This window comes from Serinus canaria, chromosome Z, assembly GCF_022539315.1.
Source record: "Serinus canaria isolate serCan28SL12 chromosome Z, serCan2020, whole genome shotgun sequence".
NCBI classification, from domain to species: Eukaryota; Metazoa; Chordata; class Aves; order Passeriformes; family Fringillidae; genus Serinus; species Serinus canaria.
The window spans coordinates 57,817,552-57,889,640 of record NC_066343.1 but is presented as its reverse complement, the minus strand read 5'-3'; positions in this window follow the sequence as shown (position 1 = coordinate 57,889,640).

The window sequence follows — 72,089 nt, the reverse complement described above, 5'->3', positions numbered from 1 at the left end:
TGTGCAGCCCTCTCAGTTCTTGGGCTCACTGATGACTAACAACTGATGTGTTGACAGCCTGAATGATCATTATCAGCCCTGAATGTTGTCCTTTAAATATCCATTGCAGCTGAAGTGACTTTGGTCTGATGTGTTAAACTATTTGTCACCCTGCTTTGGTTCACAAGTTGAGAATTTCTGAGAGCTGAATAATAAAATATAGAGCAAATGAGCTCATAGCTTTGTGTAAATGTGGGGATATGTGCATAATGTATATTTAATCACAAAAAGGAAGGAAAAAATTGAGAGAGAAGGTAGCCTTTTATTCTCCACTGTGTAGCTGCAATATCTATTGTGTCACACATCCTGGCACTTGAGAACAGCAAAGATGACAGTGTTTGTAGATCCTTGGCAGCTAAAAGAGCCCAGGGCTTTGCTCAGATTTCTATTCAACCTGTGGGCTCACAGTTGCCTGGATCTCAGAAAACAGGAGCCAGTAGTTTAAATGTCACAGATAATGGGATCAACCTACAAGATGCTGTTTCCTGAGGTGTGTGTGATTGCATCTGCCCAGACAGCTGAGCATTATGCCAGCACTGGCTTGGAATTGTCTGCCCTGCTGGCATGGCATAGCATCTAACCCAGAAAGATACTGCATGGCCCTGTTTTCTGGTCTGCTGTCCTGCATTTTGGTGATCAGAGATGGTTTATGCTTGTCTTTCTACCAAGCAGTAGAGAGGCATTCAGATCTGTCTGCACTTGTTGGAGTAGATGGATGTGCCCTATGGGTGTGGCTGAATCTTTTCCCTATAAGCCTTGTTCAGTCAAATTAAAAAGACTTGTTTTCTTATGTGGAGCTCTGCTTTGTTCTTCTTTTAGCTTAAGATAAAATCTGTTTTGGAATAGGCTAGCTGAGAGTCCCTCCACTGGTAGAGCCAGTTCCTCCACTTGATCCCCTCTTCATGTCCTGTGCAAGCCTTTAAATGGAATTTCAGTATACTTAACACTGTACTGAAACAAGGCTCTGTAAGTAAGTGAAACTGGAGTAATGCTTACCTCGGTCCAAATGGTAGAGGGATTGTGAAGCAGCTCTTGTAAACATCACGTTTCTGGGTTTGGTTTCAGTGAATCCACAGATCTCTTTTTATTTCTTCTTTATAATATTTCTCCTTCTTCAGAGTCTCAGCAGTGCAGTTCCAGGAAGGCTGACTGCATGATTCTACCATGTAGGCTACCTGCAACAGTGGGAGCTGCTAAATAACCAACATAAAGCTTTTCACAGATTGCCTGTGTTAAACTTCAGGGATGTATTAAAATAGGAATTAATGGATTTAAACTCGTAGGGTGATGTGGCACATGACGTAATTGTGATGTTGGGAGTCATATGCTGGATGTATCTTTGGTGGATAAAGACTGGAAGACAAAGATGAGTAAGTTGCTCTGTGTCCTTAAGGTAACCTTTCCAGGTAGCTTGAACAATTTGCTCCAGCATCTAGCTGCTAAATGGGATCCTTGAGCCTGTCTGCTCTGTGTGCATATCCAAACAGAAACTAATGTCCCTCTTCTGTTGCTTTTTTAGTTTCTCAAAGCTGAGTAAACGTCCAAGGCCGTGACATTTCCTTTGTCATTGAAGTACAGCTGCCTCTCATAAGTTCATTTCACATGCATAACTGAGGTGTGACAGTGGAAATAGAGTGCTGTTTCTTTTGATTTCTTATTTGTAAACTTTTTTTTTATTTTTTGATGTTGCATTCTCTGGCATTATGTTTTTTATTTTCTGAAATTACAGTTTGACACGGCATTGTATGTATTTCACCATAATCTGTCCTGGACCTGCAGTGTAATGCATGAAAGGCATTGTTTAGGCAAGTGACGCTAGCAAAGTATGAGCATATCATACCACTGTAAGCTAGTTATCTGTCTGTTATTGCAGAAACACTGGTGATGGTTTTCAAATAGCTGCTGCGTGAAAAGTATTGTGCTTTTGTAAGCAGAATGTGTCAGCCCAGTACCTTGCCATGGTTTGGTAGCTGACATTGAATAACCCCACAAGGGTTATTGAAGGAACTGCATTGTTTTCTTCATCCACTACTTTGTGTGTAAGGAGTACCCAGAACACTGAAAAGACACCAGTTCAGGGAGAATTTTAATAAGGAAAGCTTATGAGCCAATATATTTAAAACAGCAATGAAGAATAAATTTAAGGTGAGATTATAATTGAAAAATTCAGTACAAAAGTTAATAGGTGAATACTTCAGAGGAATTTTGTTGGGATAGGATTACTTTCACTCTCTTACAGATAAGATAGTCGAATTGGCTGCTAGAAGCCAATTCTTCAGTTACACCCCCTTATTTTAAAATCTTCAGCTCTTGTGGTTCCTTTTTCTGTCTTTGATGTACTACCTGAGCAACCAACTTTGCCGACTCAGTTCACTTGCCTGAAAAGGATGTTTACTTTGGCTTCTTTTTGCCCAGCTGGAGAAAAATACTTATCACTTTAAGCTCTAGCACATTTTTCCTCCCATGGCAGGCTGTCTCTGTGTCAGGATCTTTTGTAAAGTGGCACATATGCAAGGACTGGTCAGGTCTGGGAAGAGTCTGCAAGGGGTCTGAGTGTGAACTCGTGGCAAAGCTGCTTGTTGTGACGCACATGGCACAGAATGGCTTTGCGCACATAACAGTGATCCTGTCCCTGACAAAATACTCTTTCACAACAACTTTTTTTTTACAGTTTTGGATTCTAAAAGTTTACAAGACAATATATTCAGCTGCATGTGTAAGTGCTCTCTGGAAGTCAGAACAACATAACTTCACAGACTGGAAGTCTACCAGCATTATGATCACCTTCTCTGACTGTTGTGAAGGAGGGACAATGTTTATCCAGTGGTTCCTGATTTGGGCTCATATCTTCTGGATGGATTGTGCAGTGTCAGTGTGTATAAGTGCAACACCATAAAGACAAAAATATCAAAATCTGGTGCTGTGATCATCCCAGAGGCTCCCACCAGTGGTTATTCATGCTGCAGCTTAAAGTTCTGATTGGTCATGTGTTGAATTTTGTTCTCTGTTCTCACCTGCTTAGGTTTGAGATGTGTAAGAGGCTCCAGCCTGCAAACAAGCAGTGGTTTGTGCTAACAGCTATTCATCCTGTTTGTACTAACAGCCAGGGAACAATAAATAATATCTATGTGTACTTTTGCAGGCCATTTTTCTACCATGGGTTAAAGCATACTGCTTACTACAGGTAGAGAAAACACCATTGTTTGAGCAGAAGCTGAGTGGCACGGAGTTTGGTGGAAAACACACTCTTTAAACAACTTCAGGCATGACCACTTGTGAATTGTTGTTGCAATGTGTATTTTTGAAGCTATACAAGACAAGTTCCTACTTGGAAGCATAAATGAATCCCATGGCTGCAGCTGCTTGTGTGGCTGGCCTTTGCAATGTAAAGAGGAGGTTGCAAGGCAGAATCCCTTTGGCATCTTATTTGTTTTAGCACTTCCTCCTGCTATTTTTTAAAAATCTTTATACCTAATTGCTCCTATCAGAGTCTGTGTGTTTCTGTGGTTGTAGTAGGACCCTTTGATTGCTTAAACAGAGCAAATGTATTGAGAGACTAGATTGGCTAACTGATAAAATAATGCACATTTCAGGGCAAATCAAACAACAGGACACTTTCTGTCACTGGTTTGGTGCATGTTTTCAGGTTAAGCACAGGAGACAGTGGCTCTGCAGTGGAGATGTATGTCACCTTATCTTGACCTTGAGTGCTGGGGAGGGCTGGAAGTTGTGTGTCTGTAATATCTCTGAACATAAGCAAAACAGTGATGAGTTAAAAAGAGGAATAGTATATATCTTTCACAGCAAGTGCCCTTAGAGACCACTGCTGCTACTTGATGAGCTTTAGAAATGTCTGAACACCTTTTAAAACACAATCTAGACTGAAAAAGAAAAAAAAAAAAAGAAGAATTTCTATAGGGATTTATATAGGAGTGACAGTCTCGTGTGATGTTTTCTGGCTGGGTGGTCTCCAAATTGCAGACAGATGAGCCATATGTGATGACCAAAAGATTGTCTTTACCCTTTCCATCTTTTCTGTCTGCCCCTTCCCCCTTCCCTCTCTTCTTGTTGTACATGTGTCTCTTCAGAGAGAAATCAAATGGATTATATGCTTCTGCTCTACTTCTAAATAATTCTCAATTGTCCTAATTGCTCCTGTAGGGCCAGGCATAGAAAGTATGAAAACAATTCTGAAGAAAAAAAGTTGAATTAAAAATGCTTTTCTGAGGCTGAGGTGTTTTGCCGGAGAATTTGCTAGATAAAACAGATGGGACAGAAATGCAACTTGTGTGGTTTCAGACATTTCTAAAGCTCATCAGTTCTGGTAGTGTTGTCATTTTCTCTTGACTGCTTGTAAGACAAGCTTATTTTGGGACTATCCCCCCTAGGAGAAAGTCATTACGCCTGAAAAAGAGAAACCCAGGTTCTGAGAAAGCCACACTCACCCATGCACTGCAGGGAAGATCTGGACAATATGCATCCTCAGAGCAGTTTTTCCTGATTCTGACAATCAAAATATCTTCCTTGCAGAAGGTACATTGGTGGTGTTTTTTCTTATTTTTATTTTTTTTTCCCAAAGTCACCACACTTAAAAAGCCTTACTTTCAACATTACTTTAGGTTTATTTATGCTCCTACCTGGAAAGAGGAAAACCCATGCTGGCTTATCCAGTAAAAATTTCATTTTACTGAGAGCTAAATCTTAAAATTGAAATGCATTGAAACTGAAGATAGCAGAGATGGTGCAGCAAAAGTTGTGCTGGAAGACAGAAGGGAGAAGAAAATCAGCCAGCACAATTAGCACAATATTTACATGGTTGCAGTGACCTGAAATTAAGAAATTCACCCCAAGAGTCATCAAAGTTTAGGTATTCAGGGATTTGCATTCATGGTAAGAGAGTTGTAGGTCAAAATGCTAATAAAGACTAGATTTTTCTGAATTCTTAGGACAAATGTTTTCCAGCACTTCACCTCACTCTTTCACACATGATCATGTTAAAATCAATACTAGGAACATTCAAGTAGTGAATTTTTTTTCTTATAGCAATATATAGATACTAATTAAGGTTATTTTAAAAAAAGGAAATTACTGAAAAAGAAAAGGGGGAGGCGTGGGCATTTGAAAAATCCATAACTAGTAATTTATTCCATTACAGTGTAGGCAGAGTATATATAAAGAAAAAGAAAAAACAATCTGGATGTAATGATATCTCTGTGTAGCCATTATGAGAATGGAGACTACAAGTACAATTACTACAAGTATTAGTAATTTTCTAGCAGATGTGGTGAGCAAATTAAGCCTTAGGTCTTTTTTAAAATCTTAATTTTGTTGTCATTCTATGGCTACTGCAATTTGGGGTTACTGATGGAATATACATTTGGAATATACAATGCTTCAATCTATTAATTTTCTGTTTAAATAATATAGTCATGATGCATCTTTGTGGATAATTGCAAGCACAGCAGCCAATGTGTGTTAAATATATCAGAAATGAAGATAAAAAACTGCACTGTGTTTTTTGGTGTCCTTTTCGTGTGATTGAATTCAGGCAGACAGATGACCAGGAGGGAAAATTGTTTACTAATACCAGAGAAAATTAGAGTACTGGGATTTATTTTGTACACAGAGCATTTTATGGTAAAATCAGATGTCTGAGGTATAATAAGCTGCACATTCAATACCTCCACAAAAACAAAACACTCAAGCTCTAAATTCCCTGAAAGGTAAAGTTCATATAAGGTTATTTCATGTTTGATTAGGATGCAGATTCTTCTCTTTATCTTAAGGCAAAAAAAGATCTGTTTTAATAAAAACGTACTTTTCTAAAAGCTGTTTGGTTTTGGTCAAGATACTCTAGATAAGGCTATAATTGTTGCAGGGGAAATACTACTGTGCTCTGGAGGTTCATTTGACTGATAGATGTGGCTAGAAATGAGACGATAGCACCCTGGGAAACTGTAAGGCACAGGAGAAAGCTCTAACAAGCCACTCATGCATCCTGGAGTGTGTAATTATTCTGTCTGAACGCAGTCAAAGGATTTAATTAGAATACAGAAAGCAGCATGGCAATGGAGTCTTCCTGACTATTGATTTTTAATAAGCCTGGAATAATGAACTGTCTTCAAGAAAATATTATCATAAATTTATTTCCTGTGAAAAATTAAGGAATTAACACAGTGTGACCCTGGGGCTTTAATTTTAACATGCTTTAAATCCCTCAGGCAGAAGTTCCATTTTCACTTTTTTTTAAATTTATGGATTTTTTTGGTCTCTTTTTATTTTCTTTTTAGAATTTCATGGCAAGACCTTGCAGTATTTTCTCAGATAGTCCTCAATGTAAGTTGTGCCAGTGGAGCTCTTCTGTTGTGGATGCAAAAAGTGTATATTATGTTGCTCTTTCTGTGGAAATGTCTCCTCCTTTCCTGGGGAACTAGTATATTGCTCTGTTGTTGTATTGGTTCAGCCTCATCCCGAGGGCATGTGAATGCTCAAGGGAGTAGGGACAGTACTGCATTGCCTCCTAATGCCCACAGAACTAGGAATTGGTAGCCTTTTGGGATTGCTGCAGTTTGAGTGTCATGGGAAGCACTGACTCCTTTGGAGAGGTAGAAGTTTTGTTCCTGAAATGTGGTTTCTGGTAGAAATACTGTCATGCTCTGCCAGAGGAGCTCCTCTTAATAGGAGAAAGGTGAGGCTGTGTGAATCACTTGAACCAACATAAATATATAAACCAGGTAGACAGTAGAAGTCTGAAAGTTTTCAGGAACAGAATCCTTGGTCATTTGGTTGTGAGAGCAATAACCACAGGAAAAAATCTTTGGGAAGATGCAATGCCTTCAGGTTTTTCTGAAAGAGTGAGGAAATTAATTCAAATGCTAAGTGAAAAAGGAGATGGATAATCTGGCTTGCAGAGCATAGAGCACTGGGCTGTAGAAGTTGTGAGAAATGTCTGGGGATTTGGTGGGGGTTTTTAAGGACTTCTTGAACAAGCACTTGACAGGACTGTCATCAGCAGCCTGCCCCGGGCAAGAAGAGAGATTAAATGACCTCTTGTAATTCTTCCCAGCCAGTCACTGTGTCATCACAGAATGGGTGGACATGGGGTGGGAAGAACCCTTTGTTTTGTGGTGTTGGGGAGTGCAGGAATGACTCAGAGTCACCTCTCTCATAATGTGGGAGTGAGTGCTCTGTCACCCTGGGCAGGATCTGGGTGTCCCATCCTGCACCTATATGTTCTCTCAGAGGCTTCCTTAAAGACTGTGAGACCTCTTGAGCTTTCTCCTGTGGGGGAAATGCAGCACAAGTACATCCTTTATGTTGCTAGCAGGGAAGAGGGTCTTTGACCGGTGAGTGTGGGAATTCTGCAAACAAAAGATGTCCAGGAGCAAAGGGGAAAAAGAAACTTTTAGCAAATGTATCACACTGCTGCTGTTTTGAGCACTTGAGTAGAGCAGGTCTGGTAAAGAGGCTGTGGTGGTGAATAGGCTGTCAGCAGTGAGGGGGCTGGGAAGAGATTGGTGCTCTGTAACTGCCTGACAAGAGGAGTAGCCCAGCTCGGCCGCATCTCATCACATGGCTTTGTTATTTTGGTCCTTATGAAAACATAAGAAGGAACATCCTTTTAATCATATTTTTATTTTCTAGTAAGTAAACAAAGTTTATCTGTATGCAAAAAAGACATGTTGCTCCATGCCTGTTGTTCAAAATTTTGCCTTTTGTGACTGACATTCATGGATTGTAATGTCAAAAACAGCCAGATGTGTTTGACATAACAGTTTCTTTTGCCACTTCCTTTTGAGGAAACAACTCACAGATCCCCTCAGTAGAAAACTCCTCCTCTGAGCTATTCAAAGACTGATATTTGGATAAACCTGCAGAATGAAGGATCAATTTGTGGAATAATTCACTGAAATAATCCCCATGAAAGACATTAAGTACCAGTACCTAGTAATTTTTCATGGCTGTCTTGATACACCTGTTTTATTGTGATAAATGCCTGTTAACCTGAAAATCATTTTCAGATGATACGTTTGACAGACAGAAAGTCTGTGTAATGTTAGTCTGTTTCTGGCTGCTCTTGAGACCTACCCAGCTCATGCTCACAGTAACAACAGGGTGCACACTGCCTATAAATGCTGAATATTTTAGTTCTTGTAAGCTCTGCTTTTTTTTTTTCATTCTCTTTTCTTTAGAAAGCTGTAACAAATTAATCCATGTGACAACATGTAGTAACAATTTTCATGAGGCTTCCTCTCAGTTTGGCCAGGCAGGTAGCTGTATGTCATCTGTGGCTTTTAGCATTGCTTCTCTCTCCTTGCTTTCCTCAAGCAGCAGTTTGACATGAAGTAGTCTCTTTAAAGAGTCACAGCCTGTAAAAACTGAAGCCACTCCTTGGATGATGTGTTATATTACCTCCTGCTCCTCCCAAGGGATTCAAATGTGCTCATTTTCAATTCCAACTATCAAAATGGAAACAATGGTTATAGGAAAATTTGGTTTATTTTCATGTAGTGGACTTGTAAGATCACCAGTTCTGGATGGGAATAGGGAATATTTTGTCACCTGCCTGTAGGAATGGATGAGTGTGCTCCTTTGAACTCGATGAATTGCTGTCAGAGCGTTACTAACAGCTACAGTGAACAGTGAAAATCTCTTCTGACACCAGTGCTCTGCTTGCTGCTGCATATGAGGCAGTTTCTTAAGGCTGAAATGTCACACCTGAGAAGAGGAATATGTTGGGCCACCTGTGTCCTGCAGGGAAGAAACCATGTTTTTAGAGACAAGAGTTTGAACAGAACTTGCACAATAGATGCTAATGAGCTGTCCTAGAAAGCTCCCTTATGACAAAGGCCCATTCACCTTTGCCAGCCCGAGACATGGGTGTGCCCAAAGAGTTCCTCCTTGGCACTGTGTGCTGCCACTGAGCAAATCCTCATGGCTTCAGGTGATGCAGATGCACAAGGATGTTTCTCTCTGTGCAACACAGCTCTCTGCATTCAGCCAGGCTTCTTTTCATAGGGACTGTCTGCTCATGCTCTTTGAGGTATTTCAACTCTTTCAGGCCTTCTTTGCTTTCCTCTGTTTCTCTTGGCAGCACACAGATGCATACAAGTGTGTTTCAGGCCACTCTAAAATCCTTTTATTTGCAGCTGGTCCAGAGGAAAAACACCTGAATTCTGAATTTGGATTGAGGGCTTTTTTTATCTTTGCTCAAATTTTAAGTTGTCAGGGATCTGGGACATAAATATCCTTGATTAAACTCCCCATGTGCACAAAGGATTTTGCCTTTCCTAAATGGATGGAGTAATGGTGATCAGAGACCTTCCATCTCTCATGATGTCTTTTTGACCTTCTCTTCTCTGAAGAGAGCTTGAAGGTAGTTAATTTATACCACAGAACGGGTATAAATATATTCTCCCACTAACTTGAATAAAATGTTAGATTAATTCTTACTGTTGCCCTTTATCTACTGCATCAAATATCCTGAGTGGGTTTTGGTTGAATTTGCTCCAGAGAAAGGCAGAGCAAAAGAAATTAAATTATGCTTGGTTTGGTCTTCATGCCCTGAGCTGACCTTCGTTCACCTGACATTTCTTTTCAGTGCTTTGAGGACTCTTTAGACCTTCAAGCGTGTAATGTAGTTGGCTTGAGCTTGCAGCCCTGTTTTCTGATGTGAGGAATACTTTCATCCAAGTTCAGCAGAGCACTTGCCTGCCTTTTCTGTTCTAACATTATGAATAGTTTCACTGCAGTTGTTGGGACTATTGGCAGGAAATAAGCTGCAGCCATGCTGCAGGAGTGCAAGTCATTGTATGGTTTGGTGACTATTCCTTGGTGCAATTTGGGAGACATTTAAAATTTGGATTGATTTTAGCAGGTTTAGGGTTTTTTTGACTGTTTCTGTAATATTTCCCCATAGCAGGAAAAGAAGAATTTTCATGAGTTACAACCTCTTAGTAGAGTAGTCAACACTTGTAGCAAAATTTGCAATCTCATGATGTACAGTTCCAATTGTCTTCCAGAAGACAATTGCACACTTAGCAAAGTATGACAAAAGTAATGAAAAGCAAGAGAAATAAAAGAAACCTTTTTGACCTTGTCTGTTCTAGTCTTAGAGTGGCCAAAAATCCTTCTGACTGTTAATTGTCAGTAATTTAATCCAACTCACAGAAGAATAAAATTATGAACAGAAACCCACCCATCTAAGCTTGAGGCACAGCCACAGTACAGGCTCTGTCAAAGAAGAAACTGCTGCAGCACACAGTGGCAAGAAAAACAATTACCCTTTATTTTGTTTCTTTGTTTGTTTTGTTTATGCACCAGAAATGTTATTTTAAGGGCTGAACAAGTGATAATATTTCTGCTTGTACACCTCCACACTGGCAGTATCACTCTTATGTCGGGATGGAAAGGAAAAGGAAGCTTTGAGGAAAAAAATGGGCAAATGAGCTAAGCTGTCAGCTCTAGATTTTGTGTATTTTTATATAAGGATTTTTGAAGAAAGGAATAGGAATTGAGAGGGAAAGTGAATGTGAAAGACAAATACATACCAGTAATTTTCAGGTGGTTTCCCTTTTCTGTAGGTGTAGAAATACGTTCAATTGCAATTTTTCTTTCTGTTTAGAGAGATCTTTGCTTTCATAACTTTGAGGCAATTCTGAAGACTATGCCTCTAGTTTTCGGGCCAACTCACCATCTTCATAAAATATGTGACACTGTGTACACAGTAGCTGCCTGGAGTCAGTTGCGCCCCACTTTTTAATTACAGACCATCTACCATGTTCGTCATGATGATCGTATTTAAGTTCTCAATTCTGCTTTTATTTCTGTTTAAACTATTAAAAGCACCTGAATTAAACACTCTTACCCATTTTCATTCATGTTCCCATAAGCGGAGCAGTAGTGATTTTAGCCTAAAATAAAATATTTTAGTCCATAGATGGTTAATAGTTATTTTGGTAATCAAGTCAAAATACAAAAAAAAAAAAAAAAAAAAAAAGGGAAGGATTCAAGAAACATATATTTAACATATTTTAAAATAAATGTGAAAAATGCATGCAATATTCTTGTTTTCTAGTTGGTGTATGAAACCTTGGAGTGGACAACAGCTCTTACAGTCTGTTCAGTGGAACTCCTGGTGGGTGAGACCCTGAATCAGGTCTCAGCTAGAGTGAAATAATTTAAAACTGTATTGGGAACCAGTGTTCTCCTCGCCAGAAAAGCTGAGATTTTATATGGAAATAGCTTTCCTCTGGAAAACTTTGCTGTGACAAGAACTTTGATCTGCTTTGTGGAAAAAAAAAAGAGGGACTGAGTCCTTACAGGACTCAGAAAAGTCCTGTAAGTTAGGAGCATTAATTCCTTTTTTGTAGGTTGAGACAGCTAGCTTGTACACTGAAAACTTCTTCACAAAAATCATACAGTGCTTAATTTTCCTAAGCCGTGGAGATTGTGAAAGGCCTCTGGAAAACTCTATAATGATTTAGATGAAAAGTCTGTTTTGTCTCATCCAGCAGGAAGTATGCTTATCAATGTGGCTGTTAAACTGTGAATTTTCTAGGGAGCGGTCCATGTACAAGTTGATGATCTTGATCCATAAAAGCAGGCTCTTAGACATGACTCATAAACTTGTCTGTGATTCAAATGTGTTCTTCACTTTTGAATAATGAGTTGTCCAATGACCTAAATAGGCCCTGTCTATGCTTTTATCTACATCCAAATAATGGGGTTAACTCTGTGATAGGTGTAGTTGCATTGCATATGGTGGACAGTGGGCCAGCCTTACAGGGCATGAGTAAATGCTATAGCAGCAGATTCTAATTACAAAGACTCTATTTATTAATATGAACGTATATCTTCCACTTTTAGTTCTTTAATTTTCTGGGAAAACTACCACAATGTTATCAAAAATAATTTCCCCCATGTGCATGTAGTGTGTTGATTAACAGGTTTAATGACTTTCACTGTTTTTATAGCTTTCTAAAGTCTTATCTGTCTTCCTGGGTTTTGTGCTTTTTCTAATCATTTAGAAAATCCTGAAAGGAAGACAAAACAAGGGGGTTTGAGACACTGAAGTGAGACAGCTGATTAGTCCTAAGGAAGCTTCAAAGTAGATAAGCTGAATAGATCATATTTGCAGCAATGACAAAGATAAATCATTCAAAAGTATCATTCATTCTAGGGTTCAAAACATTTACTGGAAGATTGATGAAATTTATAAAAGAGCGTGTTCAGGAACATTTGGATTAATAAATAACACAACTGAAACTTGTATGTCTTCAGTTCATGGTTTGTTCTTGAAAAATGGAGAGTGCACTGAACTATGAAGTCCTGAAAAAAGATTTTTTTTTTTTGGTAATCCCTTTCTTTTCTGTATGTAGGATTTTCTTCTTTTTCTGACTAACCTATACATTATTTTTGGTTTTGGATTAATGATCTGCAAAGAATGGGACATGATAATGTGGTTTTTTTTTTCCACAATGTGCACATGCTTTTCACCATGTCAGTCTGTGTTTATCCATATAGATAATGTGAGTTTATGGATTTTTTCCTTCTAATACCATATTTCCACTTTTCTGCCCACTGTGACTCAATTGGGACACTCACATTTTTCAAATATTCTTGTTGATATTTTGCTTCCTCTCCCAAAGTGAGAGTGCAGAAAGTGATGAATGTCTTTCTCTGAAAACCTGACTGTTCTGAGTGCATCAAGTAGGAAGGTGATCTATATCAATTTTTCTCAAATTACCTTTCAAAATCCACATTAGCAGGATTTTTCTTAATGAATTTTCTTTGAATTTAAGGAGTAAGCAGCAGGTACAATTTCACCCCATCCACTGAGGCAGAATCTCTACCTATAAGAAGACTTATGCAATACTTTAAAAATCAAGTCTGGAGTAGAAAATACATAACTTAATTATAAAAATGCATTTAAATTTGCCAAATATACCTACTTCCTTTCCACTTCCCTGTCAAACTCTAATAATGCAGGTTGGTAGATTTTTCTTACTACAAGTTGGTCTCCTTATCCTTCATGCTCCCCAAAAGGATTCTAAAACCAGACAGCTGATAAATGCATTAAAAGTCCAGAAATGGCTCAACTATTTGAAATTGGAAAGAAAAGACATGTGCCGTCACTGACTTTTATTTGCTGTCTACTGGAGTTGCGTATTTTTTTTCCTGCCTTGATGGTTAGTACAATGTGAGCTATTAAAACTTTCATTGCTCTGTTTTGAGCAAAAAATGCCTGCTGTGGAAAGCTTTAACATATATAATTTCTAAGGTAATAATTACCTTCTCTGAGAATTGTGTCTTTGAAAGGATAGTACTCCCATCCCTTCAAAATTCACTGCACTGCCTTCAGTGATGTCAGATAAGTACTGTCCTTATTTCAAAATGATAGTACCTCTGAAAAAAGTACTAGCTGTGCTTAATCACTACTTACTTGTATGTTTTTTCATAAGGACTGTTTAGCACATAACATCAGATCAGGCAAATTATGTTTATGTTGACTGCTGCAACATCAGCATCAACTGGGCAACACTTGTCTGGTGATCTGGACGCATGCACCGGTCCACACCTCAGCAGGTCAAGTTGAGCTCTGTTTATCATCAGTAGAAGAAAACAAGGGAAATAGGTCAAGCATGAGAAGGGCTTTAGGCATCTAAATTTCTAGTAGATGAGTTTCATTTTGTATATCACTGTTATCTGGTTTAGTTACACTACAGTACTGGCAGTTCAGTGTTGAACAGCAGGCCAGAGTTCTCTGAAACACTTTTACTTGGAATTAGGTTGGAATTAGGGTGCTGCTAATACTCCATTGTGAGAAAATCTTTTCATCCCTAAGGGTGTGGCAAAAATGTAGTTACACAGTTAAAGTTCTTCCCAGTTTTGAGTCCTGTATGGATATTGTGCGTAACCACATGGCACCTGGCTGGGAGAGGCAGGTTGTTAGAGGCAGCAGTGCTGCCTGCATCACTGAGCCATTGCCATGCATCCTGATTTGTGAAAGCCAGAGAGAAGGGCAGGTGAGCACACATGGCTCTGCCAATGGTACAATGAAGGCTTTCTGACTCCTCCCCAGGGTTTTCCCATGTCTTTCTTCTCACCCCCTCTTTCCTGTCTCTTCTCCCAAAGTCACGCTCTTGCCTCATGACTGGGGTGTCAAACCTAAATTCTGTTGAGAGCAAGCACTTAGATAAGTTTTCTGAAAACAGCTTTCAAATAATTTCCTTCCTTGTGCTCTTTCTTAGTATTTCCCTATTTTCCAGTGTACTAACTTGCAAAGCCTGCAATATAGGTTATTTCTCTGGTAAAATCTGCAGCAGATGAGAAAGTTGCTGTGCCTTTAAGAAAGGCTGTGCTCTGAATCGATTTATAAAGACCAGACTTGCATGAAAACATAACTGTTTTCAGATAAATATCTTGAATTATTTCAAATATTTAGAAATACTCTTCAGTACCTTTTCAGCAGGTAGAAGTTGTAAGGTATTAGAAAGCAGGCCAGAAAAGCTCTGTCTTTCTCCCTGCAAATGATTCAGAGCTTCTCTAAGTGAACAGGCTTTCTCCTGATAGAAGTGGGGCCATTCCCTGGAAAGGGAGGAACAGCACTGTATTTCCATCACTTCTTTTTTTTTTTTTTTTTCTGTACAGGCTTGGCTTTTTATTCAGTGGGATTTTTTAGTTTGAAGGAATTCCTAGCTTTAAGGAAGTCCATGGACTCTTACATAGTTTTGTCCTCATGTCAGTGTTTTTCCAACAGCTAAACAAGCTGCCTGCATCCCCGAGCCAAGGTGATGTTTCCACTTCTAATTATTTCTTATACTTAGTTTCATTAATTTTAATATCTTGACAGTGTATGTTGCACATGTATAGGAGATTTGTTGCGAACTAAAACTACATCTCCAGATGTAGTTTAGGAATCATTGCTAGATAGAGTCTGGCATGGCTGACCATGCACTGGACTTCTTGCAACAATGTGGGGTGAATAAATCTCAGTGAGCTGGAGGATTGCTATGTATTTATATATGACACAGTGTATCTGCAGTCACTGCTGTTTCTATGAACAACTGCGGTGTGAGAAGAAGGAAGATAATTCAATTTATGGAATAAATTGTACATTGTGTTCTTCCTCTACTTCCCAGCTGAGAAAGAGCAGGCATAGGAGATGTACATACAATTTCCTCTCCCAGACCCTTTCCTTCTTTTATGATAGCTTGGCTTCTTTTTTGTGTTCTTCCTTCAGCTCGTAATTTCATTTCTATGTGGCTGGAAATAAAGTACAGTTAACTAGAGGGAGGGAATTAATTGTGCAGTGTGTTTGGAAAAGGGAGAAAAGGACAAAGAAGAAAAATGTATTTAAATTTCACCTGTAAAAGATGCTCCAACTTTTATAAGCTATGGTGCACACATAAGGATAAAATAAAGAGAAACAGATTGCTGTTTCTGCCATCTGCTCAGTATGTCAGCTCTGCCTTTTATCAGCAGGGAGCTATTATAACCAGTTAAAAACCACACTCTCTTTAAATAGTCACTCTCTCTCCTCAAAACAAAAAAAAACCAAACCAAAAGTATAACAAAATAGATATTTTCCACCATTTAAATTCATTTGTATGTTTTTTTCCTACTGGGCTGAATTTTTGTGCTTGCAGAAGAGGTTCTGTCTCATGTCACATGCTGGGTTGTCCATCCTTTCCTGTGAGGGATTTTGAGACCTTCCCAGCAGGGCCCGGCCATCCTGGCCAGTGTGGATGTGGCTCCAGCTGCTCTGTGCCAGTATGGCTTGGCTTGACAAATGTCTGCACTGGACTGTAGTGCTGCCACTATGTAACTCTGTAGGACATTGCTTTCATAACCCTCCACCCACCTCCAATTTATGGGTGAGCTGACATCACCATACAGGCACATTTCTGGAACTTGTTACCAAAAAGGGAGCACTGAGATTTATGCAAACAGAAATGTACATAAATCTGTTCCTCATTCCCTATTTTTATTGCTGCATCAGTAACAGCAGCTGCAAGGATGGATCCCTCTATAGGTACTTCTGTGCCATTTCCACTGAGATCTCCTCTTGACCCATCAATACCTGTCTTAATTTTGAAGAGACAGAGGCACTTCATGCTTGGGTAAGGTTGTGTATGCATTCCCTGAGACCTTAACTGCACTTTAAAGTAGCTCTTCTCCTTGTTAGTTCCCACTGTATCTCCCTGAGGCTGTTCCTTTACAGCAGGAATGACTCCATTTCAAATCAAATAATTTTTCCCTGGACCAAAAAGTTCCCAGTTTAAGCTAACCAGGTTTTTTTCATCTTTGCATGTATTGCGTCAGATGCAGTGCTTCTGTAGGAATGTTAACCAAATTCCCATGTAAACCTTCTCTTCTTGCTTTCCGTGTATGTACATCAAACTAAGAACATGTACATTAGCCTGTGTACCTTTAAGAAGAGAATTTCTCTAGAGCAGCTACTGTTCATTTTAACATGTTCTAAGTGATGGCTACATCTCATTTGAAGAAATGTACAACTACAGATAAGATACTTTTGAATGAAAATTATACTAATTATATAGAAAAGACAGAAAGTGTGGTGGTATTGGCTCAGTTTTTTGATAGAATCCTCCAAAGATTAACTGATCCCAGTTCCAGTTCCTTTCTCTTACAGGATGGGACAGCAACACAAAACAAAACAAAAGACACCAAAATAGCACAAAACAAAAAACAAAATAAAACCTGTGTTCATTGCTCCTTGTCCTTGGATCTGTCATGAGTGTTGGGACTAGATGAAGAGAATTAAAGGCTAAAGGAAAGTTAATATGTTTTTATTTGTTGGTTACTTTGGAGAACACTGATAGCTGTTTTGATCTTATCTATGTGGACTGGGACATTGAAGACCATTGATATTTTTGGCAAGAGCTTTTTTCTTAAATGTAATCCCACTCTCCATTGGTTTGAATGTTCATCAAAGGAGACTGCCCCATGCAGCCGAAGTTAATTTCTGTACTAGTTGAAATCAGTTCAATGATTCAGCTTTCATAATGATATAGCCCCTGTCCTACTGGAACATCTTTCCCAGCTAATGCAAACCATAATAAGTACTTTCTAAGGCTTTATTTTTGATTGGTCTCCTCTATTCTTGGAATGTCAACGTTGAGGATTAATGAAGACTTATGAAAACATGTATTTATTAAAAACATACTGTTATGAGATAAGATTTTAGAGACTTTAGTCACAGTTATGTTGTGGATTTTCTTAGTGTGGTTACTTATCAATAAATATTTAAAAGAGCAACATAATTTTCTAAATATGATACAAGTCTCAAGTATATTGACATTAAAGCAAAATGAGGTTGCTGAGAAATTTGTCCGGTTTACAGGATGTCTATATTGGAAAACTCTCAAGCTTCTTATTAATGATTTCTCATAAACATGAAAATAAGATTCTTGGATTGCAAACAACTATAAGTAAAGTAGTAAAGATCCTTATTTAAAGAAGATTCCAGGGCAAGGAATATAGAATACATAATAAAGGAGAAAAAAAAGGTTATGCTTTTGTTTATTCCTTCAGATATATTTCTGTAGAAGACCAGGACGCAGGTACAAATGAGAGTAGCCTGAATGCTACTTGCATTCTTGTGTGGGCAGCATCTGACACCAACACAACAAGGTGGAAGTCAAGGATAGTTTTGGAAAAGAGATGCCTTGTCCTTCGGCTGATGTGTGATGTCTCAATGGGAAGCTTCCTCCTGTTCATGCAAACAGTGATTCTGCCTGTGATGGATGTAGAAATGATGGTGGGGACACTGATTTTGAGAACCAGAACTTGACTTTCACAAGACAGGTAATTTTCTAGTCTTCATTCAAAAAGTAGGCTATTCATCTAAATATGATCTTGTCACTTTTCTATTCTTCTTAGTAGGTATGATTATTTATAAAATATAACTGCTATATTGGATATAATACTTAAACATTTCTAATAGTGAATATGGTCATTTGGTGTTGCAAGGCAAAATATTGTCTCTGCTTTGACTAAATTACATACCAAGGTATTTTCCACTTTGAATAATTCTGTGACTCTACGTATATTTTACTTTGGAGGCTGTATGAGATACAGTAATGCCATATCTGTCTGTTCAGCTAGGTAAGGCATTTCCTGGTTGCACCACCATTTGACGTTTCTGGGGAAACGATAAGCTTGGCTGACCATTATTGTAATTAATTCTGCTGTTTCCCTCGAGTGTGCTACCAACATGTGAACTGTACTTTTCTTCTGCGTTTTCAGTTGCAAGTCCTGCAATATAGATAGAACTAAAAATTAAAATAGTAATCTGCCTTGTGGCTGTACTGTCTTTGAAAACTTCTCTCATTGCACATATCCCTGCTGTTTCTCACCATATGCTGGTAAGAGCTGCAAGGACACTGTTGGGTAAAGGCCATGTGACAGAGCTTGTCCATCCCTTCTCTAAGAGAAAGGAATTTGCCATTGCTTTTGTTTAGTGGATCTTGCTTTCATATCCTTTTAAGAAAGATTATATATTATGCTACTAGTGTTAGTAGCCATCACACCTTTAACTACTATTTTGAGGGTATTTGAGACACGTGAGTTTTTTTCCCTTACATTACAGTCTCTTCTCTGTCTGATTTTACTTGTTTGCTTCTGTTTGCTTTTTTAAGTTATGCTAGCTCTCAATTGATGGTAGAGGTGGTCACACTACACAAAAGAAGCCAAAACGTGGCAGTGTTCCCTCCTCCTATGAATGAGTAGCAATGGTGAAAGCAACTCACTCTATGCTCTTCCCAAATCAGAAATATAGAACCATTTATAGAACCATAGAAAGGACCCTTAGAATCATTGGGTCCAAAAAATGCTGGGCTTTCTCCTGAGTCTCTGGGCTGGTTTGAAGCCATGCCAGGAACCATGTTTGCAGTGCCAGTAGGCAGCTGGAGCAATGTTTTGGGTCTCATGGCTCAGGTCATTTTAGGACAGGCCTTTCAAGTTGATTCAGCAAACATTGGCTCTTTTTCTTCTAGCATAAAGAGCATGTTTTTTTCAATAATGCATTTATAAGCCAGGCTAAATTTTGTCTCCCCATGAGATGGTAAAATATTAATCCTGCCTCTGTGCTGTCATAGTTGAATGTGGCTGTCAAGATCCTTAGGGCAGAGCTCAGGAGAGGTCTGACAACGCCTGCCTGTGGGCAGGGAGTCCCTGCCCTGGGCTGATTGGCCCCAGCAAGGGCTTTCCAAACTCTCACTGCTGTGTTTTGCAGCCACTTATGCTCCCTTTCGTGGCTGTGTCTGTCTGAAGTTGGGAACTGAGCAGTGTGTCCTAATGTGGCTTTAGCAGTATTGCAGTTTATTTAATGTCTGCTCTCTTGCTGGCCTGGTTCTGACGTGTCATCACATCTTATTCCGTCTGAACTGTAATGGTGTCATAGCAAAATGAACAGAGAAATGATGCTTATGGAAGCACCCTTGTCTTTGGGTATTGTCTCTAGAGTGATGCACCTGAGCCCGTGTTTTATTTACTTCCTAAAAAAGAGGAGAAACAGCCTGCAAGGATTTTTTTGGGCCAGAGGTGGGTTAGGGCTAAAGACCTGACAGGGTCGATACTTATCCAAAATCCTGGAATTTTTCATCAATGATAGGTGTTGCATTTGTACCCCAGGATAATGTCTTGTTCTTTCCAGAGGGGTGTCTCAGCTTTGGATAGCAGAGATAATAAAATGGGAAGAGGAATTATCCATACAACGTTATCAGTCTGCTGAACCAGGTGCCAATATTTATACCACCATGTCTACACAGAAAAATCTCAAAATGTTTTTCAGCATGTTTGGCAATCTTTGCTGTGCTCCCACTGTTTTCAAGTTTAAGTAATGTCATTCTGTAAAGCAGCTGTTGGGCTAAGGGGAACTTGCTTTCAGATACACAGTATAACAAATTTCTGATTGTTATTGTAGTCTGACTGAGCTTTGTACTAGAAAACTTCATGGGATATATTTTTAAAATCCCTAAAAAAGAAGATTCTGAAGAGGAATACTTTGAGAGTTGAAGGAGAGTGATGGGTTAGAGGAAACTAAGTTCAAGAAGAAATATTAGAAAGAATTTGTTAGGAGTTATGGAGAGGAATAAAATTAACTTTCAAACAGTAAATACCATGACAAAAACCTTTCAGATTTTAAGGCATTTGTTTTCAATGGACTGGCATGTGCTTGAAGGAGTAGCAAAGATGGCAAGACTTTGACAAATCCCAAAACTCCCTGAAACAGATGTCTGAGTAAAACCCTAATACCTAAAGGAAGCAGTGTTTGCCAGCTATGTTCAGAGAGCAGGGACACCTGAGGGGCCATTGCCTCTTGTTGGTGTTGGGGAGCAGTGGCCCTCCATATCCTACCTTCAGGGTGTCATAGTGCCATGTCTATTTTGGCCTTTCTGGTTTGGCAGGTTTTGCAGGTGTGTAGCAGAGTGACGCTCTGTGCCACAAATCTCAAACCTGCAACTAGAACCAAGCTTATAGGAAAGCCCAGTTCCTGCTGAGATGTCTCTCTTCAAAAGCATTGTCATTCAGACAGTTCAGACAACAGCCTTCTTTCTGCATAAATTATGCTGCAATCTTTAACCTTTCCAGTTTTCAACATCTCTTCCAATCCTGTATGCTGTTCTTCATAGCACCTTAGGCTAGCTTGTTTGGGAGCTTTCCTGGTACTTAGACCTTGTCACACCTTTCCCCAATCCCATTTTTTTCCAAGAAATCTTCCTGACTGCACTAACTACAAAAATGTTTGGCAGCTGCTCAACCAAGTATGCACTTTTTTACATCAGTCTGTGTATAGTTGCCCCACATTACTTGGTGGTTAATGATCTTACTCCTACATAGGGACAGAATTTGCGAAGACACTTCTCTTGGTTCTAATACTGCTCCTTTGCAACTACCACATGAAATCTACTGCAAAAGACCTTCATGCCACTGGAAGGCAGCATCAGCAGGTGATTACTTAAGAAGAGACTTGAAGATAAAATTAACTGAACCAAATAGCTTTAAAACCGGTTTCTGACTCCCCTTTTTTAAAGCTCTCCTTTGAACATGAGAATGCTTGTAAGCTTCTATTTTCTGGACATGGTTTCCTAGTGTTAGCTTTGCCTACAGGTCATAGTCTGAAGCTTCAATAGTTCTTCCCTCAATGTGTCAAACAGATCTGGTGTGACGAGATTGTTGAGACGCATCCAGAAAGTTCAGGATCTGAAGATGGAAAATGAGTTTCATGGAACATTACTGGCAGTTCTTCCTGCTTCTTCAGACTCAGTGAAACATTTGACATTTTTTCCCACACTCAGACATTGCAGAGAAAACATCTTTTTTGTGCCTTTCTTTTGTCTGGACAGTGGCATGACTGTAAGAAGAATCTATGAAGGTGCCCCATCTCTTCACAGATTACTGGACTTCCTTGTTAACAACTGCCCACTAATCTACTAAAATGCTTTTGGGTGTAAATTGTAAATTGCACAGAAACTTCCTACAACTACCTCTGGCCTCTGTGAAACCAGCATTCATGGGTCTGGGATTTGGATAGGCAGAGAACTGCCACTTTCCCTCAGAGTCCCTCAATGTTTTGGCACAGAAGAGATGGATTTTCCCATCTCATTTTCCTGCAGTGCTTTATGGCTGGTGATAATTTTGGTATCTATTTCAAAAATAATTTGCTATTCCTATTAAATCCATTAACTTGTAATGCACCAGTGACAACCAAATAACACTTACCAATAGCTAAAGGATATTTTTTTCCCCTGACACATACCATATAAATTTATTTCTATAAAGGAGTAAAGAAAGTACAGGAACTTGATTTGCATGAATTTGTGCATTTCAAAAGGTGAAAGACAAGCCAAACTGAAATCAAATTATAAGCTTATTGTGTGTATTATGAGTTCATCCTTAGAGGAGGGTCCATACAAAATGTCTCAGTGTGGTTTGATACTCTGGTGATCTCTTTTCACAGCTGGATACATTTGCTGAGCTGTCTATCTTCTGGGGTGATTTGCTCCTAAAATGTCAAGTAACTGTTTTAAAAAGGGAATGTGACACAGATGAAGGAAAGAAAAAAAAAAAAAACCCTTGTTTAAATGCTACAGGCCTTCAAGCTACACTAATTAAAGAGCCTGACTTAATAAAAGATGGAAATGGATGACGGCATCAGCTGTTATATCATGGTGTGTTAGCTACCTCTGGGACTCTGGGGGATTTTGTAGAAGAAAAAAGTCATCAATATATAATGAAACATCTCAGACTTTGCAAAGACTTCTAAGAAGGAAATTGCTGATCTTTTCTCTCAGCCATTTTCTCTGAGATGTTTTCATTCCATTTTACTTTAAACTGTTTAGAAGCATTGCTAGCAACCTGTTGAAACATCACAGAAATGTAGTGATGTGGTCAGATAGACTGACAAAATTCTGTTTCCTGGAATGGCTCTTGCAGTCCCAGAAACATTTCTCCCCGCATAGGAACAATTCTTGAAAATCCATGATCATGCAAAATGAAGCAGAAAAAGATAAGCATGTACATAGCCCAGTCTCCTATAAAAGAGGGAATATAACCTAGGAAAGTAATTGCAAGGTAACCCTTGCAAAAAAAAAAAAAACCCAAAAAAACAAAAAAAACCAAAATGGAAGAAGATGCTTCTAGGCTCAGCACCAGCAGAGGGAAGTTGGAGCTATTAGCAGCTGGTTGTTTGATGTTTATTGCCACTGAAATTTATCAGTGTTTCCTTTACTTTCTGTACAAAAGTAGTGTTCCATGAGTGAAATATCTTTCATCTATCAATTTTTCCTTTTAAACATTGTGATGTTTCCCATTTAACTATGTCTAATGGACTAAATAGCAATGAGACATCATGCATGGGGTGTAGCATGGGGGTAACAGACTGAACTCTGTAAAGATGGCAAAACACTTGCCTGCTCTCTTTAGAATGAACAAATGGATCATTAAACCAGGCACTCCTGCTCACCTCTGCTAGGCTGCAACACAGCACCTTTTGCAGAGCTCTGGAGCATGCCTGGGTGCTGGCTACTTCCTGGTGTGTTCAGGAGATATTGGTCCATCTCAGGGTCTCAGCACCTGGATTAAAGCACCCAGTGGCTGTGGCAAATATTTCTTCTTGCACTGTAGTTTGGTTTGCTATTAACCCTGAGTGGGTTGGTTTGAATGACAGCGCAGTAGTGTCAGCACTGCTGCAACTCTGCCTCATGGGCAGTAGTGCAAAGTTGAGGTCACTTACTTTCCTTGGAGTTAGTCACATCCATCCTAGCCCTTGTGTCAGATTCCTAAGCAGGAGACATGGAAGTGGGGTGGGGTGAGGGGACTTCAGCTTTTAGAGTCTGCAGTGTCCTGTCTGAAAATTACCAAATGAGGTTTTTGCCAAAGTGCAACTTTGCCCTTGAGGAGCTGCATAGACTCAAAGAGGAGACAAAAGAGAGAATCCTGGTGAAACTTCCAGTTTACTGATTTTTCTGATAACTAAATTTTTTAATTTAGTAGCTCATAGTGTATATATCCATCTCATATCTTGCCTTTGCTTTCAATTAAAGCCCAAAGATTTTCAATTTGAGAACTGAAAGCAGATGTTGGAACCAGCTTTTTTATATCTCCATAATCTAAAAATGACCCATGTATGTGTAATATAGCCTTTTCAAATTTGTTTGAAAATACATTGCTTCTGAGTTGACTTTTCTTGTGCCAAAGCTTTGAGTCTGACACATTTTTTAAGCCAAAGCCCTAATCTAACTCCATTAATTTTTTTTAATATGGAAAACATTCAGCAAGAGCTGTTGACAAGGTTTGTTGTATTTTTATGGTGTTATTTTCACATTAGCATTAAATGAAAAATTATCTAAAAGAAAATAGACTATTTAAATAGAATAAAAGTTCTGAGTACTGTCCTTGAAAGTCTAAAATTCATGGTATTGTTCTAGAATGGCTTCCTTTTGTGATGGTTCCTCAGCTGTGTGAGTACAAAATTCATAGCATTTCTAGGCTATGTTTCCTAAAAATTACCCATAAATACTGATAATATTTTTTTTGTTTAATATAGGGATTAAGAAAACTGTGTATGTTCCTGTACAGCGTAACTTGTCAGACACTGTATGCAGTTACCTACTCAACTGTAGTTTTTTAAATTGAAGTTTGCTTACAAGCCTCAAGATCTATTTTTTCTTAAAACCCCACAAAATTTCAAATTAGTTTTTGCAACAAAGGCCTTGTTCTCATGCAACTTAACAGTGACATTTGGATTAATTTTTGAAGAAGAAAGACTTTCCATTTGAGTCATGCTTTGTAAGATCTAGGCACATTGAGGGAATAATAGTATCTAATTGCAATGTATTGTAGAGTGTAAAGGTAATTTGGGATGTAATTACTTAGAAGTAATGGACACACTGCTGAAAATGCCTATGTTCAAGGGTAATTGTTTTACTGGAAACGGAAGTTAATAATTTTGTAGGGTTTCACTAGTATGCCCTCCAAAAGTTACAATAAACATACACTTGCTGGATAGTTTTTATAAAATGATGATCCATCTTTTTGATTACATAGGGTTATAAATCATATTACTTTGTGCACTTCAGTCATATTTGCTGATACTGTATTTTGGCTCCTATGGTAGTAAGCATTTTAAGCTGCTGGGTTTTTTTAATGAATATTGGGTTAGTTTTCTCTGAGTTAAAACAAATTAAAAATCTAATAAAAAGCATGGGCCTCTCTAGTACTAAGTAAAATTAACTTAGGAATGCCTGCACCTCAGGCAGAAGTTTGTTCTTATAACTTCCCAGCCTGAATTTATGAGATATGATACAAACAACAGAAAAGGTAGGCATGTTTATGGAGAGAGTGCAAATTTAGGAAGGGAGTGAGGCAACAGAAGTGTAGGGTTTGGCATGAAATTCTAGAGGACTGAGAGGTATTTTTGTTGCAAAGCAATGTTAGTTGTTTTTAGATGAGATAATCACTTGAAAACCCCCATGCTTAGGTAGAAGAGGTGACAAAATTGATATGCAGGGAGCAGGCAGAGTGTGCAATCTGTGATAGAGAAGCACAAGGGGTACATGGGCAGATTTCCTGTCTTAGCTCTGTGTGAGATTGTGAAGGGCAAGTGTAGAGATTGTGTGACATGCAGGATGTGTGGGTAGACAGCGCTGCTCAGGAAGATGTGACTGCAAAAACAGAGGACTGAACCATGGCTAGGGCTGCAAGCTGGACTGAGCAAGTTTGTATCACCTTCTGAGTTCCAGGGTGTGGGGAACAGGCAGGACTGGTTCAAGTCTGGCGCTATGTCCCATGTAGATCTCATCAACATGATATGCTTCTAAGGATCCAGTATGAGAAAAATGTTTTCAGCAGCCACTTAAAAAATAAATTTGTCTTTTAAATAAAGGTAGGTAAGGGGGAGAAGTGAAAAGTGAGAAGACAAAAGATGCAGAAGGATACCATATAGGGAGAAAAAAGGCAGCAAATTAATAGGAAACCAGTTGCTGGGGGTAGATGCTGAAGAGACACATGCAAACCATACTTTGAAAAAAACTTTGGAACAAGCATTCTGCTAATGGGTTTCTCTGTATTAACCCGCTCTTTTTGTTGTGTTGAACACAACTAGTGCCAATGTCTTGCTAAAAATGGGCACTGGTTTCCTTAAGACACCTATTGCAATGAGCAGACATTATGCCAACATACATACCTGCCTGTACTTTCTGAAAGCAGGTATGTCTTTCATGTGAAGAATGAGTCTGATACCCTCCTCTTTCCCAAAATGGTAACAGGGAGACTCTTTCCGTGTTATGTGTCTCTGTGCAGCCCCTTTAGACAAACTCCAATGATCACAGAATCATACAGAATTGCAGAATCAATTAGGTTGGAGAAGACCTCTGAGATCATTGAATCCAACCTTTGCTTAAACACCTCCAGGGGTGTGACTCTACCACTTCCCTGGGCAACCCTTTCCAATAGCAGATCATCCTTTCTGTGAAGGATTTCTTCATAGCGTCCAATCTAAGCCTCCTTTAGTGCAGACTGAGGCTATGTCCTCTTGTCCTGTCAGTGCTTACCTTGGAGAAGAAGACAACCCCCACCTGGCCACAGCCTCCTTTCAGGATGTGTAGGGAGTGATAAGGTCTCCCCTGAGCCTCCTTTTCTCCAGGACAAACACCCCCAGCTCCCTCAGCTGCTCCTCACAGGACTGGCGCTCCAGACCCTGCCCCAGCTCCACTGCCCTTCTCTGGACTCTCTCCAGCTCCTCAGTGCCTTTTTTGCAGGGAGGGCCCAGAGCTGGACACAGCACTCCAGGTGTGCCCTCACCAGTGCCCAGTGCAGGGGAACAATCCCTGCCCTGGCCCTGCTGGCCACACCATGGCTGATCCTGGCCAGGATGCCATTGGCCTTCTTGGCCACCTGGGCACACCCTGGCTCATGTTCAGCTGCTGTCACCAGCACCCCCAGCTCCTTTCCAGCCATTCTGCACCAGCCTGTGACACTGCCTGGGGTTGTGGTGACTCCTGGTTAGGATGCAGGTCTTGGCCTTGTTGAACCTCACACCACTCGCCTTCAACCCATGACCCAGCCAGTTCAGATCCCTCTGCAGAGCCTTCCTGCCCTCCAGCAGATCAACAATGCTGTCCAAACTGGTGTTCTTGTGAACTTCCAATAGCAGACTCAATCTTCTCATCCAGATTATCAATAAACATATCCAGGAAAATGTGTGGGGAAAGCAAAATTTAGATGGGTCACACTCTGTGACTGGTCTGGAGCAAAGTTGAGATAGCAGTCCTAAAGGAGGAAGGCTGATATCTAGGTGTCCTAGGGTGATGTTATGATGTTTCCATTCCCAAATGCGTGTTCTGTTTATGCTGCATATTATATTCTGTGCATTCAAGACTGGCTCTGAGAGGGAAATGGGGAGAAGAATCACAGAGTTTGCTGTCAGGGACTGCACTCACTCCTTCACATTCTGCTGGACTGTGTTGTCTGGGCATGGACAGAGCAGAACATCTATCTTGCTCCTTTGCTTTGCAGTTAGTTTAGCTAGCTGAGGCAGAGAAGTTTTCTGCTGGACTGCTTTTTTCTTTCCCTTTTCTTGGAACCATTTGAACCTGCTCTGGACTGGGACATGGGAAGCACCAAGAGTTTGCACCTTGTGGCCCTCCGGGACCTCCTGTGGGCAGCGGCCATTCCAGCGCCGGAGGGACTGACAACAGAGAGAGCACCCACCGGGGAGACTTTCTGAGTTTGTCATCTCTTCAGAGCAGTGAATGAGTTTTGTCATCCGGTATTGTTCATTTTGTGTGCTGAGCAGTGCTTTGCCTGTTTAAATAGGTTTTTTTCCACTTCTCTCCAAGGAAATTTTTCTTGAGCTGGCTGAAGGAGGGGCCACGTGGGGGGCCCCTTTTGGAGATTTTCCCCAAATTTGCCCTATACTAGGACGCTGGGCTTCAACAAGCTCTGTATTTTGCCTTTTTGGGCTTCCAGCTTTCCCGCCTTTAGGCTTGCAAGAGCAACTGTTTGCATACTTCTCCACTAGCAGAGAAAGCAGAAGATTCTTTGAACAATATGAAAATGGGAAAAGTCTTTTATATGTTGGAAATTATTTCCTGGATGACCCTTGTATCTCCTTCTCTGATGATCTGTGTGAAAAGCAACAACCTGAACTGATGTGAATCTGCTTTTGGCTCTCCCTGGGAAGCAGAGAAATTTCCAGAATTAAGGCACAGATGTCAGAGGTTTAGAGGGAAAATAGCAAAATCTTAAAAGCAGAGATGAGGAACAGCACTGAGAACAGATAATATGGGTTTAGAGACAGAAGGAAGCAAGCACCTCAGCATCCCCTATGTCCCTGATGATCCTGAGGCTTTCAGTGCACTGGCCTCAAAGGATGAGTGTTTAGCCAGAAATCTAAGTTGAAAGGCAAGAGAAATATGAAAATAAAAAAGCAAACATAAAATCATGCAGTTGAGATGAAACCCTCAGAAGGCCGAATTCTGCAGGTTTTCTTGTTTTCCAGATTTCCTGGTTTAATTGGAAATCAGGAAAACTGCTGCAGGGAGGAATAGGGCTGTGCAATTATAAAAATGTGGCATTAAAGAAGATATGCACTTAAAGGCATAGTAAGTAATAAAAATTTGTTTTTCAAGAGCCTTAAAACTGAGGTCCTTGACTGAAATCTCTGGGGTAGTCCTAAACCAGTACTGTTTATAAGAGAAATGGAAATGCATATGAAGAAAATATCACATATACCTGCCATGTTCCTTTGTGCCGTATAACAGGACTGCATAAGAACAGTAGAAAAAAATTACGGCTTTTGAACTTCTGACTGTGTACTTTAAGCTCGTAATCTTTTATCTGATTTGTGAATTTCAATGCTTGGATCTTAATAATGCAGTTAAAACCCCATGCAAATATCATAAATTTTCATTTATATTTATCTTTATTCAACCACATTTACTTGTTTCTTTCATTTCTTTGTTTGAGTCCTTATCTATCTGGCTCCTTTTACACTACCATGGATAATGATTCATACTTAGCACAGTGAAAATGTTATACAAAATCACAAAATCATAAAATCAGAATATGGTTTGTGTTGGAAGAGACCTTAAAGATCATCTAGTCTCACTCCCACTGTTGCCATGGGCAGAGACACCTTCCACTAGACTGGGTTGCCCAGAGGCCCATCCAACATGGTTTTGACGCTACCCGAGATGGAGCATCCACAGCTTCTCTGGGCAACACGTTCCTCTGCCTTACTGTCCTCACAAGAAAGAATTTACTCTTAATACTTAATCTGAACCTACTTTCTTTTAGTTTGAATCCATTCCCTCTTTTCCCATCACTACGTAAAAAAGTAAAAAGTCCCTTTCCATCTTCTTTGTAGACTCCCTTCGTGTACTAAAAGGCCACAATTAAATCAGTCCAAAATCTGCCCTTTTCCAGGCTGAATTACCCCAACTTTCCTCCTCCAAGAAGTGTTCTGTCCTTCTGATCATCTTGGTGTCTTTCCTCTGGACTTGCTCCATGTCCTTCCTGTGCTGGGACCCCAGAGCTAATGCAGCACTGCAGTGGGGTCTCAGCAGAGCAGAGGGGAAGAATCCCCTCCCTTCCCTGCTGCCCACACTGCTCTGGATGCAGCCCAGGACACTTTTGGCTCTCTGGGCTGGGAGTGCCCATGGCTGGGTCATGTCCAGCCTCTTAGCCACCAGCATTCCCAAGTCCTTCTGGGCAGGGCTGCTCTAGGGCTGTTCATACCCAGCATGTGCTGATATCTGAGGTTGTCCTGCCCTGGTGCAGCACCAGCACTTGGCCTTGATCTGCCCACTTCTCCTGGTCCATTTGGATGGCATCCCATCCTTCAGGTGTGTCAACAGCACCACTCAGTTTGGGGTCATCTGCAAATTTGCTGAGGGGGCACTCGATCCCTTTGTCTTATGTCACTGATGAAGATATTTAATAACTCTGGTCCCAACACAGACCCCTGAGGGCACCACTGTTCACTGGTGTCCATCAGGACACTGGGCCCTTGACCACAAGCCTCTGGATGGGACTGTGCAACCACTTTCTTATCCATCTAATAGTTCACCCTCTGAACCCATCTCTCTCCAGTTTAGAAAGAAGGATGTTGTGGGGCTTTACAGAAGTCCAGGATATCCACAGTCCTTCATTTGTCCACTGATGTAGTCAGTCTACCACAGAAGGCCACTGGATTGTTCAGGAAGAGCTTGACCCTGGTGAATACATGCTGGTGTCTTGAATCACCTCCCTGTTCTTCACGTACCTTAGCACAGCTTCTAGGAGGATCTGATATTCTGAGTGGTCAGGAGTTCCTAGAGTCCTCCTTTCTACCCTTTAAAAACAAGGGCACAATGTTTCCCCTTTTCCAGTCTCCTGGGACTTCATTCAACTGCCACGACTTTTCAAACATCATGGAGAGTGTCTTGACACCTACAGCTGCCATTTCCCTCAGGACTCTGGGATGCATCTCACCAGGTTACATTGATTTATGTACATTCAGGTTCTTCAGGGGGTCACCAATCTGATCTTTACTTACAGTGCGAGGGACTTTGCATCCCCAGTCTCCATTCTGCCATCCATCCAGTCAAGAAGTGTGGGAAGAAAGGTTTCCAGTAAAGACTGTGACAAAAAATTGTTGAGGATATTTACACTTAAAAACCTTTAATCTCTACAGTTTCTATCACACCATTTTGGCCGAACACCAGACAGATCTCAGGTATCAGTTAACATCCTCTGATCTCTGTGCGATGGGATCATTCCAAGGAGGCAGTGAAAATTACCTGGTATTTGTGGCATTGTGTTTTTAAAGATTTGTTATTATTATTTGTGTTAGTTGTTTTGTGTTAAGAAAATGGTTTGGTCCTTGGTTCCCCCCATGTTCTCCCCTCATGATGGTTTGTCCCAGGTTGTTTGTTACTTTCCTTTCCCGCCACTCGCCTGCCCATCAAACCCAGTGATCCTTCCCTCCTCCCTCCCTGCCCTTATAAGTCCTCTCCCCTCCCAGTGGTGCCACCTACTCCCCTTGTCAGTCACTGTAACCACCCCCCCTTTTGTTCGAGATTTTTCCATGTCAGTCACCCTTACTGTGCTGTGTGATTTGTCTCTGGGGCTTTTCCCCTGCCGTGTATGATCTTTATTGGTTCAAATATGTTGTTCGCTCCTCCCCTGCCCTATTCTTATTGGTTACTCTCAGTCTCCTCCTTCCACGCCCACTCCCTTTATCAGCTCCTCCCCGAGCCTGTCTCCTTTGTCACTTGCCACTGGACCCATTAAGGAATAAAGCCTCTTTGACAGCCACGCAAGTGTCCTCTCTTTCTTCCTTTGCCTTGGACTCCTCATGGTCTCCTCCTCGCCTGTGCCACCCATGCCACAGACGGCACCACCACCTGGGGTCCTCTAAGGGAACCTGGGGGTGGCAAATCTTGTGGCTTCCTCCAGCCAAGCTTGGGGAGCAGCTAGCTGGGACTGACTTGCTCCTGTGGCTGCAGGGAAGGACCACAGGTATTTGTAAATAAGAAGGTTGAATCCATGCACAAAATCTGCACATGTTGGTAGGCTCCACATGTCTGTAAATCCCAAATTATCAGAAATGCTTTCTACACAAAGTCAGTGTTTTTTTCCTCTATGTCAGTGCCTATATAAGACATCTGGAAGCAAAGAATTTTTTCTAAGACCTTTTATATTTATTAAAAGATTTTTTCCTTTTCCTCTCATGGTTGTTTTAATGCTTAGAGTTCCCTACTGTACAGTCTTCTTGAAACCATGTGGCTGTCACTGTGGATTTAAGGTGTGTATTTCTTCATAGAAGCAGAATACCAGGGAGCCAGCGTGGTAACCTTCGAATCCAGCATTGCTTGTTTCCTTTTCAAAATATTTTTCCAATAGGGGTGGAAAACATCTGGACTTTGATAACTGCTGCTTTATATAATGAAGAAAACAAAAAAAAATGACAAAAAAAAGGAAAAGAGAGTAGGAAAAACCCATTAAATCCCAAAATAGTAATACCTGATTCTATCTTCAACTGCTTAAAATTTTCCATGAAATATTTTGGGAATGGGAAAAATACTTTTCCCATTACCATCAATGCTACTACCTCAGGAATAAGCTAGCTGTGGGAGCAGGTATCTTTGCCTTCAGTTTTGAATTCCATAAAAATCAATTTAACCTCAGCTGATTAGTAGTCTAAATAATTATTTACCATCACAGTCTCAGTCCATAGTTAAAAACATGCGCTCTTTATTACAAGTCCATGTTAAAATGAAATAAGTATGTGCAGCTATTGAAAAAGTGCTACTGGAAAAACATATTTCTCTCCCTCTGTCAGCCCAGAAGTAAAAGCAGAATAGGGAAGGCAGTTTTGATGACATTGCTAGCACAGGCAGTGCAAAGCCACAATCTGGGATTAGTCCCAGAAGATCCCCTGGATCTGTAGCCCGCAGGCAGAGACTTGACCTCCCTTCAGCAGGGAAGCCCATTTCCTGGGCAGGCTGCACCAGCCTGGACCTTGCTGGCCTTTAATGCCTGTCATTCATTCAGTATTTCAGTGTGGCCTTTTAGTGTTTGCAAAGCCTGTTCATTTTGCAAAGGATAAATTGTGAATTTTTTAGGTGTGGGTTATGTGAACATCAAAAATGCTGTTTTTCACACACTACAAGTCCACCCCTCCATTTCAGCTGAGGTAGAGGTGGGATGGACATCTAGAGAAAGGAAGTAAACTTTTTCATGTAGGAAAATTGACTATGAGAGAGGGAGGAGATAAAAAATATGGGGAAGAAAGTGCAATGTAAAAGGCACTGTACAGGAAGAGTATTTGTGGCTGAGCAGCAGATTGGGTGTAGGAGCAATACTCAGTTGTTGGCTGGATCCTGCTGCAGGGACAGGAGTCCTGAAACCTGCCCGTGTACACCACCATCCAACAGAGGCTGGCAGAGGGAGAGACCAGACACGGACTCAGAGAGGGAGAACACATCTGTCTTTTATCTACTCAGACAATTGTGACTGGGCTTTTTTCTTGTTCCAACACCCTAGATCCAAGCTCCTGGAGATACCAGAGTGCAGCAGCTGCTCCCACACAGCTTGTGAGCAGCCCCCTCCTTCTGCTGTAGCGCTGCCCTTCCCTTTGAAGCTGGGTGGGAACAAAGTCACAGCAATAACCTGCTCATGGATGCTCTTTCATCTCCTAGTCCAGCTGAAATCCATCCTTGTTGGGGAGGCCTTTTGCATCATGTAGATTCTCACCATGGTCTCAGGCAAGTCCTGTCCCAGTGGCAATGAGTTCTGCCCTGCAGCTGAAGCTGGAAATTCAAGGTTTTAGCCTTTTTATGAAACAACAGATTCAACAGATGAAACTGTAAATTTTACTCATACTTTTCCTTCTAGTCAAAAAAAAAGCATGATTTTAATCAGTTCATTGCTTGGGTCATTTAACTACACTTCAGGAGAATTCATAATTAATGACTCTGAGCAGGCTTTCTTTTTTCAGTTCTTATTTTCCCTTTGAACTTAGCATTTTTTCTCTACCCCAGACAGCATGTGAACAAATGGTACATTAATCTTTTGATGTGGATCCATGTTGTTTATCAAATTTCTCATAATTTTATGCCAGACTGTCTCATTACATTTTAAAAGATATTAGTCTTAAGGATAGAAAAAGAAGAGGTTTTCCTCCCTGTGTCCTGTTATACCTATGGAATCACGCTACTGACCTGCCATAAAACCATGATAGAGATAAAGCATTTTAATTTCCTTACGAGACAAGCTAGCAAACTGTGGTGTGTCTAACTGATATCTCATGGTAGGTTTGCTGATTCCTGTCCCCATTTAGGGTTTGAATAGTAACTGATAATTAATTGCACAATCATTTCCTTGTGAAATGCACCACCTTTCTGGAAGTAAAAGCAAAGGTTAATGATCATGAGAAATACCATAGAAATGTTTGCATGGAACAAAATTTTGGCTGCAGCCATATATTTTCAGATTTGTTTGTATTTTTTGAGTAATAATTTTTTGTGCAGAGGTCCTTCCATAGCATTGGGGGGTGGAATGTATGTGCATGTTCGGGAAGGGGAGGGGGAACGGGGAAGGTGAAGTGGAAGGGGAGGTGGAAGGGGGAAGGGGAAGGGGAAGGGACAGGGAGTGCGGAAGGTGACGGGGAAGGGAAAGGAGCAAGGGCAGAAGGCGGAGAAGGAGAAGGAGACGGAGAGGCGGAAGAGCACGGAGCAAGGAGAAGGGAGACAGAGAAAGAGCAACGCTCACGCCACGTACAAGAGAACCGACGCCGCCTGACATCGCACGCCATCCCTCTCACGCACCCCACACCCCCTCCCTGCCCCTCACCTCCCTTCTTTCCTTTCCTTTCCTTTCTTTTCTTTTCTTCCCTCCCCTCACCTCCCCAGCTAATTTGTTCCTTTGTAAAAAAACCCTATTTATTGAACGTGTGTCGGCCTTCAGTAATGGAGCATTTTGCAGTCTTGAGTGCTAGATTTTAAAATTCTTCAAGACTCTGCTTACTTTGAAATGTGCTGTTCTTGTGTTCATCCAGTTGTTTTGGCTTTGTTTTGTGGCAATTTTGGTCTTCCTGGGGCTTAAAAGATACTTGTGACATCTGGGGAGGCCTGAGCAAAAGCAAGGAGAGAGCAGGTAGCCGTAAGACACTCTTGCTTTCCTTCTCAGGCACTCCTTAGCAGCAGAAAAGGGGGTGCAGGATAGAGCTGCCTCTCAAGGGAAACCTGCAGGGACCTCCCTTTCTGTGCTTAATTTATATTGCCACATCTCAAGCTTGCCTTCTCAGAGGCACCATGTGCTTCCCTGCACAGCTGACAGAAGTGGCAGAGGACATGCAAAGTAAGGCTCTTGCATGGTGGTGGTTCAAAAAAAACCCAGCTTTTATTGGAATACAGTAATTACTGCCACCTTGTCAGGAAATACTACCATTTAAAATCTTCCTGTTTAAGTCACTTCTTCCATCAAAGTAACTTCTTCCACAGTAGGTATGGCAACATGATATATGAATACAATTTTTTTTCCAAACAAAAGCCAGCCATTTTTCACAGGTGCCTGGGCTCAGGCCTGTTTCTTTCCCCTTGCCTCTCTTGCTGCTGGTAAGTCTGGCATGTTGATCCTCTCTGGTACTGTGTTTTATACTGTGTTTACTCCTGGGGTAAATCAGCTTTGCTTAAAGGAGTGCTTGGTCTCAGGGAATTAATTCTGTGAGCTGCCCAGTCGCTGTTTATGTGCACAATGGGTAGAAGAAAAGTGATCTGGAGGCAGATTCAGTTCAGAGAGGAAGGAAAGTTACCAGTCACTCTCCCCCAGTTGGGTGAAGTCAACAGCAAACTCCTTGATATGGTGACCTAAGCATTAGGACCTAGTTTGTTTCAGAGTTACTTTGTGGTCTTGGCTCTCTGCCATCGTTTTTCCTTGCTTAAAAACAGGCAAATAATCCTCTCTTGTAAAGCTTCAGAGGGCATTTAGAGGATTAGAAAAGTATTGTGTGAGCAAAGTTGGAGATTGGATACGTGAAGGTGCGCAAGCAGCTGGAGCATGGGATCTATTGCAAAAAGTAAGAAAAGGACGAAAAGAAGTATAATTACTTAGATGAAAGACACTTAAAAAAACAAAGAGGTCCTAAGAAGAATAAGGAGGTTAAACACCACATGGCCATCTGATTCTGTCAAGGCAGTGATGTGTGCAGCCAGCCAGTCCTTGGGGCAGTGTGTCCATGCTGCCTGCTGTAGGCAGTGTGAGCCATCAAGGTAGCTCTAGGTGAAACAGTGGGATAAAAATCTGCAACATGGGGCTGGGTTTTCCAGGGGTCCAGAATAACAAGTGGTCTAACAGTGGAATTAAAGAGGCAAAGATATCCAGAACCAGCCTGAAGATCAGGCTTTGGACTATGGGATTAGAAAGGCTTTCAGCCTTGGAGATAGGTGTCACCCTTCCCTCCTGGGCAAAAAATTTTGTACTGAGGCAGGCAGGGTTGCTGATGGTAGGATGGAATGTCTCCTCCACTACTTCTTCAATGGATTATTTGAAACTTTACATTGGAGTTGTTATGGCATGTTTTAGGCTAACTTGTGTGCTGAGCCTCAGGTGTCCTGCTTGTCACTGAAAATTAGGATGGATAAAGCACCATTTAGCTCCCTGAGCCCTTATTAGAGTTAGTTTTAGTATCTCCAAATTAATTAATATTTATATGCCAACAAAAGGGCTGGAATTGCTCTCACAACTTGCACACAGAAGCCTTCTGTGTAGTGCCTGGAGCATCTAAGCCATCTGTGTCTAAGGCCAAAATCTGACCTAGTGTGAATGGCATGACTGTAGCATGACATGTGGTTATATGTTATGCACTTAGACTTGACTTCACATGGGAGAAAATGGCAATTCATAAGGAAGTCTTTGTTTAAAGAGCCTTCCCCATCTTGCTGATGAGGCCAGGAGGTTGCACAGTCTCCCCTGGCACCGGGACAAGGACTGTGCCTCTGTGTCTTTGTTTTGCTTAGGACTCTTGAATCTGGTTGCTCAAGGCATGGCCACCAGCTGAGAGGCCAGAATCTCCTTGGCTGTGCAACATGCTGATTACTTGCCCACTTCCTGCACAGAGCTTACGTGGTACAGAGGACTTTGTCCAAGCCTTTTACGTCAAAAGGGAATTAAATTTCAATGCAAACACAGGTTGCATGGTTGAGCCCTTAAGCCCACAACAAACTCTGCAGTTCAGTCTGCTGCTGCTGTAGACAAACTATCCTTGTTACATAGTTTAAATTTATCTGGTAGAAGCCCTTGAGAGATTATTTTGGGACACATTGTGTTTACTGATCTCCACTAATCATGTTGTCTCTTAATTCTGCTGTTCAAGAACATATGCCTAGACCTTGCATTGTTGCTAATTTGTCTCTCTCCCATATTTGAGGCAGAGACTCAAGGAAATTAGAAAATTACTCTGTTTCTACCAAGTCCCTTGATTAGTGCTCTGAGCAGTAGATCAGATGTGCACAGGGAGGCTGAATCTTGGCTGACCTTTTCTTTGCTCTGAGTTTACAAACATGAGAAGGAACTTTGTTTACTGCAGATGTGCAGTTTGCTGGATGCACTAACAAATGTCAGCAAAGTCCAGCAGCCAGTGCTTCCCTCACTCTGCTGCTCAGAAATACTGTGTTGCTGGGTGAAGGTGTTCAAACTGGGGCAATGGGCAGCACAACAGCACAACACTCCCTGCATTTTGTCCCCTACTGTAGCCTCCTTTTGCAAAAGTGTTTCTTACAGAAAAAGCCCTAAGACCCAATACTTTCTATACTTTCTTTTTTCCTTTTTTTTTTTTTTTTTTTTTTTTTTAAGCTTTTTGCCTTAGCAGGGAACCAAGGCAGCCAAAATGTGAAGGGAAGCAGTTGAGGATGCTATACAGACATAACCAGGTGTGATTTTCACAGGCACTGGTGGGGAATGAACCTCTGCTTCTGCTAGGATTTAGGTGCTAAAAACTATCTCTGTGATGGAAAGGATGTTTGCTTCAACCCTTCTTGTCTGGAAGACAGTGCCAGGTGCCAGGGCAGTGCAAGCAAGGGCAGAAAGTGTTTGGAGATTAGTTAATAATCAGGATTTAGTTATGAACTGACAAAATGTCATGGAATGGATACACAACTGCTGTGGTCATGCTGCTACTGCTCCAGCTTGTGTGCTATGGCTTATCCTTGGAAAATCCACCATGCGGTGTTACTCACATACATACTGTTTGGGAAATTTAACAGTATACAGTTGCTGTTTAAACTTCCTGGTCAAACCTAAGTTTAAAATCCCAGCTGGACCATCCCAGAACTCGTGAAAAAATATTCTGGTTTGCTGCATACTTTGGAAAATAGTAGTATTACAGTAAAACTACCTCAAACTCCTCTGTAAGGTCTCTATTCCACTTTTATTGTTAGCAGAACAATGACAGCTGAAATATGCTGGTGTAAAGGGAAGAGAGAAAGAGTATATGAGGGGAAAATGCTATTATAGAAATTATTTCTGCAGATACATACCTTGGCAGGTCTTCTCTGAATTCTCTGGTGCATTGTGGAAACAAAACAATCTGATTTTCAGACAAGATGCTCATGTATGTACAAGGATGTGCTATATTGTTAAGGAATCAAAGGATATGGAACTCTGTGGGGCTCAACATGATGTAAAGTAGCTTTCTGAGAAGGGCACTGTTGTGAGGGTGAGAACTAGAACTAGTGTCAAGAATACTTCAGTCTATTTTCTGCATGTCCTGGGGAAATTATCTTAGTATAAACAGAAGTAAGACCAATAAAAACCTGTCCAACTGTTAATTCTATTATTGAATAATAATACTCCAAATTAACCTTGTATTATAACTGAGGAAGTATCCTTTTCAAAAGTGATGGAGACCAAAGGCACTTTTTGCTGGCAATCACAAAGTTTTGTTTCCTTTATGTAGCCTCTTATAACACGTTTTTCTAAGAGGGCCTCATGTAAAATTAAGAAGGGGCACTCAGCAAATGTCGTTATCCAAAATAGAAAAAAATATAATCCACAGCTCTTTAGTGGCTGGTGTATTCTTATGCAAAAACTTTGAATGTATCTCTTCCCCTTCCAGTTCTTTTATTTCTGTACTATTCAATTCCCTGTATGTGATTGTAACACTTTCCACAGAGCACTTTCCATGGACAGACCTTGATGACTGAAGAGTATTGTGCTGAATAGTAAATTATATAAGTGTGAAGAGGTGCTATTTTATCTGAAGAGAAAAGTCTTCCTTTCTTCTAGAAGAGCTGGCCAGCAAAAGATGGCACTTCCATGGGCTTAATATTAAATTTCCATCATGGAGGAAGTAATCAAACGGGCTGATGAAATGGGAAAATGAACACTGATGAAAAATGAGTAAGCAAGCAAAACAGTTAGAGGATGAGTCTAAAGTAGGTAAATATAGGGCCATGAATCTAGGAAAACACAATCTTAACCATGTCTACATGATGCTGGACTTGGAAAGAGGGCTTGGAGTCACTGTTGAGGGCTTTCTTCAATTCACTTTCAATATACAACAGCAGTATGGGGACCAGCCCAACAAAACGTTAGCGTTAGAGGGGTGATGAGAAGAAAAAAGGCACTCTTTTATTTGGCTTGTGCACAGCTTAAGTTCTGTGTGCAATTCCATCCTCTACTCTGCAGGAAGAACCTAGAAGAAGGCAGCAATCAAGATCAGTGTCTTGTAAGGTTATATTAAAATACAGGACATTAAAGAGACTTCATTTTGGAGCAGAAAAAGCTAGAATGTTATGCCTGAAGCCTACAAAATCAGAAGGGAGGTGGACAGGCACAACTAAATTTTCAACGACTGGGACTTGGGTCAGTCACTGAAGTTTCTCAGAGATCAGAGAAAACACTCCACTATGTGAACAGTGAATTTCTGAATTTGATCTTGCAGGAGACTGTAGAAGCAGATGGTATGAGCATATTCAAATATACGTTAGGCAATTTAATGGGTAATAGGCCTGCAAACAGTTAACTTAAAGGTCCAAGGGACACAAAATAGGCATGTACCCTCTAACAACCCTGACACAGCATCTGAAGGGAGGAAGGTGCAGGAGAATGAAGCCAGGAGAGCAGCAGGCTTGCGTGACTGGTGTCTCCTGTTGGAGGCAGAGCATGGGGCTGGATGCACCCATCTGACCTCTCCCTTTATACCCAGCTGTTCAGCTGGCCAGTGTCCAGCTCGAGACAACTGCAGCCAGTACTCGCAAAAGGGCAATAAGGGATAAAGAGCTAGGACCTCACACAGCTGACAAACACAGACTGGTTCCAAACCAGCTTTGCCCTTTGAAAGAAGCTCATTGTCACTTAGTGCTTTGCTCCAGTGCCATGATGAGGAGGGAAGAGGTGACCAATGCAACGTCTGGATGTCTTATGGATATCTGAAGTAAATGACAAATAGTTGAGCTAGGCGAATTTAAACTTATCCTTGTGTGCAATGATGAACTGAGTGTAAGTAGGTCCTAGGTTTAATAAATGAAGGTAAATGAGATCTAAACACTTGCCTCCTCTTTTCATAGGAAACAAGGCAGTCACAAGGATTTGATAACTTCATATTGATTTTATATACATTTTTATTAAAAATCTTCTGAATTATCTTTTAACAAAACCCTATTTTTCTTTAAACCGGAAATATTTCTATTGCTGAAGGTTACACTTGTGCTTCCATTTTTTAGTGCAAATGTTTATGTTTTCAAGAAAATGATTTTTTTTTCTCTTCTGAGAGATTGTGTTTTGTTTTGGAAATTTTAAGGAAAGGATTTGGCAGAAGTGTTTTGGGTTTGACTGTCGAGGCCATGCTCTGTTTTGAAGTGGTTGTTTCCCCTCTGACAAGCCAAAGCTGAGGACATCTGTTACCAGGACAGATCTGTTGTGTCACCAAGAAGCCTTGTGGGGAGCTCTGCAGTACTAGGTATCTACAGGAAGGCATCCCTTCCTGCCTGAGCATGGGTTGGAGCAGAGACCTGATGAGCTAAAAGGACTCCATGTGTGCATATGCAGCTCTCCCTCTATCCTTAAATGCAATAGTTTAATTCAAATAGCAGTTTTCAACCAAATGGTTTTTGTATATGAAATGAAATGAAGGAAAATTAAGACCAAAGTAAAACAAAACAAGACCTTACAAGAAAAGTTCCAGAAAACTTTGCAGCTCTGCTTATTCTGTATTCTGTTATAGCTACCCAGGTAACCTGAGAACTCATCAGTGCAGGAGGCAGTGGAGTTGACTTGAATGTATGACTTTTGGAAAAGCAAGATGATATTCCATTGCTGGCCACAATATTAACTGAAAACCTTTTTCTATCAAAAACTGAAGTCGGTAGACTCGCCCAGGAGTGATTTCAACAGAAAGTGGAGTTTCTTTTATTTATTTATCTCTCCCTCTCTCTCTCTTTTTTTTTTTTTTTTTTTTAATTAATCTTATTGGAACTCTCTCATCTGGTAAGTTGATATTGGATCCCACTACTATATCATCCTCATTTACTGTTCCACACAAGGGCAGAATAAACTTCAGTTAGAAGGTGTGGCAAAGGTTTGTGAGTGATAGACGTAAGCTTCCAGCTGAGACCACCTTGCCTTTTGGGATGAACAGGAGTGCTCTTGTCCTCTAATCAAAAACTGTATCTCAAGTTTAAAAGATGCTGACTGACAGAGCATTTCATCAAAAACGTATGTTAAAAGAAATACCCTCATGATTATTTGCACAATTTTTTTTTTTACTCTTAATTATGCTGATGCTGGAATAAATTCTCTTCCGATTTCTGCATTTGCATCTCACTCTACGAGCTTCTGCAGTGTCTTTCCTGCTTAATATCTCTCCTGCAGTAGCAACTTCTTTAAAAAACACATCAGCAGCTGCCTTTCATTTCAAGAAATATTTTATTTGGCAGCCTTGTCAGGAGTGTGTTTGTTGGAATAGAAAATCCTTTTTTTTTTTTTCCTTAAGTGTCTCAGCTTTTATCAAAAAATATTCAAATCTTTGAGAGTAAAAAGCAGAATAGCTATAGCAAATAGCAATAATTGGCTGCCATTACCTCATAAGGACTCTTCACATCCATGGAGTTTCTGGTGTTTGCAGCAACCTCCTCTGCCTTGTTTTTCACTACTCATCGCAAGAGTACTTGGTACATGTCAATGATGAAATAACTTCCCTTTTATTAAAGAACAAAATTGGATATATACATATATGTCTTGTTTACATATTTAAAAAAATGCCTTTAATTTGGATTTTTGGCTTATTATCCTTTAGTCTTCTGAAAACAACAAGTCTTTAAAAGTTTTGAAAACAAGCTCTATCCATCCCATCAACTATGTCTTGTCTCCTTCCTTGATTATGCCACTATTTCTTTCTTCTTCAAATAGAAGCACAGATGTCTAAATTCTCCTGGCACTGTCTGATATTCTCTCTGACTGTGATTCCCTGAACAAACAAGATCTCTTGTGGGTAGTTTGTAGGGAAGAGGAGGACAAGCGACTGGAATTAATAGTATTCCAAGCTTCTAATTTAAATTATCAGCACAATACCACCACAGCTGGAAGAGCAGTGGTCAGGGACAGTAGTGCAGGTGTTGGCTGAGAAAGTGTACCTAGTTATAAGGGCTCTGAAACTTCTGCAGCTGGTTAAGGCCACCACAAACTCTGCCTGGGCAGAACAGTGGTTCTCATGGCAGCTGGGATGTCTGCAGGAAGCTCACTGGACAGGAGACATTCCAGACACCACTGATGCAAGCAAGAATAATTTCAGACTGTTTTAGCTTGCAGAGAAGGTCATGAAGGTGCTTGCAGGGTTGAACCACCTTCCCTATAAGGACAGGTTAAGAGAGCTGGGGTAGTTCAGCCTGGAGAAGAGAAGGTCCCAGGGAGGCCATACCTAAAGAACAACTACAGAAAAGATGGGGAGGGACGCTTTATCAGGCTCTATAGTGATAGGACATGGGACAATGGTTTTAAACAGAAATAGGGTAGATTCAGATTAGGTATTAAGAGAATATTCCTTACTGTGAGGGTGGAAAGGCACTGGAACAGGTTGTCTAGAGAAGCTGCTGATCCCCCATCCCTGGAAGTGTCAAGGCCAGGCTGTGTGTGCTTTGAGCAATGTGGTCTAGTGAAAAGCATCCCTGCCTGTGGTAGGGGGCTGGGGACTAGATGATTTTTAAGGTTCCCTCAAACTCAAGCCATTCTATGATTCTATGATCAATAAAAAAGACCTTCTTTTTTCAGTATTTAAGCCTTGTCAATTCAAGTTGTTGATAAAATATTTTTTAAATTTCTATGAGCTAGACAGTGTTTTTTATGGTTGATCGCCTATGGTAATTCTACTTCAGAAAAACTTTTCTTCAAAGTCATGTTTATTTAAACTGGGCTGAGATCAAAGATAATTTTTTTTTGTTTGTTGTTGAAGGAATAAGTCTATTTGAGTGAGAATTTTTAAAAGGTATTTTCTATTTTGTTTGATAGAGTAGTCTGTACCTCTAGAAATTCAGAAGAAAAATACCTTGTATAAAATGGTTTTAATTTGGATATTTTTTAAAATTCAGATAGTGGCTTCATTGCCTTTAAAATTATTTTTATTTTATGCTTGCAAAAACCGCCAAGAAGTTAGAAGGAAAACACATAAAGAATCTTTTAATCTGGAGGCAAATGCAGAGAGAAGGAAGAGAAACAGTGTATTGATAGTGAGAGCTAATGACTGAGTAGAGGCGAAATGAATATTAAATACATGGCTACAGCCTGATAGATCCTTATTACATAAAGAAGAGTGGGGCAAGGTTTTTTTTTTTTATTTTCCTATCTTTTTCCATTATAGGGTGGAGAATGAGAAGAAATTTTTTTAAAGCATCCATCCTTTTTTTCCCATTCACAAATTTTTACAGTCAAAACAAAGGTAGTATGAATCTAGCCACTGGAAGAACTGCAGTAAACTTCTGCTCTTCAGTATTATCAAATGATGATGTACAGATAATATACATAGCTGTTAGACTAAAGGATGTGCAAAGGTTACCATTAATGGTTATAATTCTTGCTCCATTGACTCACATTAAAATGTTCATATCAGGAGAGGAATGTGAGGAATCAGATGGGACATTTGTTCTAGAAGATGTGGATCTGCAGTAAGGAACAAGGCTATGGTTTCACAGCAGTTTGGGGAGTGCCAGGAGCTCAATATTTGGGTGCACTAGTTTGTGTCCTTCTGAGTAGCTGGCAGCCAGACAGATCTGAAGCAGACCAACAGCATTGTCATAGCATGAGTGGATAACACAGGCTTTGCTGCCTGTTTGCTCCCCTGGGAATAGGGATTGTACCTGACCTGTCAAGGTATTTGGGGAGAAAAGTTGCCCCTCTAGGTGCTTTGGAACAGGTTTGTATCAGCAAAAGTGAGTTTGCACCAATTCAGTAACCTGCACCACACAGCTGTGGTTTGATTTTTGAGATATGATTACAGATGATGGTCTGTACAGAGGCCAGAGATGCCAATATGGAGCTTCCATGTCTTTGAATGTACTAGGAGCTGTTGATATGGAAGTACTAAGCAGGGTGAAAGACCTCCTGTGAGGATACTGTGTCAGGGAGGCTCCTTAGGTGTGCTCTAAATGCCATGGGCTGCCATCCCCTGTGCTGCTGGGGTGTGGGAAATGGATTTGCATAAAATGACTGACTTAAGAAATGCCATGGACTAAGACATACATTGTTGAGAGAGAAATTTCAAAGGATGGCCTTGCAAATAACACGAGATACTTTGGAGAAATAGAGTAGTGAAAGATGCATTGTAATAGGACCCATGAGGGGTAATTTTAGATGACTGGCTTTAAGGCATTTACAGCACGTTGTTGCAAAAACTGATAGGCCAAGGAAATAGTAACTTCTGATAGTAATACCATGAATTATAACATCTGTATTGTCTCACCCTTCACATGAGATTGAAAATAGAACAAAAGTTTTTAAAATGACTCTCAGTTGCCCCATCTCTGCATCAAAAAAGGGCTTAATCTGACACTGGGGTTTCCTGGATGAAGAAAGGACAGAAAGGACTGCAGAGGAGTGTTTCCTGCACCAGCCCTTGCATGGCTGAGGACAGCTTGCAGAGGCTGCATGCACCTTCTGTGCAGGGAACCAGAGCATTGAAGAACACTAAACTGTTGGGGATTGGCAGAGGAGTGGCCTGTATGAAGTTTTGTCTCCTGAGATACTACAGGTAAAGTGAGTTTTAAGGAGAATTTGCTCTTGTCTCATGAAGTAATTGCAGCTGTGAAGGTGTTTTCAGATCCTTATCTGGCTTATTGGATCAACAAAAAAACTGTCTGGCATTGTGCATTGTACTAGGTAGCTTTAGAATATCAATTGCATCACACGGAAAAGCACTGGTACTAATTGCAGATTTTTCAGAAACAGTAATTGTGGCCTAAAAGTTAGTAAATCTTACTCCATACACTCAGTAAGAACTCAGTATGGATTAATGATCACTTTTATAATTCTCTCCTGATTTTACCATGCAGCACTTAAAACATTTTGTATGTAACACTTGCATGGTTCTAGTAGCAAGTGATGTATCTGGGTAGCTGTAGTAAAATCTTTGCTTAACAAGATCCACGGGACATAAACTTTCTTACAGTTTTACCTGCTTTTGTGGTTAGTGACATTTAAGTATTTAATGAACAAACAATGACTCTAAATATTACTCTCAAAGAGCCTCTCTTCCCTTGAAACCACTTGGCTTGGGACAATGCTGATGCCAACTACAAGCCCTAATCGCAGTCCAACTTTGTAGCACCTTTCAGTTTGTAGCCATAGTAAAGAAAATATTCCTAATTACCAGTGGAAAAGATACTTTTCCAATGAACTATGTGCTAAGATCAAACTTTGATTTCCACAAGTATTTATGCGAAATTAGTCCTTATATTCTTTCTTGGTTGGATGGATGTAAAACCTTGCTCAGGATTGAAAGGTTTGCACAATCATATTAAGGAATGATTTTTTATGTGTTTCTTTGGCTTTTGTACATTTGAATGATGAAGAAAAATCTTTTTTGACAGACTTGACTGTTTCAAGAACCAATTACCACTTAGCTCACTAGTTTGGGATTATAGGTGAGGACAACCCATTGTATAGGGGTTGTCTTCACAGTACTTGCATCATGATTTTTCAAACTGCTACATTCAACTGCATAAGCACATCTCCTTGTGAGAACCATGGACATGCAGAGAGGGTAATAAAAGAATTATGTATGGTAAATCCAAACTTGAGGCTGAATTTTTGAGTACTTGTTTGTATTAACTTTTTATTTTCACAGCTCAGTTAATCACAGCGGAGTCTGTGTTTCAATTAAAAGAGAATCATAATTTGTTGTCACAGTGGGGTTTTCCCCCTTTATTAGTTTGCTCAATTTACAAGGTGCTGAAGAGTCAGCATCTGTGAAGAAAATATTATCATACATGATTTTTCCCTTTCTCTTGTTTCTTGTGGTTTTGGTGGTTTTGTTCTGTTTGGAAAGAATCAGGATGAGGTATTCTGGTCATGAAGAGGTAGAAAACTGCCTTAAAATTTATTGGCATGTGGATACCTAAAGAAAGTATGTTAGAAAATTACTCTGTTTTCCTTTTTTTTTTTTTTTAATAGACTGTTCTGGATAAATTGGGACAAGAAAAATTGGCTTGGCTGGGCTTTGCTTGACTGGTGAAAAATACTCTTTATAATTATGAAGAAATAATGCATCTCTGAGTAATAGTTCTGCAAGTATAAACTGGACGTCTGAGGGAGGACTGAATTTTGAAAAAGACAAGTGCAATTTCCTGAGTAAATTATATTTGTCTTATGTTAATTATTATTGTCTTGCAATTCCTTGCAAGGAAAGAAAAGAGGAAATATGGAATTCAGTGATTAAGAGATTAAAGGATAGGAAATATATTTAATGAAATTTCTAAGCATAATTTTGGAACAAAGGAATTATCCTTTATTTGGTAGAAAGAAACCTTAATTTGACTATGTTTCCTTAAAATGCATACAAATACAGTATTAGTGCTGCATAATATTCTAACTTAAAACTAACTCAGAATGGTATCAGTAAAACAAGTACTACATGAATTAAAAGTTGTCCCAAAAAAGGGAAACCTTGCCAGATGTAATTATTTCTAGCAAGTTCTAGATTATTGTGAAACCTTCAACTATCCTGTGTTTTCATCAGCAATCCAGGTGCATATATTCTCATGTTGGTCATAACTGATTTTATGTTGTGAAGTCTGGCAGGGTTTTAATCAATGATGAGGACAGTAAAGCTGAAGGGAGGAGCCAGGATGTCTCAGCAGAGCAGGCCTAAATGCAGACAGCTTGCCAGTACAAACCAGGCAACAAAGGCTGCACCTTGAGTAAGAAGTCCAAAGTGTTAACTCCGTAAAGGTTGTAGGAGCCAGTCTGTCCCTTTCCATGCCCTGTCACCACAGTTCTAGGGTAAGAGAGGCTGATGCTGTCATCTGGAATGCAGTAGAGACGAGGAGGGAAGGGAGAAAGGGAACCAATTCTTCAATACAGTATGCACCTCCAGATGCATACTGTAGAACATATGCAGAACAAATTTGAAGACTATGATGACAACAGCTATGAAAGCTGTTGGAAGGCTCAATGGACAGTCTGTCAGTGAGCAGCCTAAACCAAGTCAATTTATTTTGCAAAAGAGTAGTAGTTGATAAAAAGTTCATACATATCTTCAAGTAATTTTTATTTGCCTGTATGTTGCATGTATTTTTCTTGGAAAGCAAATGACAAAAGAGGAAATGAAGATGAGGAGAAGGGACAGTTTCATTCCCTTGAAACAATACTGGTAATTTTCAGAGGAGGTAAGCTTCAGCGAGAAAAATTCTGCTTTAATCAGATGCAGGTTGTTGAGTTCAATACACGATAATTAAGTGAAATTTTATGGTTAGTGCTTTGTAAATGAGCATTCTAGGTTTTTGGGGGTGATTTATTAGTCTTCTGTTTAATAAATCTGGAAACTGGAAAGAAAAACATGGATAGCACTACTGCATTCGAGCTTCTCCTTGAGTGAGGCTGAAATGTGCTGTTCACAGAAGGCTCTGAATATGTATGCGGCCTTGACTTTCTTTCAAATACTACAAATATTTGACTACATAAAGCTCATGTAGGAAGAAAACTGAATTTTCTATTCCTTCAAGCCATATAAAAAGTTATCCTCTGGTATATTGTTAACTGAATGGCAAAGAAGGCAAGTAAAACACATCCTGAAATGGAAAACACTTGAGCCTGTTGCTTGCTGCCTTGTGTTGAAGACTAAGCAAAAATGCCTTGGGGAATTTCTCCTTGCCTTTTGCCAGTGGAAATCTTCTTCCTCAGACATTTGTTGCTGCTGTGCCTCAGAGGTTGCTCTGCATGGTGACACATCCTGGTTCCTCTCACCACTGCACCAGCTGCCTTCAGAGATGTCATGGGGCCCGGAGTGAGTGGGAAGCAAAGACGTCATCAGATGCCTCAGAGCTCATGGGAGGAAGGCGGTCACCAGCAGTGCTCTCCTTTTGCTGTGTGTCCACATTATACCAGGAACTAGCTTCCCAAGATACTTTGCCAGGTAGCCTGGTAATCTGCCTAGGAGAGCTGGAATGAATTGTGAAAAGGCCACAGGGCTTGTGGGGTGAATGCTAAGCTGGCGTTACCTGTCTGGTCAGGAGTTGCAGAGAGTGGGTGTGAAGTGAGGCCGTATGAGGACCAGCAGAAATGGAATTTGGGAAGTGGTGGGTGCTTATGTCTACTGGTTACTACAGGCACCCAGCACAGATCCCTGCAGTATGGTACTTGAGGCTAAGATAATTAAGCCTACTGACGGAGATGGAGTGCAATGACAGCATTTCTTTGTTACTTTTGTTACCTTCCTTTGTGCTACCTTTGGCTTGGTGTGATGGTAACACCGTTACGCTGCTCTTTTCAGTCTGCGAGCATGGGCGGAGCTGGCCTGCATCTGCCAGTGTGTGTTGCAAACATCCCCAAGCAAACCCAAGCACAAGTGTGGGTGCTTCGCCATCCTCATGATGAGAAATTAGCAGCCAGGCGCATGCTCAAATTGTATCACTTCCCATGTTCTGGGCCATAATGTCCAGGGGAACTTGATTTCAATTCACATTCTATGGGTCAACAGGTTTATGCCCAAACGACTGGGAGCTTTGAGCAACACTGAATAGCAAAATAATCTGTACCAAATCTTCAAAGTATTCTGTAATCAGGGATTGCTCAAGATTATAGCCTAGCTGATGTGTTGCTCATCTCTCTGTTGCTCTAATTGACCTGTATTCAGCAAGGATGGGCACCCACATTAAAGGCTATCTTTCTGGGTGAAATCTGAAGTCCTAGCCTGCATATACCTTGGTAAATGAATTCTTGCACGCTCTCAGAAGGATAGTGTTTTGGCAGAAGTTCCTAAAGAGAATGCAGAGATCGCATTTTATGTCAAGACGGACAGTTAACATTGCTCAATAAAACTTGGTTTCTTTGGATTTTTCTCTCATTTCACAGACAGCTAATTTTGTGGTAGAAGGGTCTGGAATAATATACTGAAACCTGTTCTGCTTGTCAGCTGAGCTGCTCTGTTAGTCTCTGATTGCTATATATCAGAGTTTATAATAGCAGCCACTCCCATGTAAAATTGACTGTTTGTGTATTGCCTACCAGAAGGGTACAGTATTTAAACACAAAAACATAATCTACTGGAAAGATTTTTTTCCTCTGGTTCTCCATCTCCTCGTTTGACATCTACTTTCATTGTACTCATGCTGGTGCAAATCAAACCAGATCTTTAACACAGAAATATCTGAAATGATGCAGGTTGGTTTTATATTTGTGCTTTTTGGTTGAGCTTTGCTTTTAGATGTGGGCTCTGTTGAAAATATAAGGCTGTGTCTGCACATGCATTTTTATAACTAGGCTGTCTTTGTAATAATGGAAGTCTTAAAATAGTTGAGCAATATGATATCCCCACACATTCTTTTCTAAAGATGATATATCTGTGGTGAAATTGAACAGTACATGGATACAATTTGCTGGCAAAGCAGGGAAAATTTGTCTGGAAATAATCTCTTCCTGAATATGCCCTGTCAGAACCCCCAAAACTCCAACCAAACAAAAACTACAGGACACTTCCACAGAAAATTTTCAATTCTGGAAAAAAGCCTCCAAAACATCATCTCACCTGATTTTCTTTTCACATTGAAAACATGAAACCAGGAATTCCTAGCTCTATTTCTTCAGGGGAGATGATGATGTGGCTAGTCATCTCCCAGATCTGGGCAGGTCTCTGTAGCTGATATCTGATAACACACTCCTTGACCTGTCTTGCCAAATAGTGCAAGCTACCACCCTTCATTTCCATACTAAGGCAATTTACACCAGTTTATGGCACAAAAATTTTCTTCACCAAATGTCTCAAGGAGAATGGCTACTTTTTTCATCATTTTTGGGGAGATATGGTATTTTCCAGAGAGCTGACTGTAAGCTGATCTGTGAACTGGACAACTCTAACAGATATATCCATTCTCCTGGACAGCTGTGATTCTTGCAACCACTGGTTTTGATCTCAACATGAAACCAGAAAATACTCTCCAAGGCAGAGTTTGGAGAGGTAGACTGTGTTTAAAATTTTTGGATAAACAGAAATATTCTTTTCCCATGCTATTCCTGCTGCCTGTGAAGCAGTTTATCCCCACATGTGGACAATTTCAGGCTATCAGGATATTTTAGTTATGACATATGAACATATTCTGTGATTGATTCTTTCACATGCATCAAGGGACTGACTTAAAATTCAGTTTCTCCTAGAAATGAGCAGTGGAAACAGAGGCAACAAATAAAAGAGGTATTTTGGTTACTAATGGTAATCACTTTTGGCTGAAGCTCTGAGTTTGTGTATGGTAAAAAGGATTCTCTCTCATAATGTCATCTGGCAGTATAACTCTTCAGAACCTATTGTGAATACAGTGTTCAGGTATACTTAAAGTTCATGGTTTTTCAAACTTGTCAGGAAAAATCCCTAGAAAGATGTTTCAAAAAAGGGAGAGAAAGTCATACTTTGTTGGCTATATCTATATATAACACGGCCCTTAAAAATACTGAATTGAAATTCCCCTTTGCTTTTGTGTAAAGACATAATTGCAGTCAGCAGGAGGGGAAGAGTATTTGCCTTTGTCTTGACATTTTGGGAATAAACACTGAACTAATGAGTGTTGGAGCAACTGTAGAACCTACACCAGAGACTACACTGTGGTATATATAGTGTATAATGTGTGTATAGCAAAAAGGGTTTTACAGGCAGGAGACCATATGCTCCCTCATATTCCCTGTGAAGAATCAATTACACTGGGTTTATACCAAGCCTTTCATCATGCTTCAAATTCAAAAGTTGCCAGGAATCCTTAAGATTAAGCAAAATATCAATGTCTTTCTTCCCTAATATTTTCATAATGTTGGCATCGCATATGAGGAATGAGATTTCCCACCAGTTTACTATGGCTTTTGCTGGAAAAAGTTCTAAGCAGTTAAAAACCCTTCATGAAAAATCAATTTATCTGATAGCTAGTGTGTCATCATGAACTACTTGCCTGCATGCTATCTATCAAACCAAAGACAAGTCTGAAAAGGAAATTTTACTCCTTCAGGGGATAAGGGGGCTAAAATTCTAAAGAAAAATGTGTGGTGTAACACTGAATGACACTTTAAGGCTAAGAGTCAGTATAGGTTTTCACAAATATTAGAGAAAATGTAGAAAGTGAAGTGAGTATTTTTTTTAGCTGAGGATCTGATGAGTAGTATCAAGGGAGGTTTATTTTTCTTTGGAACTTTGTGGGACATTTAAAGAGTAATTGGAGACTGAGATGCATAAATCTTGGATCTCTCTGTGATCAAGGAATAGTGGGGTCCAAGGACTTTTTCTCAAAGCTCTTTCTAGAACTCTGAAGATCAGCAGAAAAGGCTTCTGAGAAGCCATTAGCATCTCAAGTGACACAAGCCTGGAGTGGACGATTGTGGCAGGATTGTTTTTCATTGTTCAGGCATCGGAAACATACCTTACAGACTATTTCTCAGCGCTTTGTATGTAAAACAAAACATGAACAGGAATATTAATAGGACTAGAACCTGGGTTATATAATCTGTTAATCCTTAGAATTTATGTTGTGCTCTACCAGAAGTAACATAAGAATAAAAATTCCTTTTTTGTTCTCCACTTGCTGAAGTGCTGGATTGTGCCAGATTACTTTGCCTTTGTAGAGCAGCTGAAGGCATGATGTTGGCATGTGTCTTTCAAGTAACCCACTCTTACTTCTCTGTTTTCCAAAACATGGTATTTGCTGGCAGTATTTGCTGCATAGTATTTGTAGGAAAATCAAAACACACTTATTTTTCAAAGGTCAAATGATTAGCATAAACATTATGAAAAAACACTTTTGCACTTTATGTAGTGATGTGAGACAGTGACATCACTATGATACTGTATCAATATGGTATCAACTCTATTTTAATATCATAAAAATACCATCCTAGTTCTTGTGTACTGCTGTCATAAATCTAGATATGCTGCTTGGTCCTGTTTTGCTTTCATTGTTTACAGCATATCTCTCTGTGAGTGACCTTTCCCAAAGGAGCTCACTGAATCTGTTTTCTCTCTTGTAAAGCTGGAGGCTGCCTACTTCATCCTCTATTTCTGACATTTCTCAGCGAGTGGTAGCATCCCATAATCATAAAAGACATGTGACACAACAGGCAGGGAGACTGCAAGCCCTGGAGGAGGGATGCAGAAATTACTTCCCGTTCCCCGTGTTTGTGACCGGTTTAGATGCAGGATTCACCCAAGGCACGGATGCTGTCATGACCTCAGTGCACCAGAGTGCCCTTCCAGGGTGCCCCTTGGTGGCAGTGCTCACATCCTGCACTCACTCTGCAGAACTGGCCCCTACATTTTCATAGCAATACATGCTGGCCCAGTGAGTTTTGAAAGCCTTTGCCAGCTGTTTGATGCAGATAGCTGAGATGTTTTGGCAACCACCGCAGGTGGGGAGAACATAACAGGGTGATTTCCAGGGCTTTCAAGCCTCCTGGCTCTGGGAAGGGTGTGAGCTCTGGCTGCTGCCTCCTCTATCACAGTGAGTTATTGCAAAGGTTTGAAATTGGTGTCATAATAAATGTTGAGGCTTGGGAAAAAGATTTGAGGTCAGACCTGAAAGGGGGGATAATGCCCTTTTCCCAAGACTCTCTCTTTCCCACAGGTACTTTTAGATAGCTATACGATGCTGAAACTGATAAGATAATTAAGGTGCTAAAGGCAGGCAGTGTATGAGGATAAACCTGACAGCTGCTCTCTGAAGTGGCTTTGGCTGAAGCTGTGTCCTGTTGAGGTAAGCTGAACATGCCATGCTCCAGACCCACCTTTTTGGCACACAGAAGAGTGTCAGAGTGATTCACTGGATCACAAATAGGTTGTGGCCTGAGAATCACTATTAAGCAAAGCTGTCAAAGTGTGATCTTGTTTCTTAGGAAAATCAGTTTCCCAGATTGAGGGATTACAGTGCAGCTACATCAGTCCCAGAGGGCAGGTGTCTCAGCAGCCTCAGCAGGTATCTGGGGAGTCCAGTGATTTTGCTGGCAGCTGTTCCCTGAGTTTTCTTTGCAATCACTACTCAAAACATCTGGTCATTCACAAATAGATGTTTTCCACTGGAAAAAAATGTTCTCCCAGAAGTTCCAAGTTATTTATCCATTGTTTTTTAAGTAAAATTATTGCTCCTATACATTCACATAATCTAATAGAATAGAATAGTAACACTGAAGGGAGCTGCTATTTAAATTTCAACCCTGTTGCAAAAGGATAGATCTCAAGCTTTTGTCTTTTATTTTTAAGATGCCAGCAGCCAACTGGAAGCTGAACTGGGAGATTACTGCCGTTAACCAGAAGTGTAGCTCTGTCTCAACAAGCTTTGTTTAATGCTGGCAGTAGACTTATAAGATTTTGCAGTTCAATATATAAGCAGGCTTAAATCTTAAACGACCGATAAATTCTTGAAATTGTGTGAGATTCCTCTAGTGTGCTGCCTTGCAACTGATTTTCTAGGAGTCATTTTAGTCTGTGGATTAATTCTCATTCTCAATCACGTCTGTGACTAAAATAAATATTTATTCTTTTGTTGAACTGAAAAAGAGGAAAAAATATTATTACCCTAGGTGTTTTTGTTTTCATTTTTTTAAAATTCAGAGTTACATTTTGAAACATTTCTAATTAAAGTTATTTTTAAAACGAAAAATCAAAACGTTTCCTGACATTTCCCCTTTCTTCAGGCTTTTTTGGTTGAAGCTAATCAAATAATCATGTTCTTGTCTGCAAATAGTTATAGTTGTACCCAAATCTTTATTTTTGCCAAAAAAGATTATTCAACTGAAAAATCTTATCCTGTGGTGCATGAGGTAATTCTGCTTTTTTAACTCTGAAAGAAAACATCACACCAGTGTACGTGCAAGACAGACTGTGAGATATTATTCTGTGTACTTCTGTAGAAGAAATTATACCTGTGATAGTGAAAGATCTTTTTTCAGGGCTGTAAGGGTCTGATAAAACTAGAATTACATACTCATGATCTTATTTGTTCAAAGTATAATTAAATAGAAATGAGTGCACACATCAAGTACATTGATGGAATTAGGATTTCCAGGCAGGTTTTGAAGAGCCCCCATCATTTAACCCATGTGATCTGTCAGGTGGCCTTATACATGTGAAGGGCAGGATGGGTAGCTCAGCAGGAATGTGCGAGCTGGCTCTGCTGCTGATGTGAAAACACAGGAGGAGCACTGGTCTGGTGTGCAGGAGGAGGGGAGCACCCGAGCCTCAGGAAAGGCCTTTGGGGGAACAAACTGTGAGAGAAGTGGGTTTGTTGCCACTGGAAAACTTGGACTGCACTTCTTTTCTCCTTGTTTTCAGGCAGACCAGCTTACTTTCACCTCTTGAGCAAGTGAGAGATATAGGAAGAAAAAGGTTCCTCAAGATGAGAGCAGGAGCCTATGCTGTATGTGCACTCAGTGGATCAAAACATGAAGCTTTGCTGACAGCATTTCCTTCTCCATCCACACTGCTGGTATCCCTCTGCCTGATACTTCCAAGGTGTGTTCTCACCTCGGACATTCAGGTTATCAAGAGGCTAACACTAGCTCATTATCATGTCATTTTTGTGACTGCAAGGGGATTTACACACAGACTGAAGAACTGCAAAACACATAGAGGCAAGGGAGTTACTGTAAAAAATAATCCAGTCTCATTTTTCCTCATTTGACTCTTCAGTCACTTATTTTTTTTCTTGGTCATTATCCAAACTTACTCTTGGGCTTGGTTTGACAACTCAGCTTGAACTCTCAGTATTTTGCTTCTTCAAAATTGCTCATGTTTTGATAAGCTCTATTATTGCCTGTGTGATTGCAGGAGGAGCAGTACTCTGGTGGGAGCCCCAGGAGCACTGAGCAGGGGGATCACCCCTTCCCTCAGTCTGCCACTGCAGCCCAGCCAGTCTGCACACTGTGGGGCACTGCCCCTGCCCACTGCTACCCTCCCCAGACTTGCTGAGGGGGCAACGTGTTCCATTGCCAAGGTCATTGGGGAGGGTGCTCAGTTCCAGGAGCCTCCTTGGAGAAATGTCACACATGACTAGTTGATTCAGCCTGTTGACATTTTTAGTTTGTTTGTCAGAATCCAGCATGTAAAAAGCCTTGAAAATTTCAAGGTATACTTTGCTATTGCTAATCTTGACACTTGTTCTTCTATATATTTTTACTTTTTAAAACACCTGATTACTTAAAACTGCAAACAAAGCTTATTTGGGAAAAAAAAATAAAACAGTACAAAATGAAAAGCTATCTCAAATTTTGATAGCTTTTCTGCAAGATATTGTTAAGTATTCATTTGTAATTCTCAAAGGCTTTTTAAAGTTTGACATAATAACATTTCTCCATGCTGGCTACTTTTACACAGTTTTATTAAATGAGGGATAAAATTATTATTGACACTATCAGAGTACAACTTAAAGAAAACCAGGGAAGGTGGGGCCCCAAAAGAAAATGCAGAATTACTGACACTTGCTGTTGATTACTGCTGGTGAAGTTAAAATGCAGAATGAAAGACAAAATATGAAATGGTATTTTTGATAAAAAAATAAAGCAGGCTTAATAACACCAAGACAGAACATGAAAAATGTCAGTATTAATAATAGAATGTTGTGGGTCACTTCTTGCACACCAGTTGTTGTATAAATATTACATTCCTCTTCAGATAACCAGAAGGGCAAATTTTTCAGAAGTGTTTAGGTAGAAAGCCTGGAAATGATAACAAAAAGGATCCTTTGTACTTCTGTTACACCAACTTTTTTGGGTCCTTTCTAGCCACATCTGGAGCCTTTGAATATAAGAACTTTTTCTTGTACCATCATTCTTGGGCCATCAGCTCAGGCTTCAGTTCAGCAAAGCACATGGCTGCCCTAGAGTCTGCGTTTCTGATCTGTGAGGCACACGAGTGATAGCTGGGGAGTGCCTCAGCCCCGGGCTTGTCCTAGTCCTCTAATCAGTGTGATTCTTGGCCATGCAGAGGGAAAATCCCGTGTGTCTGTTTGGAATGTGGTGAGAGGAAACTGAGCAAACGAAACCTTCCCGTCCACGGGGCACAAGGAACTGAGACCTCCCCTGCTCCTCGCTTTGCTGGTGCAGCCAGACAGCCCAGAGCTTCAGGGTAACACTGCTGTGCTATCAAAACATGAACTTGTCGTTTATCTCACTGACATATTTTTAAGCTTCAGGCACCGTCAGCACTCCACACTGTCTGCCTGTTAATCTGCTTTCTTTGTGCTTTCACAGGCAGGTGACAGAGGCTCTCTGCAAGCAAAAAAGAATCACTGATTGCTTCAGTTTCTTCTACTGGGCAGTCAAAATAATTTTGGCTAAGATTCCTTTTCCTTCCTTAAGGCATGTTTGGTTTGGAAGTTTTTTTTTACTTTGCATTGCATGTTGGTCAGTCTTCTCCATATGTATCTTTCCATTCCTCTTTCTCTGTCTTCCATCTCTAGATTGCACTGTCAATACAAAATAATATAAATTAACTCATTAGTCAAAATACATGTTCCCAGCTTTTGGTGAAACAGCGGATCATCCAGGTTTATCCAAGTTTAACAATTATGGTAAAGCTATTTTTCATAGTGTGTTCAGCATGCCATTTCCACAGGTAATTGCACTGATTTTCTGCTTTTTCATAAAATGAAATAAAAATATTGTAAGTATTTAAAAAACTAAGGACATTAATGGAAATTTGGAGTAGAATCATACCAACTGTAACAGGTCACTGTTGGTTTGCCTGCAGAGGGAAATGTTTGAACAGTGATTAGAGCTATTCTTAGTGCTAGGTCTTACTCAAGCTTGCAGTCAATCAGGTAGAGCTGGCTAAGCACCAGGAACAAGTTCCAGCAGATAACACAGAAATCAGTGGCCATTCTCAGTGTTTCCAGTATCACTACTGTTTTCTTTACTTCATGGCCAAAGAAACAAGGCTGAGCAACAGCTTTCATTAAACTATTTCCTGACAGTGTGCAGGACAAATGTATTTGGAAACAAACATTTTTTAATCCCAGCTAAGAAAACTTGACATCTAATCCTGAGCATGATATGATTTTTCTAGCAGGCCTTCCTGCACGTGTTTCAGCCAGACCTGATAGTGCACATATTGTTGTAAAGAGAGATTGTGGTGGTCTGGATCTGCTTTCCTTTCCTTTTTATTTTTCCCTGTTTTGCTTGTACCTTTCTCCCCTCTCCTTGTCCACCCTTTGCCTGTAGAAAAGAGTTGTCACTTTATGCAGAGGAACGATGAGATCTATCTATCTATATCTATCTATATCTATCTATCTATCTATCTATCTATCTATCTATCTATCTATCTATCTATCTGTCATCTATCTATCTATCTCTTCCATTTTATTCTGCAACTTCTTTTCTGATCCCCAGAGAAATTCTCAGGGTGAAGTCACCTACCTGAACCTGAGAGGTGGTATATTGTTTGGCACTGTGCCAGAAGCACCAGACAGTCTGAGAAAAAAATTCCTCCTCACTGCCTTCTATGACTAAAATTTTCATTTTCACATCATGACATCAGAATATGTTTTACTTACAGTTGTAAGATTTCACTGATGTGGATGAAATAATTCTGTTTTTCTTCCTCTCTGGCAAGTGGGCTAAAACACCAAAACCAATAATCAGCTATCTGGAGAAAATAGGGAAAATGCTTCCCTTTGCAATAGCCTGTTCACATAGCATTGAATGCATAAACTTGTAGCAGATAGGAGTTTTTTTTTCAGATCCACATTATTGCATTATTGCATAATTGTTTATTTTCTTTTACTTTGTATAGTCTTCTTCCTCTGTTAACATGTTCCTAATGGACTATTTTATTAGCTTATATTATTTTTGCTTTCTACTTGATTGCTTGATAAGAATTACATTTACTGTCTGACTAAATGAGAAATTAATTTTCTATTTTTTTTCTAATTTCTATTTTAATAGCTATTATTAGCATGAATCTTATTTTATATAAAACTAATCTTATTTTATAAAAATATTATATACTATCATAGTATAAAGTATAGAATATATATAGTTCTTATATTTATAATTTCTAAAATATATTTTGGAGTGTTTTAGAGTTGCAAGGTGTAAGTAGAGATGATCATTCATGAGCATCATGAGCAAAGGCAGTGTACAGAGAGCTTTTACCCAGTAAGAGCCAGACAGCAGATAGACCATTACATGGCACTTGCTTAACAGCATGCTTAGAAATAACCCATTGACTTTAGCTGCCGTTGTGTTGGTACAGAATTGGTCAGACTGGCTTTTTCTATCCTGACTATGAGATACTTTTGTAAAAATATTCTGCAATTCCTCTCCTCTGGTCTAGATTTGAGTCAAGGGTCATTGGAAGAGATGGCCCAGCTACTGTCTGATGTTTGGGTGGGTCAGCAGTAAAGCATGGGGCAGGATGCCAGAGGCAGGCCTGAAGGTGATTGTATGAGTTTGCCTGCACGATGGAGCTGATGGGAGGCAGCACTGGCAGGTGCTGATGAGGCAGGGTGGTGGAGCCCGGGGTGCTTGGGGTTAGAACAGCCAGCAGTGCTTAAAAATTTTAAATAAAATGCAGTTTTCTAACTGAAATATGTCCATCATGAGATGTACTTGTGAAGGAGTTAAAGTACTCTCTGCATTTTAGACCAGTTGGTGAAGCACTTTCCAATGCAACACGGACAGCGGAATTGAAGAGCTTTTTTTATTGCTGGATGTGCAATACATAATGGTAGCTGGGTGCTCCTGTTTCAGCGAGGACACTCTAAGATGAGGGCTTGTGGAATGAATGCTCGTGTATGAAATGCCCTTCTCAAACCCAATCAACCTTCCCTCTTCTCCACCCGCCAGTGTCATCTGGTGCAGCTGTTACACAGAAAGGGACCATTTAAGAGGTGTAAGGACTGTGTGTATACTCCATATATTTGCTCAGACCTCTCTTCTGCACACTCAGGGTTTTGGAAGTTCTGTATCACCAAGGCACTTTTAGGATTTCTATAAGTAGAAATGAACCTGGTTAAACTCGTGCTCAAGCTTATGTTGACTGCGGTTATGTTACATGGCCGTCACTCATGCCACATTGTATGGCTCAGTTTGTTGTGTCTGACTACGAGCTACTTTGTGCCTGTTTTGTTCCCCCTGTGTGTGGTGGTTATCCCACAGTGGTTATGTCCAGAAATTAGCATCCCAAGAGGCTGTGTGTTCTTAAAACACTTAAATTTCTATGAAAACATGGAAAAAGCTGAGTCCTTTCACAGAAAATGAAAAATTTAAACATAAGCTGCAGGAACCCCTAGACTGGAAATTGCATCAGCAGCTGTTGACCCTTCCAAAGCAGAAGCTTGCAGATCAGAGACCCACTCTTTAAGACATGGATATGCCTTGCTTTGTGCCTATTTGTAGTATGGGGAACAGGAACAAAACTGTGACAAGTAAGCATATGATGTATACAGGATTCCTTTGTTATTGATTCATTTGGTTTTTTTCCTGAAAAAATAAATATACAGGGTGAGGATGGATGCACTTTCATTTACAAAGGGAAGCACAAAGGTTGCTGGCCAGTGTGAGCGTGTGTGAGAGAGAGAATCAGCACAGTTTTTGCCTTCCTTGGTAGTGAGCTGTTCCACGAATTTCGACACAGGTTAAGTGTACCTAGAGCCTTGGTTAAGGCGTCTGATTGAAGCTGTGGACTGTGGGGCTGTCAGATGCCCAGTGCCTTTGCCACCTCCTCCCTTGACAGAGCACAAGCCCTTCCTTGGCTGCTCCCTGCAGGCAGTTTCCCAGAAGCACCCATGCCGTCTCCGCAGCCGTGAGGGAGCATCCCTGCATGGCCCCGCTGCAGACAGCCGTGCTTCGGGCCGCGCTGCCCGCCCCCCTGCTGCCGCACGCTGTCTGCCCGCCGCGATTATCGCTCCCAAAGCTCCCGCGGGTGCCGCAGCCAGGGCTCCCTCGGCACCAGCAGCCCTTTCTTTCCGCGGGAAGGGCGGGCAGGGCCCGGCCGCAGCCTGGGCCCGAACAGCCAGGCCGGGCCGAGCCAGAGCTGTGCGCCCGCTCTGCTGCAAGGACGGGGAGCCCTCAGAGGCTGTAGCTGCCTCGGGGAACTCCTGATCCCCAAGGGGCACGGCCTCGGCTGATTGCTCGGGCTGTAGCCAAGCCTAGTGCTGGAGATGGAGGTTCAGTGCGGAGCTGCCGCGGGAAGGAAGGGCTGGAGCGGCGGTACCTGGGCGTGGGCTGGCCTGCTGAGGGAAGCCTGCTCGTCGCTGTGACCTGGGGGTGCCATTGCAAATGTTGCTAGGTGTGCCACACGGCTGTTTCCCCAGCCTCACCTGCTTGCTGCGTGATGCAGTCGCTACACATAAGCAATGCTTGCATCCCCCAAATTGCAAATATGTCTGAGGCGGGTATGATTAATTAATTGGTACAGCATCTTCTTCCACCGCCTTATAAGAAATGCAATCTGTTCATAAACCCAGTTTTTCCCCCTCTCTGTGAAACAGGTCCACAGGGGTATGAACAGAGGAGGAGAGCAGTGAGGTAGAGAGCTCTGCCTGGGGGTGAGGAGAGAGAGGTGACAAAGGGGTGTTTGGCCTGGATAGCCCCTGGGGTCCCCAGTGCTTGCTGTGGGGTGACCACATGCCTAGCTCAGGCACCTGGAACGTGCTGCAATAACTGCAGGTCTCCTTGGGAAAGAAAAGCTGTCGAGGTTACGTGGGTGTCAGCCAAGGAATGCCTACAAGTAATGCATAAAAACTGTCCCATTTATTACTGTAAGCAAATTTCATCTTCTAATGTGTTTCCCCTTGAAGTCACTAAGTCAGAAAAGGAAATAAAGCTCCACAGTTCACAACTGTGAACGTGTAAATGTTACTGAAAAGCCAGGACGTGGCGGGGGCTATTGCCGGTGGGGGACTGTCCGTCTCCCCTGACCTGGGCGTAGCCGCCTGCCTTTCTCAGCATTGTTCCTCCTACACTTTGACCTGGGGGAAGAGGAACTCTCGCCCCACAGCTCCCACTGCCCGCAGCCCCTTGCCCGCCCCTCCTTCCTCACCCCCTGCATGAGACTTGCTGCCTTCAGTCAGAAAATTTGCTGGGCTTGGCACAAACGCCTTCTAATGTAAATATCAGAGGACTACAGAAAGCCTCTCTGTTGGTGCCGGTTCTTCTGAGCCATGCTTTCAAAGTGCTGACTGTGTTAGTTCTTATCATACGTCAGTCTCAGCAATTAACTTTCTTTTGATCACTTAGGCGTGTGCTTTTTTTTTTTTTTAAGTGCTCTTCTAGTAGCAGATGAATGTAGTGACCAAATACACAATCATGAGATTTTTAGTTTAAAGGAAATGATACTTAAGCAGATGTTATCAGGCTTCTTCATATAAAAAGAAATTTAAATTACAGTTTTATAGATGAAAGTAGTAATGAGAATTGTTATTTTAAAATAGGAAATGTAGGTGTGTGTAGGATCATGAGAAAATGGCACAAAGGTTTTGAATGCAATGTGTTGAAGTCTGATGTAGTTTACCATGCTGTTTCACATGAGAAGCTGTAAGAATGATTGATAAATAATTTTTCCCCATACATATATGGTAGCTGGGTGCTAACACCCCTGAAAAATGTAGCTAATTAGGTGTGGGCAAGTACTGCACCTGGTTTCCAAGGTCTTGTATTCCTGGCAACCTCATGCAGCCTCTGCTGTTGAGCTCCATTGAACACAAACGTTTTTCTTGTTAGGAGACAGGTACTCAGTGGAACTCCCGGAGATTTTCTGTCCTGAGCTGTTCTTTGTCCCTCTGGGCAGCACTGCATGTCACACAATGTTGCTGTACTGCCCCAGAAGCATTCTGCTCCCCGGATTATTAGACCCATCCAGAATAAATATATGAGTGGATTTATGACAAAATTAGAGGTTTTTCTTTGTATGAAGTCTAGCTCTTGCAAGAAACAATTTGCATTTTACAAACTTTCATCAGATTTCAGCATGTCTTATTGCTCACAGTAGTCAGGAATGTCTGTGGTTTGCTTTGTTGAGCAACATTACATTTCTGGGGGTTAGCCCTCCTGTCTCAAGACATTGTGTTTTTTGCTGCAATCATGAATTTGAACACCACCCCCCCCCAACCCCCCTTCCCCATTTTAGGCACTTAGACCCCAATCTTCTTGCAGGGTAAGATAGCATGTGGCAGAAATGTTGCTGTAAACTTTTTGATTAAGATGTCACCAGAATGCTCAGCTTTTCTTGGTGTTAGTGGCAGCACAAGGACAACAGAGCATTTGCTCGTGCCTGCCCCAGTTTGAATTCTTGAATACATTTGCTTGACAATGTTTTTGGTATGTAGACAGGTATTTTTGGTTTTTGACAAAGACTAGACATAGTTCAGACTCATATAATAAAAACTAGAGATTATTTAGGACTCCCAGAGCTCCTTCTTGGAGACTTTTGGGTAATCTTAGGAAGGTGTGTTACCTAAATGTTGAGGTTCAACCCAGACATAGGTTTCCATTTGGGTGTACTCCAAAAGGAGATTTCTGTCATGCAAAACTCAGGGCTTCCCTGATGTAGCATCTCTCTCACAAGCATGTAATTTTTATTTACTGTGAATTTTCTTATGCTGTCCTCAGAAAATTGCATATCTTTCTTTGGGTAACTATACAAATTGCAGAATTTGATTCCATACATTATTAGGTGGTGGTGACACACCATGTTTTCTGACACTGTGGTAAATGCTGTTTGACTTAAAACCATAACAACTTCTATATGAATCAATTGAAAGTCTAGCCAATCCAGTGTCCCATTGCTAGCAGTGGCCTACAAAAGAGCTTAAAGAGAAGGATGAGAAACAGGGCATGTAGGAAACGATTATCCTCACTGAGCTCCAGTAACTGATGGTTTAAGAATTTCCTGTGCTAAAATTTGTATCCGGACCATTGTATCTAATAGCCACCAGTGGGTTTATCCTCCACAAATTCCCCCCTTTTTTTTTCAATTTCTTTTATGCTGTGGCCTCCACAACTTCCTGTAGTAATGAATTCCACACTCCAATTAAGAAGCTATGTGGAAAAAGCATTTCCTTTTGTTTAAACTGGACTATTTCTTTTGGTGCCTCCTTATTTATGTATTGTGAGAAGTCACGAAGAATCCATCTCTACAAACCCTTTTTTGCGGTGTTTATAATTTTGTAGTCTACTACCGTATTCTTTTAATATTTTGCTTTTTTTTTTTATTTCTTTGTTTTTATGGTATTAATTTCATTTTTCTGTCTTCTTGTGTCTTGCCAAGCAGTCCTCTTGAAGAAACCTGAGACTAACTTGATTTAATCAGAATGACAGACTGGGAAGGTCAAATGAAAAAAAAAAAAAAAAAAAAAAAAAAATTTAGTCCCTCTGTTTAGAGAAAGTCTTCCAAAACCTATCACCATCCTGGACTTCTCTGGAGCTTTTTCAGCTCTAAATATACAATGAGGTGGATTGGTATGAATATTGAGCTCTGATGTTTTTTGTGTATCAGATTTCCTACATAGTCTCAGCTAGACTAGTTTTTAACTATGCATATCTATGTAAGGTTACGTATTCACCCACATATAATATTTTGCATTCACTAGAATTTCATTCATTGCTTTCTTCAGGTCACCCTGCTGTTCTCTGATATTCTTCAGCAGATCTCCACAAGGAGTTTTAAGCCGGATGAGCCTATTTGAAATCAATTTGATCATATTGAGCAATTAAGTTGCAAAGACTGTAAATTGGCCTCTTTGCTGACCAAAGTGCTGACTGTGTTAGTTCACAGAGCACCTGTGCAGTAGTAACAAGTATTATTTAAACATTACCTTTTTGGAACAGACTGTTTCTTCAGAAATAAATTCACATGAAGACTGTGAAGTCTGGGCTTGAACAGAGCAATCATCTGCAGTGCATTCAACCTGGTCTTAATACCAGCTACTTCCTGAGCAAGGCAGAGAAGCCATACGAATACAACTTTCCCTCTATCTCAAAATTCAAATGCAGGCAGGGAAAGCATATGGTGTTTTAAAAAGAAAAATGTCTTATGATCTGTGTATTAGTTCACATAGCATAGAGGAGACACTCTTCTGCTGCTCCTAAATGTGTTTTTGTAGTCATTCTGTGTGTGAAAAGAGTTGTTTTCCATAGCTGGGTTAGACTGCATATCATTAGAAGTTGATGTATGCACAACTGGCCAGCCAAACAGGAGGAACTGCAATATAACATGATGACTCTTGGCTTTTTTATTTGCTTGTTTACGGGTAACTTTTACAACTCTTCATTATCTTTGTGGTTAAATTTTGAGAGTATGGGTTTTAATTTACTTATATTTATAACTGTGGATGGGGTGCAGGGCAGATGTATCCTTTTCTGTAAAACATTACCATGTCCTGGAATGGGGAAAATAAGTTCTGTCAATATTAATGCACTTATCTTTGTTCTCTGCCTGCATGGTTAATGCATTGTTAAATCCAGTGAAAGAGAGGTATTGGTTTCTCTCTTTTTAAGACTAGCACATAAGAAATAGTTTCTGAGCTATCTGTCATGCTGAGAGATCATGTGCTGCAAGAAGTTACTATATTTCAGCAATAAAAGCAATAAAGAAAGTACAACAGCCTGACTGAAGAGGTATGTCAAGATGTTTTTCCTTCTAGTGGGAAATAGTTACATAATTTTAGTTGAGCAGGTTTTTAAAAATCATTGTATTTAATTACCACCATTTAACTCTTGTACTTACATTGCATTCAGATATAAAAAAAAGAAAAATTGTATTTTTTACAGATGATTAATGAGTTCACTTATGCATAGAAGTGAAGAATCAAAATCCTTCAGACCATTTTTGTGTTCCCAGGCATATGTTAAATACTAAGAATATATAGGTTTATCAGCTAAAGAAGACAGTATCAAACAAATAATACACTGAAAAATTCAGGGCACAGCTCTCTTTTTTAAGGGAAGGATTACAATTATTTACTAAGATCATGGCATTATCATTATGACTTATGTGTGTGAAAATATTGGTGGACACTGAGAAAGGTATTTTTGCAGAAGAGATTTTAATGAAGACAGAGTGGTACAGATTGCATGACTTTCAGCTGGGCAGGTTTCCTAGCTGGCCTGTTCAGTATGTGCATAATTTGCTTCCAGTTTCAACCCGCTAGAGAAACCTGTTCACTCCTCCTATGCTCCTAAATGTATCAGCACTCCTCGTAATACCAGTTGCTAAGTATAACAAGTGAAAATAGAGCCAAAGGGCTTAATGTGTTAATTGTTTGCAGAATGTTCCCAGTGCCAGTTTCCTTACTTTCTCCATGAGCTGGTACTTTTTGTTAAATTAATAGAAAGTATTCCTGCTGTTTCCATGAAATGCAGGTACTTTATCTGAACTGAAACTCCTCTGCAGTTGTATGGTGTGGGTGGCAGAATGCTGAAATGCCTTTTAACTAAACTCCCCAGAATCGTGTTTATGGGATAATGCAAAGGCACAGTTTTGGAATTACACTTTCAGCACAGCTATCATGTGGCAAATCATTTGCTAGAAGTATATTTATGGGGATGGCGTAGAAATAGCCCACGAGAGCTTCTCTTGTGAGAAGTCTTTTCTCTGCTAGCCGTGGGTCTGCTTATGAAAAAGATGACATGTGAAGGAAATAAATGTGGGAGCTAAAATTCTTTGTATCAATGGTAATAGGGACTCTGCCAGCTCCAGAGGTAGAATTGCTTATTTTATGTCAGAAGAGACTGTAAAAAGATATTGGCAAATGAAAGCATCTTAATGGGGGAGAACACTAGCAGTTTTTACTACTGTAAAGGTCAATTTACATTACACTGATGAGATATCTGCTTTATAGCTTCTCTTAAATTTTTTGCCTTCTTTGTGTAAGCTCCTTGGGATTTGAAGACCTGATAATATATTAGTGTTTCAACAAGAATTCTGCAGAGTCCCAGGTGAAAGCAGTCAATTTTTCTCAACACACCCCATCCCTAGAAACTGCTTCTTGGGCTTGCTACTTGGATTTCGTTCAGCTCTAGTCCAGACTCTCAGTGGCAATGATTGGTGCCAGAGGCTCTGAAAGAAACTGGCCTCATTGAAAGATCTGAGCTAGCGTGTTTTCATTCTCCCAACAGTTAAATGAGGAATCATAACATTTTATATAACCTGTAAAATAAGTGTGTTTTCAAAAGTGTGGGCTGAGGTTCTCAGTGCTTAAGTTGCTAAGAAAAGCCTAAAAATGTTAGAATATGGCAAGCAAGTGCATGCCTGTGAATTTGTAATTCCACCCCTCACTTTTCAGTACAGGACCCATGACAGAGCAGCCATTGCAGTCACCCAGGTAATGTAAAACTTACTGCACAAAGAATTCAAACTCCAGCACAAGACCATAAGATTTTAAGGATGAGCTTTGAAACTTGTCACATTTTAAGGCAATCTCATGTCATATACATGAGATAAATAAAGTGACTTAAGGCTCTTGGAAGTTGTCAACTTCAACACCAGGTCATTCAAGGTTTTTCTATTCTTACTGTGTCTTGTTCAAGGCCTCACTTTCTGCTACTCTCTTTTAAAGTTTATTACTGAAAACAAACCTTTTAAACCGTAACTTGAGGTACGAACGATAAACACCCATGAGGAAGGCAAATCTTGACAAACCATGTTTGCTGCCACTTCCAGGCTCTGTGCTCCTTGTCAGTGCTGCTCCAGTCAAGGACAGTTGTTGGAACTGGCATCTGTGCTGAAATATCTGGATTCTGGTAGCCTCTTCATTGTCTTGCCTGATCTGCATGCGTGCTCATCCTGATAATGTTTACAGAGAAGGCATTTTCTTGTCTTGTGTGCATCAAACTGTGTGCATCTTCACAGGAATGAAACAATTGTGATTATCTGATTCTCTCTTGGAAATGAAGTTAGGGTGCAAAAGAGCAGCAGGCATAGCCACTGACAGGCCAAGCAAGAAAATGTAATGGAGTCTTAATGTAAAGAGGGAATAAAACTGCATCTGTTACCATACCTGAGGGAAAGTGTGTGGTGAGAACATTGGGAAAACAGGGTTCAGAGGCTAGGTAAATATGAGACAGGTATTTTCTTCTTTTTCTTCTTTTTCTTTTTTTTTTTTTTTTGGTGAGGAAGTAGAGGAACAACAGAATTAAGTTTTCTACACTTGAAGTATGAAATGATGATTTAAAATTCTTTATTCTCTCTGCCAGTAGGTTATATTTATTTCCCTCTTGCTGTGTCTTTTTCTCCCAGAAAATTTCTAGTCATATGGCTTCAAAGTTGTTAGAGCTTACAGCATCAAGGCTGTGTTGGTGGTCTTGGTTTTCTATGGAGAATTTACAGCTCTGTGTAATCACAGAGAGTGATGGAGGAAGGAAGGTGAGAGAGAGGTGATACAAATATATTGCAGTGTTAAAATTAAGGTCCAGCATTGCTTCAAGTCAGTCAAGTAGGACATCCCATTCCAGCCTGGAAGGGCCTAGTTTTGATTCTCATATGGTTTTGCATTGATATAGGTTTACTGGAACAAGAGGAAGAAAAATTTAACAATCAAGTGTTACTGTTACCAACATGGTCTTTGTTTTGTTTGAGTGTGGCTATCTCCACCTCTCCCTCCTGCAAAATTGATACTGTGTTTTTCAATCAACTATGTGTTGCATGGATTGATAAGGAGCAATGTTTACTGTGCTGCTCAGCTTTGACTAAGCTGCAGTAACATTGCAGGTACCTACCTACCCGTCCTGGAATGAAAGTCTTGTGGCCCCTCTTTAGAATTAGCATTTCTGCAATGGAGGTGAGAGACAAAAGTCATAAAGTAAAACAGACTTCCTATATACTTTATCTTATTTTCCTAGTTACATTTGTGTGTGGTACTGTTTTGCAGGTGTGTCACCCTGAAAATTATTTGAACTATGAGTTAACCTACTTGTTAACTCATAGTTTTTTTGGTGTTCTTCAATTACCTTTGCAGATAGGTATGTTCTGAGATATCAAAGATTCTTAGATTATTTTTCAAATTCTCTTTTTTACTCATGTTTAACAACATTTCTTACCCAAGTAATATTTAAGAGTCAGAAAATTAACAGCCTAGCTTTCTACACTGCTTATTTGATTGCTTGTCACCTAGCTTAATCTTTTTTTATAATTTTTATGCCAATATGCTCTATTAGTTACAAAACTTTTGGCATTGACTTAGTTAATGCTTATGAATTTTCTTTTCTGGTTGGCTCATTATTCTGTTTCCACTAAAGGTGACCTAGTTGGATGATAGCTGCTGTGTGTGAGGAGTGTGGAGAGTAACTTATGCAGAGACTTGTAGTGCATGGTACTGACCAGTCATGGCCTAAATTAACCCTGATCTGCACTGCTCAGCAAAGAGTTGTTGCTTCACTTCAGTGAGCCCTCCCTAGAGAGGTAGGCATATAATGGATTTCTGAGGCCTGACAAAACCTGTCCATGGAGGTAGCATTGGAGAAAGTCAGTTTCTTTTGTTCTCTTGCTGTTTTGGCCTTTCAGTTTCATTTAAATTCCTTCAGCTCAGTAGTTTTGAATTTCCAATTTAGTATGTATTTTACTGTCTGGCAGAAGTTACAGTAATTCTCGGTGTTTCAGGAAAATGCTGTGGGGATGGGAGGAAATGAATGAGTATTTTCATGCAGTGAGTGTTTCTTTTGAAGTTAGAGCTGTAAGTGATATTTGAACCTCAAACACTTGTTTGGTAACAAACTACCTAGGCCTATCAATAAATCAGCTTTTCTTCTATGAAGAATTTTTTCCCTTTGAAATTGTTTTACAAATAGTGTAGTCTCATCTCATGGGATAAAGAGAGGATAATGTTTATGCCAAAAACTTCACAAGGCCTCCTCCCTCACTGCAGATGAATAGATAAATTAATTAAAATATCTCTAGAGAAGAGATTTTGCATGGAATATAAGACACCCTATGCTTACCCTCAATGATACTTAGAATCTTGATTCCTATTTTATTTTCGAGTGACAAATGTGTTGGTATTTTACAGTAAAATTTTTATACTGTTTTTTTGGGGATTTTTTTTGTCTAATGATTGAGGATGTTCTTGGAAAAGAGCAATAAAGCTCTAATGAAGAGTCATGACCTTTTTCATCCTGAAAGAATGAGCCAAAGAATGGTCTTTCTTTTTTGTTTTTGTGAGAAGCTGAACGTCTGTAATCTGCCCTGTGCAGAAGTCAGTGCACCCAGAATACATCTTATGGCCAAAAACCTCTGAAAACTTGCTGGGGTAGGTTAACAGATAATTCTCTCTGAAGCAAAGATCAAACTAAAGTTTTACCTGAAATATATCCCCAGACATCTGATGAGGTCCCTAAGCCATCTAAAAGTCCAGTATGACAACCACATGTCTTAAGGCAGACCCTGGCTGTGTGATATAATTCAAAATAAATTTTTTTTCCACAATAACAATCTTTTCTCTTGAACACAACTCATTTTACATTTAACAGTGCCCAGTATGATGTTGTCATCTTTCATTCAGGGAGAATGAACCCAGAAGAGACAGACCTTTCTACTCTAAGAACCATACCAATGAGATGGGTCCATGTTTTCACATTAAGTGCTTTATTTAAAGACTGATTTCTTAATTCCAAATCTCTTTTCTCCTAAAGAGAAAAAGGCAAAGCAAAAACCTAATCCTGTTTCTTGGGCTCAAAGCTCTGCAGCTGATTGACATTATGATGTTCTGTGTGAGATTGAAAATAGAAAAAGCCCTCACAGAAAGACCAAAATAATCTGATTAGGTGTTTACTGTGGAATCATTACCTGTTTAAATAGAAGGACTTGTTTTTTGGCCATTACATGACCTCTCAAAGGAAAATGCAGAGAAAACTTAAAAAATCCAAATTCTTTCAAAACATAGCTGGCTGTATAATTGCCATGTATTCCTCTTAGTGAAACAGCTGCAAGGTTATTTGTTAGCCTGACAACAGAAAACATGCTGGAAGCCCTACAGGGCTCTGACTTTCTGCTTACAGGTGCAATCCAAACACTGGGCTTATCCACATGATCATTCCCTTAGACGTCTTCAAGACATGAAGTCCTTACTCTTCCCACAGGCCAGGTTTTTCTGTCAGTTTCTGGTATTTATGTTGAGTGCTTCTGGGAAGAGATATGTATGCTAGTAAATTACATTCTGCATTACTGAAGCTCTTTCAATCCTTGTTTAGGTTCTTCTGGGTCCTCCCTCTGCTTATATGAAGATCCCTTTGCCATATCCTAATTGCTACATGAGTCTTCAAGATGTCGAGAAAACCAGGTTTGTGAGGGATAGAAAACAGGCAGATATGGTTCTATATTTTTTTACATTTTGACATTTTTTAAGTGATGGAAGTAGCTTTAAGTGGCGGTAATAGCTGAAGCTGAACATTTATTCTTTATATAATTGTCCACTGATACTTTATGACTTTGCAGGCATTATTCAACCTCTCATTTTGAAGTATTTTCAAATTATGACGTGTTTTTTAATGGCAACCTGTTAAGATATAAACACATAAAAAGCACACAAGAGTTAACAAAGAGGAAAGGGACTTCTCAATCCTTTGTTATCTGATGTGCCTTAGTACCAGTCTATAGATGAGTCTTCACAATATTTTCTACCTTTACTGTCAGTTAATCTATAGGCTTTTCTAGAGACTGTGCTTTAATGTTGAACCCAGTTCTCTTGTATTGTAGAGTAAGGTTTGGGACGAGATACAGAGTAGTGTCACTTTGAGAATTATGCTAATGAGAACTAGCTGGAATCACTTATGAGCTGACTTTCCAAGAGGAATTACTTGTTGCATGCTCTATTTTATAGTCTGCCCTCTTTGCTGGAGTTCGGAAGGATAAAGAAGCTCATCAATCATCATCCTTCCAGTGCTGTATGCAGGGTTTTGGTACCTTGGTTCTTTAGTGTACCACCTAGTTTTCTTGAGCAAAAATTAATAGCACTATGACTCATACCAGTGAAAGTTTCAGACAGATCCCTTTCCTTCAGGGAATGTGAGTATATTGTATGTACATGTTGGGAGGAAAGGGAGTAAATACAGGGAGTGAGCACTGAACTTCTGGAGCCATACTGGCTCCTGACTTACTGCTGTAGCTGACTCTTGACAGTATTTACAGATACAGTTACAACAAATATTTGATTGATTGCTAGTTTATGTTCATTTCTTCATCCTATTGACCATTTTAGATTTACACTTGGAGTCTGTGCCCTCATGACTACCAGTGAAGTACTTCACATCACCTGCTTTTGTCAACAACGTCTGCCATTGCTTCCTGAAGAGGGTACTTCTGCTCTGTTGGGCAAGTTCAGTATCTCTGCTCTGCATGACTGCAGAGGTTCCACTTCTGTTTTGACAAAGAAATTATTAACTGGACAGATCCTAGGAGATCTAGAAAAAAATGAGTGGTTTTAGCACTTGTGAAGCTTGGATAGGTACACTCTGGGCTGAGTATTTAGGGATTTGGGTGTGGAAACTGAAGCATCCTGCTACCTTTTGTGTGTGTGGGATTTAACAAGTCTGCTAATTCAGTGTAAAAAACAAGTTTTCTATTTAGCAAAGACATCTCTCTTGGGAGAGAGAAGAACCTGATACCAATTGAGTAGGATTTAAACTCTTTTTTGTGTTGTATTTCTGTTCTCTGTTACATAAGGGACGTTAGTCAACTGGGTTATGTAGCATCAATATTTGAGCACAGGCTGGGGATGCTCTACTACAGATGGAAGCAGTATATTTCTGAGATCAGTGCATGAGTCTGTGTCCTTTCATTGGTGCAAAAGTAATTTGTTTTCAATTTTGGTGTTGTAGTAGAAGACTCACAGCTGAACTTTTTGCTGAATTTGTTAGAATGGCCAGAAAAGGTAATTCAGACAAATTTTCTGAATTAGGGAAGCTGTATTGCCATTCTTGCAATTGGCAAAGAGGAAAGCCAGGTGGGAATGAAAAGAGAATACTTAGATATTGTTTTGTTCATTCCTAAAAAGAATGGTTACTATGGTGTTTAAATGCTTCAGTTTTGAATTGAGAGTTGTGGACAATAAACAGGAAAGATCTTGGTGGATTATCAAGTTCAGTCCTCACCTTTGGTAAATTATATGTGCTCTGGGTACAGATCCTATGTTTTGGAGTAGGTGATCTCCCTGGTATGGTAGGTGAAAAAGATAAGAGATACAATAATGAAGAAGGTCAATGTTCAGCTACCACCTCTGTGATAAAGATTGTTTTGTCCTGTATTATTATTGAGTTCAGAAAATGTTTGAGTCCATGAAGAAATTTTAACAAGTGCAATCTGAAGGATTTGAACCTGAGTTTCTAGCATTAGTAAATATGAACTCTACTCCCCACACTGAAAACCTGGAGAACAACTTAAT